The 68960-nt window shown below is 48.2% G+C and overlaps 7 protein-coding genes and 1 long non-coding RNA gene across 10 annotated transcripts; 6 read left to right on the forward strand and 2 right to left on the reverse strand.

The window, feature by feature from the left end:
• Positions 1–18265: 18265 nt before the first annotated feature.
• On the reverse strand, positions 18266–31535 carry LOC113993556 (potassium channel subfamily K member 16-like). 2 transcript variants are annotated; one of them, XM_039383339.1, is made up of 6 exons: positions 29632–31535; positions 29231–29428; positions 27182–27302; positions 23729–23895; positions 22011–22179; positions 18266–19216 (listed from the first exon to the last, which is right to left on the reverse strand). In XM_039383339.1, the coding sequence occupies exons 1-6, from the start codon at positions 29662–29664 to the stop codon at positions 18900–18902; spliced, it is 1005 nt and encodes a 334-aa protein (XP_039239273.1). In that variant the 5' UTR covers positions 29665–31535; the 3' UTR covers positions 18266–18899. The 2 variants fall into 2 exon arrangements, with proteins under 2 accessions (XP_039239273.1, XP_027587609.2); XM_027731808.2 differs by lacking the exon at positions 29632–31535 and having other exon boundaries at positions 29231–29587.
• A 2575-nt stretch (positions 31536–34110) lies between these two features.
• On the forward strand, positions 34111–37903 carry LOC113993557 (inositol 1,4,5-trisphosphate receptor-interacting protein-like 1). The gene is made up of 2 exons (XM_039383321.1): positions 34111–34159; positions 35498–37903. Exon 2 carries the CDS (start codon positions 35501–35503, stop codon positions 37091–37093), a length of 1593 nt encoding a protein of 530 aa, XP_039239255.1. The 5' UTR covers positions 34111–34159; positions 35498–35500; the 3' UTR covers positions 37094–37903.
• Positions 34517–35146, reverse strand: LOC113993554. Its single transcript, XR_005564291.1, has 2 exons — positions 34973–35146; positions 34517–34696 (listed from the first exon to the last, which is right to left on the reverse strand). It is a non-coding gene; the product is annotated as an uncharacterized LOC113993554 (long non-coding RNA).
• Positions 37904–41767: 3864 nt separating the features above from the next.
• On the forward strand, positions 41768–44120 carry LOC113993558 (inositol 1,4,5-trisphosphate receptor-interacting protein-like 1). The gene has a single exon (XM_039383320.1). It carries the CDS (start codon positions 41908–41910, stop codon positions 43585–43587), a length of 1680 nt encoding a protein of 559 aa, XP_039239254.1. The 5' UTR covers positions 41768–41907; the 3' UTR covers positions 43588–44120.
• A 4362-nt stretch (positions 44121–48482) lies between these two features.
• LOC113983034 (inositol 1,4,5-trisphosphate receptor-interacting protein-like 1) lies at positions 48483–51941 on the forward strand. The gene has a single exon (XM_039383328.1). It carries the CDS (start codon positions 48673–48675, stop codon positions 50248–50250), a length of 1578 nt encoding a protein of 525 aa, XP_039239262.1. The 5' UTR covers positions 48483–48672; the 3' UTR covers positions 50251–51941.
• A 1860-nt stretch (positions 51942–53801) lies between these two features.
• On the forward strand, positions 53802–56606 carry LOC113983035 (inositol 1,4,5-trisphosphate receptor-interacting protein-like 1). 2 transcript variants are annotated; one of them, XR_005564292.1, is made up of 3 exons: positions 53802–53869; positions 54166–56116; positions 56497–56606. XR_005564292.1 is itself a non-coding variant. In XM_039383327.1 (2 exons), the coding sequence occupies exon 2, from the start codon at positions 54169–54171 to the stop codon at positions 55744–55746; it is 1578 nt and encodes a 525-aa protein (XP_039239261.1). In that variant the 5' UTR covers positions 53802–53869; positions 54166–54168; the 3' UTR covers positions 55747–56168. The 2 variants fall into 2 exon arrangements, 1 of the variants encoding a protein (XP_039239261.1); XM_039383327.1 differs by lacking the exon at positions 56497–56606 and having other exon boundaries at positions 54166–56168.
• Positions 56607–59336: 2730 nt separating this feature from the next.
• Positions 59337–61977, forward strand: LOC120323635 (inositol 1,4,5-trisphosphate receptor-interacting protein-like 1). Its single transcript, XM_039383329.1, has one exon. The coding sequence runs from the start codon at positions 59496–59498 to the stop codon at positions 61071–61073; it is 1578 nt and encodes a 525-aa protein (XP_039239263.1). The 5' UTR covers positions 59337–59495; the 3' UTR covers positions 61074–61977.
• Positions 61978–64708: 2731 nt separating this feature from the next.
• Positions 64709–67539, forward strand: LOC120323636 (inositol 1,4,5-trisphosphate receptor-interacting protein-like 1). Its single transcript, XM_039383330.1, is given in 2 exon segments — positions 64709–65676; positions 65679–67539. Coding segments are annotated over 2 exon segments (1533 nt in total). The 5' UTR covers positions 64709–64982; the 3' UTR covers positions 66518–67539.
• The last annotated feature ends 1421 nt before the right edge of the window (positions 67540–68960 follow it).

Here is a 68960-nt window from a genome sequence, read left to right on the forward strand (position 1 = left end):
CAGCTGATGAGTCTATCAGCTCATCGAAAAGCCTCTTGCCTGCTCTTTGTTTCTTATTATCATGGCATCTGTGCAAAATTTGGTGGTTTTCACAGCTTTGATTTTCACGCTCAGGTTTTTCTGGTGGAGGCATGAATGCCTTTACAGCAATCTAAGCACCTTCCTGGTATGCTTGAATTCACAGAGGAACAAGCCACAAGTTGGAAACCATTAAACCACAGATGATGGATGTGATATTTTCCGTCAGAAGACCCAGCATGTGGTTTTTTTAGAGCTTTTCCAGCCCAGCCTACTTCAGATGGGAATTTTGCTGTGTGTCCCTGGTCGGGTCAGACTTCTCAGAGATGGGCACTAATTACATGCTGCTGGTGGCTTCACTGCCCAGCTTGTCCCCCTTCTGCCAAACACCAGGGTGAAGCTCTCACAACTGCAGATGCAGTCAAAGGGCACCTGTACTGTGACCAAGTAAACTGCTGCAGAAATAAGTACTCTGAAAAAATCAAGCCCTGTGCTTCCTCAAATTTGCAGATGCTTTTAACGATGTTGACCTTCCTATCTCTGCAACTCATTTCCCTGTCTCTGAAAATAGGGATAATGGTGTCATTTCGTGGCACTGGGCTCTGCTGACGATACCCCCATTAGCGCTGATGAGGTTTTCAATCTCAAAGAGAGAGCACTTCATAGGAATGCTCAGCCCAGGATTAGAAAGATGTGTAAGGGAATGAGGACAAGAGGCTGTATGATGAACAGGGAGGGAAATTCCCAGCAACTGCCCTATCTGGGGATGTGGATCATCATGTCCAGAGCAAAGCAGGGTCTGATGGAGGGCAGAGGAAAAGGTCTGTGATCACATCTTTCTAGACCACATTATAACACATGCAGAGGAGACTAAATCAAAGTGGATGGCACTGTGTGTGTTCATGTGTGTATGTATACATACAGGGTCTAATTTTAAATTAACACCTAGGGCAAAGCAGTCATTTGGAATGGTGAGATTCACAGGAATGAGTGTGAAGTTTAGAGCGGCTGTGAAATGTGTATTTATCAAAATAAAATAAAATAAACCAGGCAAATTTCTAATCCTGCGATGGAAAGGTTCCTTTGCTGACATCAAAGCCACCAGAACAGCAAAAAAATTAACTCGTGGCAGCAAAGAAATCTTAGGGTATCACATTTTGGCACAGGGCAGACTCCCAGGCACTTCAAGATGACAATAACCAAGGCTGCTAAGGCTGAACTCAAAGGCCCAGGATTTTACCAGGCACCAGGATCCTTCCAGGGTATCCACCCACTTGTCTCAACCAGGAGACCCTCCTGTGCTGGCTGTGCACTGGGGTCTGCCTGTGTCTGGGGTCTCCACTGCTTCCTGCCTCATCTGCCCCACCTGATCAATCCCCTCCCGGCTACCCTTTAGCCGAGACCTGCCCAATGTTGAGGTGATTTCTCTTTCCTTCTTTCTGCAGCCAAATTTCTTGAGGGCTGGGATTGGAAAGGCAGAGAAATGGTTGTGCTGCACAGCTGGTGGGGTGGTAACCTCTGGCCAGCTGGGGCTGGGAGAGGGTCATAAACCTCTGATCCAGGGGAATGGTCACTGCTGGAGCTGGGATGTGTAACGTGGCCACTCCTGAAATATCCAATTGCTTCCACATCAGACTTTGGAAGCAGAACAGAAAGATTTGCATCCTACAGCTTATGTCTTGCTAGCAACACTCTCCAAACTCTCCTCACTACCTCTTTCCCACCCCAAATGCAAATGTCTTTTTATATGTATTTTATTTCCAATCTGAGCATCTAAACTTCGATGATTATGCTGCTCAAGTTTCCTCGTTTGAAGACTGAATCTTCTATATACTCTATTTACCCCATTTCCTTTCAGGCAGACCTGATGGCTGCTTGAAATATTCCCATTACATCCGGCTGATGGAGATTTTTCACAGTGGAGCACAGTGCATTCGCCCAGAGTGTCTCCACCTGAGCACAGCAGTGCTGCATTATTAGCTTGGGAAGCTATGACCTTGAAGGCTTTATATTTAATTTATTTCAACATTCCAGCCATAGAGATGTTTGCTCTGATTAGACCCAGTAAATTACCCTCCACAGATGAATTATCAGGAGATTTTCTTCTATTTTTTTTTCTGCCCATTCTCAAACAATTCAAAATGAGCCTGGATATGTAGCTCTGTGTGTCTGGATATTTTAAATGACTTCTTTTTCATAGCACAGGTCTCCAAACGGTCTACAGTGAGTTTTCCTGAACTGCCCATCATGTATGTGCCACTTATGGTGTCACTCACTGGTTAATTTGATTATCAAAACTTTTTAATAGTTAAACAAATCACAAATTATTTGTGGGTTTGGCCAGTGATTAGCAGGTGTGATTAGAAGGTGTCCTTGCCCACGGCAGGGGGGTTGGAACTGGATGATCTTTAAGGTCCCTTCAAACACAAACCAATCTATGATTCCATGATAAGCAGCCATCCTCTTGGCATTCGGGGAAGGAGGGGAACTTTCTTAGCAGTTTAGGAAAGGAGACATGCAAATAATGAAAAACCAATGGATGTTATTAATGAGAGTCCAAAAATTGTGGCTTTTTGGAATTAGCAAATCAAGAACCTTGATTTATATAGTCTGCTATGGCAGTGACCACGACTTCTCTAGATGAATAACCTCTCTTGCAGAAATATCCTGTAATCTGGTAATAGAAAAGTGGGAATTTCCTCTTGGTGTGTGAACTTGAGACACACTGACCGACCAACCACGAGAAGAGCTGAACCAAATCTTTAATGTTTTCTGGCTGTCTATGAGCAAAGGGTGTGCTTTTTCTGCAACATTTTTTTCCACCAGAAATAGAGCAAGCACTTGCAAGCAGCTGAGTAATAGGAGCTTAATTCTTTATCACTTTTGCCCCAGCAAGAAGCCTTGTGCGACTCTGAGCCAAATGCAAATGCAAAGCAAAGCATATTAGCTCCAGTCACCCTGCAGGGACATTTTGCTTTGCATTTGCAGGAGGCTAAAAATCTGCACATGGGTAGTCACTGTGGCTTACTTTGTTAGCAGGAACTTTCCCTGAGCTTCCCTCATTCAGCCACGTGCATCTACACGAATATCTCCCTAGGGAAGAGGCGGTTATACCAGCATTTAGAAAAGGGCTTTTTCCAAAATGACTCATCTGAAAGAGTGAAAATAGGGATAGATGCACGCTTCTGAAGGTGTTTTTCTCCTTGGGGGACATCTTTTCCCCGAGCAGGAGCTGTGGCATGTGTGGAGGCCAGGTTTAAGCCAGTGTGCTCATGATTCCCAGCAGAGCAGTCAAAAAGCCTGTTAGAACAAGTGTTCACCCTGCGAGACCCAGGACTGTGCTACCTTACCTATCACCTGCTGAGCTTCCTGCAGGCTCCTCAGTTTCACCTCACACCTAGAATGGTGATGAATATTGCCTGCTCTCCGGCACCTCTGTCCTGGCGTGCTTCCAGCCCGGGCTTGGGGACTCCATTAGGAGCTTACTGCACTTGCAGAATGAGCCACCATTACAAAAAAAGCATTATTTTCTGATACTTCTGAAGCTCCATGAGAAAGTTTTCCCCCACAAACTCATTTTGCAGTTTAGATGAGGCTGGAAATGATAGGGGCTTGTGGCTCCAGGTACCCTGAGATTAATTTCCTTGTGGTAACTTGGATAATGCTTCCCAACTCCGGGGGAAGGAGGGCTGGAATTTTTTATTTGTTTGTTTTTATACCAAAGACTGGAAATTGTGATTTAATCCTTGAACTGTGTAAACAAAATCCTAAATGCAGATTTACTGGAAAAGGCACAGGGGCTATTTCAGCCAGGAAATAGCTTCATCCAATATTTCTTGGATCAAAACTTCTCAAAGTGTATTTTGCACTTTTCATACCCAAAGAAAAAGTGTTGCAATGAAAGAGGGCACACAGTTATTTGAGTTCTAGCATAAAACACTGACATAACATTCTCTTGCACATGAGCTGTGATTCTTTGGGGTCTGTATAGCTACAGGCAAGTCAGAGCTTTGGCAGGTCAGGGTAACATGTTTAAGCCTGGGCTCCAGTGACCTCACTAACCAAATAGATGAAGCTAAAAATAAATGTGAGATGTTGTAGACATACAGGAGCCCCTGTTGCCTGAACTGTTTGCAAAAGGAAGAGTCTGATTCTCCTGCTTTCAGTTTGTTGTTGGAGATAAGAGCTCACATCAGACAGTTTTTTTTTTTTGAGGGAGTCCTTTGGTCTCATTTTCTCAGACAGCAAATACTGCATAGAGATCCTCCAGAAATCCCTCTTACTCTCTGCATTCCCATTCCCCAAATACTTCAGGCCCTTACATTTTTATGGCTAGATAATGAGGCCAGAACAAATCTGTCATCTGATCTCTCTGCTAATGTAGCAGACACAGTTTTCCAATCCCAGCTTAAGCCGATTTTACTTAACTGTGACCTCTACAGCTGATGGGAGCTGAAACAAAACTCCTTCAGTTCAGGTCCCAGGTTTTGGACAATGTGTGATTGCTGCTCTCTACAAATCCATTTGAAAATCCATAAAACTACCAAGTAAAGATGCTGAGTTCAGAGCTACAATAAATTATCTTAAGCAAATAATTGTCCTTGATCGCAGAGGGGGAATTTCATATTCACAAACAATTTAAGAATCCAATTGAGCTGGTACAGAAAAATTACAACAGACAACAGACCACTGTTAGTTTTCCCATGTAACATGGACTCAAAATTATTTCAGCAAAGGTTGGATATGCTGTGCTATGGGACATGAAGATGGACCTTCGTGGGTTTCGATGAATTTTCTCTGAGTTTTCTGAAGCTTCAGGAGCAGAATCAGGTGACGGTAACTGGTCATGAAGGCAAGAAACCTTTGTGTTGACACAGCTTTCACTGCTAGAGTTGACCCCATGAGTCTTCACCCCAAGATGAGACTGGGCTTGTGGAGCACAGGGAGACTTTACACCGGCTGGGGCCAGCAGACCCAGGTCACCCACAGCACCGGAGGTGGAACTGGGACAACTAAACAGACTGCATTTTTCAGTAGGAAAGTCCCATATGCAACCAGCCACCCCGTGACAGCTGACACTGGAGCGGGTCTCCACAGATGTGGCAATCTTGCACTGTGCCCTGTAGTGGGAATAGGATGTTCCCTTTGTTCCTTCCCCTCTTAATTAGTTGTGGCCTTTTAATAACAAGGCTGTCAGGTGCAAAGGGATCTGGGTCCCATGGGCTGGGCAGGGAGATTGGCCATCCCCACCACAGCGCCGTTCCCCAGGCTGAGGCGATGTCCTCCTTTTTGTATTTGGAAGGGAGCACGGGAGAACAGGGCTCTTTAGGGGATAGTTTAAATTATTTTTCCTGCTGACAAGGAGGGGAGAAAAGGCTTCCAGAATGAGACCTGACCTTTAGCGTGCCACGGCACTGGTTCCCAGAGAGGCCCATTGAATTCCTCCCTAATGAGAAAGAACTTTGTTTTTGCGCCGCAGCAGAGCTCACCAAGAATAGCCCTGTTTTCCTGCTGATCAGCTGGAAAACTTCCTCTTTCGGAGCTCTTGTGGGCTCCTCTGGCCAAGGGCTCATCCTGTCCTCCTGTGTATGGGGAAACCACCACATACCAGCCATGGAACCTTCTGCCCAGGAGCAACTCCATGCCTTCAGCGCTCCTTCCCCAGGTGAACCCAAGGCCCTCCACGGCTGGCCATCAATTTGGGGAGGTCCAAGAGGTCCAACTAAACCCCAAAGTCCCTGGGTAAAGCTGATCTGCCTCTGATGCATCTTAAAACAGCCTCACAGCCCCAGCTAGTCCCAGTGGAGGGAGAATTTGGGATGTGCAGACAGCCCTTTTCCTCCAGGAAAGGCAGCGGTGTCTCCTCCAATGCTTGTTCCTGCCCTTTACCACAATCTCCCTTTTATACAGTCAATTCCTTTTCCTCTGCACTGTAACCAACCTCTCCTCAACCCTTCATCCCTCTTTCCTTGCCCTGGAGCATATGACAGTGGAAGGGATAAACATGGTTTCCCTTCCTTGCTCCAGGATGAAATGGAGCTTTGCTAATTTTCTTCCTCTGGTCTCCTAGGATCATCTCCAATGGACTTTACAGGTTAACCCTGATGTCAGCTCAGCTCTGTGACAATCTGTAACACCTGTGTAAAGAAAACCCCAAAAGATATCTTTGTTTTGTTTTGGTTTTTTTTTGGTAAGAATAAAGAAGGAGTGTGGTAGGAATGTGTCAGCTACAACAGCTGCCACAGGGGAAAGGGAAGCAGTTGAGGTGGGATGTGAAAGACAAAAATGGTTTTTACCAGGGATACCCTGGGATGCAGGGAGGGTGAAAAAGGACAGAAAAGAGATAATATAAGGGAGATGAGAGGGGGGGTTCAGTCTCCCATTCCTCCAGGCTGGTGAGGCTCAGCAAGGACGTGCTGGAGTTTGAGATTTGCACTCCAGACTTTGCTTCCTCGGTCCCAGCCCTGAGTCCCATTTCTGCTTTTGGCCGAAGCACTGAGCCTGGCTGCACCTCGTCTGCAAGGGAGTACTCACTGTCTGGATTGCACACAAATAGCAGCATTCCCATCCCTGAAAGGCTTGAGCAGAGCAGCACCAGTGACTGTGTGCACAGCCAAGACCCACCATACATCCTTTTCCTCGTGAACAACAAGGGTGAAGCGTGTTTGCTGTGTCGCAGCACCTCTGAAGGGGCTGACACGTCTCAGCAAGCAGGTACAAATAATTGCTTTACACTGCACAAAGGCAGTCGAGGGCCAGGGACTGGCTGTTAAAATGTTTGCAGTGACACTGTGCCAGCCTCTGTGAAGGGAATTCACCTTCATATAATTAATTCTGAGGCTCTGTCACTGAACCCAGTTCTCCTCAGATAAAGCCAATGTTAAATAGGCTCAAAAACTTGCCATGTCAGTCCGCTTTGTACTTGAGAGGAGACATGTACCTCGGGGTAGGGGGAAGGAAGGGAAGGCAAATATGCTGATGACTGAGAGACACTGAGACATGCTGGTAATGGGGCCAGCCAAGAGCCAGAGAGAGAATAAATAAACATAATTTGGAAGTGACAGTCTGTCTGGCATTGTACTGCGGTCTGCTAAGATTTCTCTTTTTAAAGGATGCAGTAATTTAGTGAAAGCAATATGGTGAAAGGGCTCTGGTATTATCGATTAACTTTGATCCATATATTGCTGCTGAGCTCCTCGAAAATGCAAGAGATGCAGGGTAGACTGAGACCAGATCTGGACTGATGTGCAGGTCTTGGTGGTGCTAGCACCACAAAATGTGACCTTAAGGACAACTTGGGTGGGAATGAAGGGTCTTTTACTATTCTGTGGTGGGTCTTGGTCTTGATGTGGTATAAAACTAGTGAAATCATAGTAATCATAGAAATAACAGAATGGTTTAGGTTAAAAGGGACCTTACAGATCATCTTGTTCCACTTCTCCGCCATGGGCAGGGACACCTTCCACTAGACTGGGTTGCTTCAAGCCCGATCCAATCTGGCCTTGAACACTTCCAGGGACGGGGAATGCACAGCTTCTCTGGGCAACCAGTGAACCTGGCCTTACTCAAGCCCCTCAGGTCCTCCTATACTTTAGGGAGACTGTGTTGTGCTGCAGCGACAGGGAAGCTTGTTTAAGGTGCCTTAAGATGTGCATGGATTCCTATGGAGATGGCTTGCCAAGCTGGGAGACAAAGGGGAAACAGAAACAACCCAGACCAGTGGCTAGCAGAGCATGATGCAACAGGTCCCACCACGAACCCCCATGAGTGCTGGGCTACCCCAGCCTCCCAGTGCATCTTTTCTATCATACATTTGCTCCCGGTTTCAGGTGAGTGGGTTGTGACCCCTTGGGGTGTGGGAATTTTGTGAATCAAAACCTTGTCCCTTGAGATGCTCTCTCTGTGGGATGTTTCTTTGCAAGTTTAAGCTGGGCAGCGTTATCAGAAATGCTTATTCTCACAGGCAGATTTGAGCATCTGAGCCCTGTTTCGTGGAAATTTGACCAGATTGCTTCCTGAGCAGTGAAACAGATACATTCCATAGGGCTTTAGCCCCCAGGTGATGTGAAATATTAATCTCCTCTGTGTAATGCTTGCTGGCATTACTTCCCAAAACATTGTCTCAGCATTGCAAGAGTTATCACATGTCTCTGAATGCATAGCTCAGATCCCTCAGACACAGATTTCCTATGGCTATCTTGTCACTGGCACCATGAGCAGGGCTGTAGACAAAGAATGGACTCATATAAGGGTGATTTTGTGTGGGGTCAGGTTTCCACAGAGCCTGGAACTGGCAAATGCATTGCAAGTTGCCAACAAGTCTTTGCTGGTTTTGCTTGATGATCCTCCAGACCAGCACATTCTCAAACTATGGTGATTTAACATTTTATTGCATCAGGGATCAGCTGTGGTCAGATTTGGCAAAGCCAGTGGCTTCTTGCCAGCTGTCAGATGTGTACTCCAAGGCTGGAGCTCCTTCAAAGAAGCTGTGTGAGGAACAGGGTATTCCCTTCTCATGGTTCCATTGTAAAAGGGAAGCAGTTTATTTCAAGCATCTGATCTTGCAACACTCTCCAGGGTGCTCCAAGGCTGACCAGGGAAATCATGGGCTTTTCTTTGGACCATCACTGTCTCCTCATGGGTTTTTATGGGTAGCACACTTGCTAAGCTCTCTCCCACAGCATCCTTTTTCAGATGATGATGGAGTCTCTTGACTCATCCTCCCACAGAAGTCTGTATCCACCTGGCTCCAAGTCAGTGACATGTTGTCCATCCAAACACTGACTGTTTCTCCAGGATCAGGCCATGCATGCTGGTCTTCAGTGGCTTGGATTCAAACCCTAGAAGAGTCCATGGAGAAATTCCTGTTTCTTTCAACTTTGGACCTCTTGCCAAGTTCTCAACACTGTGCTGAATATGAGCCAGGATCCTGCTGGAGTCAATATCTGATCCAGTACTATGTCACCCCTTTGGATTCCCTGTCTGCAGATTTTAAACCCCTCATCTCCCTAATGGCTATTCAAGAACACAAGATGGGAAGATGATTCCTTGAATCATCAAGGCTAATCCCCCGCTCTCTCTGGCAACCATGCCACTCAAATTCTTGAATAAATCTCAGTTCTGACTGTAATTAAACTGTTTGGTCCTTTAAACCATGGCTAGCCTCTCGTGCATGTTGCATCCTTTTTCTGCCCAACATGCAAGTGCGTCTTTTCTAGTAGAACTTGGCTGCTGTCATTATCAGCTCACACCTTCTACTCCCACCCCATCTGTGCCTGGCACTATTTTCATGCATAATACATCGATCATCTGCAGCCTGGTAGGGGGGAAATCATCACTTCAAGTCACTTGTCTGAATTCAAGCCACATCTGAGCTGTATCCTTTGCTGAATTCCATATCTACAGTCTGATATAAGGGAGGGAAACCAGTGAGAAGACCTCAGGCTCCTCCTGCCTGCAAGGACTCCAAAGCAAAAATATCGTGTAAAGCAAAAGTATTGTGTTTATCAGCCTTTGAGAGCCTTATGGGCCACCGTTGAAGCTGGTGGAAATCCATGCAAGTCTGATGGACTCTTGCAGCAATGTCAGCTGATACCAGGCAAAGCATAAGACCTCTGTGTGTCTGCCTGTCTTGGCTTTCTGCAATGCAAAGACTCTCCTCTTTTGCAGGTTATCTGCACCTTCCTGAATGTTTCCTGATTTTCCACACCAGCATGGCTGGGAAGGGCACTGATGCTTAATTCTGGAAGGTAGATCTTCAAAGTGTAATGTACACTTGACAAACTTGATTTTGAAGTCTCTCAGGAAGGCTTTGAAAACAAAGGCTCAAATTCCAGAGTAAGTAGAAAGTCCTTGGTTCCTAGTGGTGAAAGCTTCCTACCAGAATTATTCCCAGAGGCAGTACAGACTTCACATTTTTGCCTCATCTAAATGCATTAGGAGGAGTATTAAATTTCACATGTGCTGCATGTTGATGTAATTCTCCTGACATGTCTGTTTGCACCATTATGAAATAAGGGATTTCCTTTCCCTTTCTTTCCACATTTGCCCAGCTCTCTAGGGATCTCAAGGATATGATCCATCGGCACACAAGGATTACGCCTTTTACACAGAGGACTTAAAAAAGGCTTCGTCATTGTGCTAACAGAGGTCTCGGGACAACATCCTGCATTAGCAGTGCTTGACTTAACTGACAACCTACGGCTGGAAGAGATCCATTAATCTTCTGTGTCACGATCCCCACGGGCACCCCTCACCCTGCTCAAACTTTGTGATGTGCAGCTCTGCTCTTCATACAAACTATTTTGGTGCAGGAGGACCTTGAAGGTCTTTTCATGCAAAAACAGCACCTCTGTACCCTACCAGGGTTGGAGAGTCTGGCATTTCCTTCAGCAATATTCTTTTTGATGTGGTGTTAAGGGGGAGTGTGTGTTTAAATAAACAGACCCCGGATATCCCTCCAGCTATCTATGGGTGCAAGGTTCAGTCGGAGGGTGCTCTGCCACCCTGCACACCCCTCTGCAGCCTGTGGAAGGGTGACCAGCATTCTCCCTTGGGTCCCACACCTCTGCTGCCTCAATGCTTGTGACTTTATTCTGCGTCACAGCTCCACACTGTGACAGGGACGATGTAAATGCCGTCTTTGAGCAGAGTTTAGGGCCTTTTCCTTCCTAATGGATTTTGGATGCATTTGAAATGAGAGGTCAGAGTTAAAGGGAAGGAGGCAGAGTCGGGATTTTTTAAGACTTGCTTTTTCCTAATAGGCAAATTTGGATTGCTGAAAGAGTGGCATAAAGCAAACTTAACAAGCCAAGGGAAACAGAGGAGACAACCAATTCCTTGATTGATTAACACTGATCTTACTACATAAACTTGAGGGCATGCTGCTTCTCATCACTGGGGGATCCCACACCTGCTTATGTTCTCAGATCCTTTATCCAGGGCTGATCGCTGTGTTTCTCAGCTCATCAGCTGCATGGGACACAGGAATGTGTACTGAAGAGATGAATATGCATAGAGCTAGAAAAGGTACTGGAGGAAATGCCTTGCTTTTACCTTCATGTAAAGTTGTTGGCAAAGAGCCTGTTATTCTTAAGACCTAAAGTTATATAGATAAAGTTACGTAGATAATTTTATATGTATATTAAAAATATGTGTATACAGACATAGATGATAGCACCTACACATAGGGGAGAACACATGTGGTCTACATCAGTATAATATGCATGAAAAATGCTTGCATTCACGGCTACAAACTACATTCCCCTGATTTTGTCTGCGAACCCAACATTTTATCCGGGTGAATTGGAAACCGTTCTGCCTTGTCTGTCTGTCTGTCCCAAACAGCAGAGCAGGGGTTGCAGGAGAGGGTTTCTGGAAGTTAAAGCCTGTGAGTCGGGATTTTCTGCACGGTTGTGCCTCTCTCTTTCTTGGGTTGATGGTGACATCTGGAGGTTGTCTCGTGTGTGTGCACAGTGACTCCACAGAATCACAGAATCGGAGAACATTTTGGGTTGGAAGGGACCTTAAAGCTCATCTCATTCCAACCCCCCTGCCATGGGCAGGGACACCTTCCACTAGATCAGGTTGCTCCAAGCCCCGACTAATCTGGCCTTGGACACCTCCAGGCTTGCGGCAGCCACAGCTTCTCTGGGCAACCTGTGCCAGGGTCTAACCACCCTCACAGGCAAGAATTTCTTCCTAAGATCTAATCTAAGTGTGCCTTCTGTCAGTTTGAAGCCATTCCCTCTTGTCCTGTGACTCCATGCCCTTGTAAACAGTCCTTTTCCAGCCAAAATGGACTTATTTTCTCAGCTGATGGGCATCTGGAGCACCACTGATGTTAACAGAGAGGGTTCACCTATGGCACGTGCTGTTTGACACTGCTGATCCCAAAAATCAGCCACTCTCCATAATCCCACAGGGAAGAGCGCTGCCTGTCCTTTATGCCACCTCTCCTCACCACGGATGACAGACGGTCACACACTTCCTTGGTGGGGAAGTGACAACATTTGTGTGCCTCACTTCTCTGCTCTTTGGCATCTATGAGGCAAGTGTGGGCTTTGGGTTTTTAACATGAGGTTGCCATTCTCTGCTTTTGCCCCTGAACCACAATAACTGAGAAAACTGTGCGCCAAAGCAAGGCTCTATATAGAAATTTCCAGTCATGGAAATTTTAACCTCCCAGAAGTGTAGCTGGAAGGCATCCTGGCTGCCACGCTAGAGCCCAACCCACTTTGGTATGGTTTAGTACTGTTTATTACTACAAATGCCAGCATGCAAGTTTCATGTACCAAAAATCGTGCTTCTCCCTTGACTTTTGCATCCTAAGAGGATGCCTTCCACTTCCACTGGCTGGTTTGCCAAGGCAGGCTGAGTCCCTACAGAGATCTGTGAGATGATGACTGGGAAGTGTTTGTTACCAAACCCCCAGCCCTAAAAATGACCTATGTCTGAGTAAATAGCCTGGGCAGCTTGTATTCAGGCTTTTGCTCAGAGACCTACTGCAAGCAAGGAATGGACTTGTACAGTGACTGCTGGGAATTCCTCTTCTTGTTTTCCTCCTGGCAATTTTTGGCTATTTGGCATCACCAAATTGTGCTACACTACTGTCATTATACTCAGATTTTAAGCACTTTGTAGACCTTGCTGCTGGGCCATGTTTCTCTAGGAGCTGCCCAAGCATATCTGGGACTGTATTAAGCTCTGCCGCATCCATTCTTCATCCCCTCACCAACTTGAAGGCTGTAAGGAAGAAAGAAAGAAGGAAGGAAAGGAAGAAAGGAAAAAAAATCTATTAAAAAACATTTATGTGTTGGAATTTTATAGTGGCCATTGGGAAACTGGCTGAAGTTCTGCAGAGATCAGCATTAATCTCTAATTGATTTATATCTACTTTTGGGCAATACACAGGCCCAGCATTGATTTGCAACAGACTTGCACAATGGAGATGCTGAATAGCTCCTGAATGATTTGTGAAGAGACAGACTGCTTGGATAAGGAGAATTGGTGTCTAGCAACTGGAAGGTGCCTACACTGGGCTTCTTGCATCTTTCTCATTCTCAGACAGTGTGTATTATATTTCGAGACTGATGCCTGGACTTCTGAGGTTGAGAATAGACAGATCTCTGCTTAGGTTTCAACCTCGATTTCCAGTAAATATCCAAAGCCCCTTTAAATGTAAAACCTTAACCTTGGTTTTAAAGCACTCAATGAGTCATTTAAATGAACAAAACTGTGAACTCTGGGGAATTTTCAGCACAAATTCTGACTTAGGTTCTTTTCTGGTGTTGATGCATGATTTTCTCCACGCCAAAAGATGAACAATCATCTTTTACTTTGAGAAGTTGGATTCACCTCAAACCACAATTATTCTTTGAGAGCATCAGCACCTTTCTGGCTAATCCTTTTCAAGGAAGCCATTAACTTAAGCTGCAAGTTGTACCTCCTCTCATTTTTCAATGACACATGCTTGTTATCATTATTGTTCTGCTTATCAGTGTATCTCTCTTTCTGGGGATGTATTATTTCATGCTTCGACATCTCACCACAAAGTACAGCTATAGTTTCCAACCACATATGTAAGAGTAATTGAAAGAAAAATTTGGAAAGTCTTTGTTCAGGAGACATGTCTCCTAAATCATGTTGAACTGGTAATCAAATGGATTCAATAGTTGCTCTAACTTTAACTCAGCAAAATGAGCCTTTCCAAATCCATGGTAGGGAGTTATTCTAATTGAGCCCAGGACCCCTTGTGATAGAAAATGCTGAATTTTCTAAGCAGATTTGAGTTCACGTTCTGGATTGGAGGTGAGACTGGCTGCAGGGATACAAGAGCATCGACCAAGTTCTCTGGAGGCAGCGTTTTTGCTCCCTTGCAACCTTTTAGCCCCAGAATAGCTAAATATTGACTTTACTAGTATGGAATAGCAATGTTGCCCTGGGCTGGTCCTCAGCCACATGTGCCAGAGACCCCAAGGGATCTCCTTTCCTTACAGCGTGAGAGATGGTATAAAATCTGTCTTTAAGACCACTTTGAATCCTGCTGGAATGGTACAAGGGGATTTGGCTGGCACCAAAATATGTTGTTTTTTTTTTCTTCTTCGAGTCTGATCATGAGGGATGGATTACAAGCCTTTGGAGAGTGATTAGTTATGTTTGTTAAACCAGTTCTTAGCTGGATCCAGCCTTTTGGTCAGGAGTCAGGTGAAGAAGCATAAGTCCAAGTGTGACAGAGAGGAAAACATCATGTGTGTGGCCCACATTTTGTTATTTCTGTAAAAATATGTCCCATTGACTAGATGATGTTACATTAGCCAAGGTGTTCCACTGCTTTGAGTCGTGCCTCGGCTTCCAGAAAAAAGTAATCTCTCCAAATGAACTGACTAATAATTGAGGGAGACCTCAAACGATCCCTAAACAGCCCACATATTAATTAAAGACAGATCAAAGTAGAGTTTCTCCTGTTCTCTCTGGAGGCAATTGAATTTCTGAGGGAAAGATAATTCCTCGTGGCTTTTCCTTGGTTTCAAGCTGAGAAATGCACCCTGTTTCCTGGCTGGCAGCAAAGATGTGGGTGATGTATGAGGAGCAGCCCGGACTGAATGCAGGAACATGCTGCTGCCATTTAATCCAAGATAATATATTTCACCATCATACGCCTGGAGTTTTTCAGCAACTGATTTAATGTATTGGAAAATATTTGGCTTGCCTTGGAAATGTTTCCCATTTGAAAACAAGCTGCAGTGGGAGAGCTGGCAGTTGCACAGGAGGCTGCTCCGTGAAAATTGGATTTCCCTGAGCGGCGCAGTGGGAATAGGTCACAGTGAGGGCTTTGAGCAGCTCCCAGAAAAGGCTCCAGGCTCTACAGATCTGCCAATGGAGAACTCCTCCCGTTGGTCTCCAGAGGACTGCTGTCACCTCGTAGCTTGGCAGAAAAGGGATTTGGAACATATTTTATTCCTGGTTTCTGTCCCTGGGGCAAGGAGGACGTGCAGAAGAAGAGCAAAGCCTGGCTTATACTCATGAATTAAAAATCTTGGGATTATTTTAAATCTCCAGCTGTGGAGTAGAATCTCCATTCTGATTTTGCTCTCATTTTAAGATATTTTCTTAACCTCAACAACTACAGAACCATTAGCTGGCTTTAATTTATTAGTAAGTAACACCAGGACACCTGGTCCTGGTTGAGAGAGCCAAAGGTCTCATGCATGAACTCAGGTGACACACTGAATTTCCTCTGGGGCCTCTATTACCTGCACAGGAATCAACAGCTCCCCCTCTCAGGGGTGACGTGAGGACAAGTTCTGCTGCTGTTGTGATAATGCTGAAAGAGGTTGCTCCAGCCCTGGAGAGATTTGTTGCTGTGCCTAAGCCCTTCTGGACACGGATTTATTGTTCAGCTTAAGCACAAGAAACAATACTGCATCCAAAAAAGTTCCTCTCCCACCCTGGCTTGCAGCTTTCCCGGGCTTTTCCCTTGCCTTTCCCAGCACAGAGGACCACACACCCTTTGGTGCTGGTTCTTTCTTCCACATATCAGCAGCTCCTATCTCCACCCCTCGTGCTGCATGGGACCCTGCCTGCCCTTCAGGGTGCCACAGCCTGGGCCAGCTCACCCTGCTCCCAAAGCCTGCATCCAAACCTGCTTTTTTGTATATTTTTTTCTAGATCGATCCCTTTCCCTCTGGGATAGGGGGTGGGAATGTGCCTATTGATCCTGCAGCAGATGTTATGCACGGGAAGGTTGTGCATGAGGCATGTGATAGGAGTGTACTCCATCTCGCTGGCACCCCGCATGCTGCCAGTGAGGATGGTTTGCTGACAGAAGGCTGTCACATTCCCAGCTGACCTCCACAAAGCTGTCTCAGTGTGGGTATAAGGCAGGATCCCTGGCTGGACCGGTTTGAGGTGCCCATCCCCATCTCCTTCTTGAGAATGAGGCGTGTTTTAGCCCTTAGCAAGCTCGTATGAACTCGATAAAAATACAGGGCGGCTTCCTCCCGTTCCCACTGACAAAACCCGAACTGCACAGCGGGAGGCGGAGTAAAACAACCCAAACTTGGCAGGAACGCGAAGGGAGAGGGTCCGCAGCGCGCAGCCACGAGAGGGCACGAGAAGCAAAGCTAAGACCCTTCTTCAAAAGGGCTCCCCGCGGGGCTGAGGATTTATGAATGACCAGTCTTCTTTCTCAGAGCAGCTGAGCTTCTCCTTGTGGATGTGGATTTCTGTGTTCCCAGGCTGGCACCTACAGCTGAAGGGACACCTCAGTTCTTGGTGCCCGAAGGAGGACAGCCCCATGATGGGCATTCCTGACTAATGTTTCTTGCATCCCCCGTCCCTGGGTAACTTTTCCAGTCCCTCTGTGCCGCATCCTTACCTGGGAAGCGTGGCAAGAGGAACGAGTTAAAAGGTGAATCACCTGCCCTCTATGGCAGTAACTGCACAGGGCAGATGGACTCTCGAGAGTGGGAAGTGCTTGGGTTTCAAGGCTTATTGTTAAACATTCACCAGTGCAAAGGAAAGAGAATTTGTCCTGTTTTGCAGCAAAACCTGGCTCTGTGCTTGCTGTTTACAGTCAGAGTCCATGGGATGTCCCTCTTGCCCTTCCTGAAATGTCTAAAAAAAGCATCTGCAGTTGCTCTGAGTTGCAATGGGACATCACCAGCTTGTTCTAGGGCTGGGTTGTGTTATTTGTCACAACAGGGAGCAAGTGGGACAATGGGAAGAAGTTGAAGAAAACCCTTCACTGGGTCTGGGGGGCATGAAAGGAATTATGAGAGGCTGTGCAAAATGGCTATTTCACCCCAAGGCAGGACCACCCCACCGTAAACCAGCCCTGATAGTACCTCCATTAGACTGGGAGTGGGGTTAATAGTCCTCGTAGGAAGGGATGGGAAAAAAAATTAGAGGAAAAAAAATTGTACCTGGAAAATAATAATGTGGGTCACTGCTCGGTCAGAGGGAAAAAGAGAGATGTGAAGAGATCCCTGCCTGGGAGCATTCAACTGCTTTCTCTGCCTGGCTCTGGTGTTGCCCTGTGACAGCAACAGGATTCTGGCTTGCACAAGGACCACTGTGTCCTATGATACCCTTGATACCCTTCCCTAATTTCAGTCAGTTCTTGTTCCTGCTGCCTCAGAAAGGTTTACTGACAGTGAGACATATGAGGTGAGAAGTCAGCCTTGAGGCTAACACTGGAAAATAATTTGTGGAGGGAAAGAAAGTACATATTTGGCCAGGTTTACATGCCAGGTCTTGAACCAGCAGAACTGTTTTGGCAAGAAGCATAATTCTGTTTGACTGAAATAGTTATGAATCCAACTTCAAGGCTGATTGCATCTTTATGACCTGAAATTACTTTATAGCTGTAATTTATTCTCCCTTTCCTACAGGAATAACTCTGGTAAGGACTCATCTTGCTGTAACTAACACCCAGAGGGTGATCAAAGAACAGTTATTCAGTCTGACAAAACAGGAGCTTGAGGGGCTCACAAAAACCTGTCAAGTGGCATGTTCAACACCGTCAAAGAGAGGCACTTTGTGTACTAAATCTATGGACTGCCTTGGGCAGGTCCTGTGGGCACTGATGGGAGTTCAACATGTGGGCAAGTTCATAGGATTTGATGTACAGAGATCCCACCACCTGTTTTGGGTAGCCTCGAGCCCCCAACTGCTGGAAGAGGGATTTGACCCCAGCACTGGGTCAGGGCAGAGCTGCCTCTTTCTTACACTCTTTGGAGGCATGACCAGAGATAGGGTATTGGACTAGGCTGACTTTTGGTGTGACCATATACACCCATGGGATATGTGTCTGTGACTGTGTCTATCCCAGTTGCTTTGCCAGCACTTCAGGGTTGGGTTTCCCTGCACTTTTGACACACAGAAGGCACATGATACACAGACTGAGCCTTTGAAGGTCAGAGTCTTCACCCAGAAGTGGCCTGCAAGCCAGACAGTACATCTGAAAAACCATGCCCAGGTCCAGCATCCTTTTTTTTTCACCTGGTTGAAGGTTTAGACACCACTCACACTTGGAAAGCTACAGCCCTTCAGAATGACTTCATGGTTCCTATGCAATACAAACATAGCAGAAAGGCTCTGATGCAGTGAGGACTCCTCCTTTCAAACCGGTCTCTGTTCTTCTAAAAAGCTTATAGAATAAAATTATTATAACATTTGAATTCAAGACATGGATTTATGTGCTCTTCATAAACACCGTCAGAAAGGGTTTTCAGAGCCACAGGGATAAAAGGTAAAATTGCCTTTATTCAACTTAGTATAAAACAGGAAGAGGTAGAATGAATCATTTCTAACACGTTAACCTTTTCATAACCCTGTCCATTAGATGCTTCTGATGTCTCTGAACTGAGCCCAGGTCTTGCCATTTAAACACATCTTTCAGACCACAACACTTTATCCAATATGATGGCTCAAATCAGGCATCTATTCAGTTATTTATTTCTCATATATATCCTTATTTCTTCTTCCAAAAGTGCTATGCAATGCCTCAGAAAAGCTTGTGCATGTCAGTTCCTGGAAGAGATATGATTTTTTGCAAGCAGCAAAATCCAAACAGAGCCAACAAGCTCCACCGTGCCCCTCCTCTGCATTTTTGTGAAAGCACCTTAAAAACACATTGCAAAGCAAGTGCACTTCTCAGGTTGTTAGCACAACCCAGCTGCAAATTGAGGAGCAAATTTCTTACCATTAATATTCAGGCTTTGTGCAACTTTGAGTCTTGAGTTCTAAAAGGTCATATCTCAGCAAAAGGTAGGAAAAATTTTATTTCCACGGGATTTTCTTTAGAATAACTAACTATCAACTCTCCAATGAAGAATTCAACTCTTATATGTTATGGCAATAGTTTTTCTATTAGAGAACTATTTTTTTTCATTTTTTGTGTGTTCAGAATCTGCTGTTAATGACTCCATTTTCTGTGCATCCCCTCCAGCACGTGGTGGTGGTAGTTCTTCTTCTGGAATAAACTGAACAGGCCAGCATCTTCTTTGTTGGCTTGCTCCATTGTCCTTACTCACCTTTCCAATTTGCTGGAGATCCTTGACAATTATTTTTTCAGTATCTTCTAGTACCGTTGTCAATAAATTAAACAGCAGAGCAATCCAGGCAAGGCCAAAAAGAATCCAAATGGCCACCAGCACTCGATAGTAGGAAAAGTAATTCCTGCCAGACTGTTTGCCTGAAGATAAAGGGAGAGAAAGAAGAAGAAAATTAACAAGTTAAAATTCCCTTGCCAAAGTAAAGTGGAACAGTTTAATGAATTCATCAATATATTTTACGCTGAGAACTTCAGGGTGACTTTTTCATTGTAATGGAGACTCTCACCTCTCCAGCATTTGATTAAGGCTGAGCAATGGTTTATTGTGTTTATTGTTGCAGTAAACTGATATATGCTAGCACAAATATGCTGGCCTGTCAAAAGACACACTGGGATTGAAGTGAATCATTCCATGGTTCTATGATTCTGTGACTGAGGTGAATTAGCATGAGAGCAGGATATTTTTTTCCCCTTATAGCATATCACTCCTGGTTCAACTGCTGCATTTACAGGTAAATGCAATTATGTGGGAAGTAGTGTTAAATTGTACTTATTATCTTGGAAATATTCCCAAACTCCCAAAGCATAAAAAGCAGAGCACAGTGGGTTGCTATAATCACACAACCATTACTACCTGGGTTATTGTAATTCTCTGTATTTCTAGCAGAGTGTGATTACAACCTAGTAAATATTTCCTTTAAATTATAGGTACCTGTATTCATACAAAGAGAGTATTTGCAATTCCTACCTTACTTTTCAATGGTTTCAGGAGCTTCCTCCATTAAAAAAACTAGGTGACTGATGAGAATTCATTGACACATGCCAAGAACACAACCTTCTGCACTGGAAACCAGTGAACCAAAGCTCATTTCATGCAGTCCAACCCTCTTAGCATCAGCCAGTATCTCACACTCGCTGTTCTGTGTGGGTCGTTTAGTCTGATCTTTCATACAATCTACCCCCAACACACAACAAAGCATTTGCTCCTATTGAACTTGGTCCCACACAACATTATCACCATGATACAGATGATGTGGCACTGGCATCTGCAGGAAAACTTGGTGATATTGCTTATTGAGTGCTCCAAGTCACTGCCAGGGGGGACTCCACATAGTTGATAACACAGCCATGTCTATGGACAGGGAGATCACCACAAACCTGGTGGATCACTTCCCTTTGAGAACCTGCATGGAAGGAGTCAGGATGCTGGCAACTCCTGTCAAATCCTGCAGTGCTCTGAACTGCACAGGTCAATGTGCAAGATTTTTGTTCTTCGTCATGCAGGAGCTCTGGAAATGGGGTAGGACTGGGCAGGTCTGTCCTCATGGATAGATATCCAACAGCTGTTTCTTTTCCTTCTGCTGGAGTTGAGTTGGCAGAGACATTCTCAGCCTTGGTACAAAGCGTCTCCTTGTGCTCTTATCCGAAGTTCAAGATGTGGGGTTAGCAAAGCAACTGGCAACATCTTTATAATGTTAACTCAAAACTGGACTTGAGCAGGGCACATATTTGGTTAACAGCCCACAGGGAGTTTCACCCTAGAGGTATCACCTATATGCACATATATTCCAAACAGTTAAATCCAGGCTCTGCCACCTTCCTAGTGTGTCTCCCTACCCAAAACAGGCTTAGCTACAAAACAGTTTTGAATTACTAAAATGCAAATAAACTCAAACCTGTTCTGTTCCACTTGGCCAGCACAAAACCACTTGTCATCTGTAAGCAATGCCTGACACTCAGAGCAGTCACTGATTCTGCTTGCCTCACTGTAAAGATGTGAAGCATTAAACCTATCACTATTTTATTACTGTTGTTAAGGCAAATTAAGATAAATACTGGCAGGGAAAAATATTTCAGCTCCAGTTAAGTCATCCTAATGAAGGTGAAATCATAAAGCCGGGAGGCCAATCTAATTGTTATTTTTAAATAACAATTTAAAAAATTAAAATACAATTAATTGCATTTGTAAAGTAATATGGCTGCAGAGGAGGAAAGTGCTGTAGAGGTTGTGGTGGATTTCTGTCCCTCAGAAAGGAACATGAGGCTTCCAGATTCTTTGTAGGGACAGCACAGCATTAGCTACACAGCTTCCTTTGCATATCCCCACTGAGAAGAAGTTCAGGCTGGCAAGATGCTGGCAGGACAGGTGATTCTAGAGAAATCTTTGATTCTCCATGGAGTCCAGGTGTTTGCTTGCTTCTTCTGTGGACACTGATTTGGCTCCTGCTGAACATTTTGGACTTCCTCTGGAAATTCCTCGGAGAGTGTATTTTGGTCAGCAGATCCACAGAAGCGTTTTGAGAAGCATTCTGGAATGCTTGAATGTATCTTAAACAGTTTTTCTTCAGGGAAAGTCCTAAGCTCTGGTTTGTGAAGACAGAGAACCTTCAGAGATGCTCAGGAGATCAAAGGAGGCCACTTTTGCAGTGATACATATCTTTAGGCCAACTTCTCAAAGAGTGAGTAGATTTCTTCGCTTTCCCATGACTGGGATTTCCACCTCTCTGTCTGTTGTGTAAAATCATGTATTCTGAAACATGATCACTTACTTCTTTACTCTACACTTTGAAACATAAGTCTTAGATAGCTAAAGCAGTGATATGTGCTTTGTTTTGTATTACTGTCTCTAACTGTTCCCTTTTGGTGTGTACAAATTGCCAAGCTCATTGAATTCTCCCCTTACACTTCTCTTTTCCTCACCAAAATACTTGTCTTCTTTGCATCCCAAAGCACCTCATTTCATTATATTTGTCAGCACATAAAATCCCTGAGAAAAGAGTATTTCCCCCAGAACTGTATAAGGCAAAGACTAGTCAAAGACTCCTGTTGACAGATTTGTCTCTACAGCACACTGGTGGCCTGTGCAGTCAACCCATGGGAATTACAGTCATAAACCTGCTGTTTTGATGTGTCTCCTCTCTGCAGTCAACCTTACCTACTACATAATCTCCAAAGCCAATGGTGCTGAGGGTGATAAATGCAAAGTAAATTCCTTCGCTGTAGGACCAGCCCTCTGTTATCTGGAAGAAGACTGATGGCAAGCACAGAAAAACTAGGATCCCCGTTGCCAGGAAGAACAAAAGGGTCAGAAATTTGATCTTCTTCTGAAAAATAAACCAGTTCAATTATAATCATGATTTGACACGCTAGTAGGCCATATATAGTGGTGGCTGTTCAAAGTGGGTGGCTATCTAGGACCACAGGGACGGAAGGATTTCTACTGAGTGCTTTTCCTCTGGAAGCACCCCAGCCTGGCTTGGGAGCAGGGGGAAGCCATGTATTATGGGTGTTGCATGTCCACAGTAGCCCTGGAAGATGCAGTCTTTTATGTGATTGTATCAATGACCACGAGTATAGGAGGAATTCCTATCCAATGACTTTTTCTGGAGTCAGACTATTTCCACTTATCACTAGACTACATCATTTTAAATTTTTAGGTATTCAGGGTTACCACCTAAAGACATTTAAATCTGCCTGGGAAAACGGACTTTTTTACAAAAAATATTTGCACCATTTCTGACAGTATTATCTTCAAGAGTCTTGATTATTGACTTTATTTCTCATTGCATCAGTGCCACAACTTTTCTCCTACCCAGTGAATATCTTACTACAAGAAAACCTTTAACTAATGAGGTCCTGATAAAGAAGTGCCTGGACAGTGACTTTTGAACCATTCTACTTCCCAGCAGTCATGAAGAAGCCTTGACTGGAGAAAAAGACTTGTTATATGTTAAGATTTATCAGCCAGACATGCATATATTTCATGTATAGATTTTTATTAGTCCAGATTGCCTGAAAATCAATGGCAACTGTTGGATAATTTTCCATGTCCTCATGCATTGTGCACTTGCTTGTGTCTCTATCTGAGCAAGCCCTAATTTCTATTTAAGTTTGTCAGATATGGCAAGAAATTCAGCAATCTGAACAGGGTTATCTGTAGCATTCATACCTTATCCTGAAAGAGAACAGTAGGAGACACAGAAAACCTATTCTTACTTCCTCAGCAGTGGTGAGAGAAAGGGAGGAGCTGCAAATAACTTGGGACATACACCACACAAGACACATCCTGTCTCTAGCCCTTTACAGGTGTCTCCTCACCTTTCAGCAGCTGGGCTCAAATGAACAACTTCGGTGTGATGCTTCCTTATTGCCAAAGTCAAGGGTGGAGAGGGAGTAAAGGACTGTGTAATGAGTTAGGAGCAGTGACACGCTATTCATTGAGTCAATATTCATTAAAACCTCTGCAGCTCACCTACTTTTAACAGCTTTTCACAGCTCACCTGCTTTTTGCTGCCTCACGATGAGATGTTTAATCATCTTTACTGTTTATAAAGGGAGGCATGTGCTTCCCTAGAGTGTTAGGTCCCGAGGTAAGTGTCTGGAGAAGTGGGATGGGATGCCCACTCTCTCCACTGATTTCTGAAGGGGGCTGGATGTCTGCATTTAGATGGGAAGATAAAATGCATCCCTTTCTCTGAATATCTCTACAGTTGCCATGTCTGCTTAGCTCCGTGAGTGAAGAATTTGTCTCTCCCTCTCCCAGCACGTCTAACATAGCATGAGAACAGATAAATTAGAGAATAAGGCAGCATAAAACTTGAAAAAAACTAGAATTGAGCATATAACTGTGCCTGAGTAAGTAGAAACAATTACCTTTCTCATTCCTTTCTCGTACAGGAATTTCCCCAGCTTTTTACACAGCAGTGAGAGCATCTTACCAACACGGTGCAGAAAAACAATGTTGAGAGGGATTCCAAACAGAGCAAAAAACACGCAGAAGATCTGTCCCCCAACAGTTCTAGGATGTAACGTGCCATAGCCTATGAAAAAAAGATTGGTTAGAGAAGATATTCCAGAGTACTGGAGCAGTCCACAGTCACGTTCAACCCTACCCCCAATCCAGCCTGCCTGTGACCCCAAAAGATCTGGTTAGCACTTCTCAGGACATGTGAATTCTTTTCTTCTCTGAAAAAGGCAGTAAGCAGATGAAGTGATTCACCCTGCATGTTTGGGGTGATGCAGAGAGCACTGTGTGTTCCCGACACAGACTTAGTGGGAACAAAAGTTCAGTCTAGAAGCAGTTATGGGTAATGTGCTCTGTCCTGCAACAAATACATGGAAAGACAGAAAACAGAAGTCTGAGGATCTGGAAGACATCAAGGCTGGAGTCCCAGGCTGTTAGAATCACATGCAGCCATTTCTAGCTTCTTGTTGATCTGCCTGTGTGTTAGTGACCTCTCTGGCTAAATCCCAGTAAGCTGGTGTGTCCAGATACTGGCTTCAGTCCCAAGGAGCTCAGTGTGCATTGGAATAGATGGTGCTAATTAGTCCAGATCCCACTGGTGGCTGATGTATTCAAGCCACAGAGATATTTGTCTTAAAGTCCTACTAAAAGAGGATTTATCTCAGTAGTGGAACAACTCCAAACATGTCTTTTAATGATCTGGAGACTCTTAGACACCATGAGGTACATCCTGAGTGCAAGAGTACTGCCCTTTGTGTTTGTCCTTACTCTACCAATGACCCTGGGAAAAGGCATTTCCCAAGCACAGTTCATCTCAAGGCATGCATTACTTGGAAAATGCAATGTTTTCTTTTGGGGGAAAAGACAAATAGAACAGCTGAGTGATTTTTTTTGTCTACAAGATCCCAAATGCATGAGTTGTGTTGTGCTCCTGTTGCAGAAATATTCCATTTTCACGGAAAAAAAAGCTGGTAAAGAGAAGTACCTGACACGCCTTCACAACAGACCTTTGTGGTGAAGGTGCGGAGAAACGGGTACTGGTTTGGCTGGGATAGAGTTAATTTTCTTCCCATCGGCTGGTATGGGGCTGTGCCTTGGATTTGTGCCAGAAACAGTGTTGCTAATTAAGCGATGTTTTGGTTATTGCTGAGCAGGGCTTGCACAGAGTCAAGGCCTTTTCTGCTCTTCACCCCACCCCACCAACGAGGAGGCTGGAAGTAAACAAGGAGCTGGGAGGGGACACAGCCGGGACAGGTGACCCCACCTCACCAGGTGAGGTGGGGTCCAGACCATCTGGTTTAATGCTCAGCATATAAAGCTGGGGGAAGAAGAAGGAAGTGGGACACGTTCAGAGTGATGGCTTTTCCTGTGCCACTCATGGGCAGGCTGGAACTCCAGTGAACCTGAGTTCACAGACAAAGGGAGTGTGGATGGGTCCAGGTGGGAGCAGGGCACCCTGACACATCTGTGCCTCTGGATAAGCCTGTGACAGAGCAGGTCCATCTTAAAAGGCCTGTGGTTATGTCTGTGCCACAGCAGGTACACCTCTAAAGGGATTGTGGCCCAAGAATGAGTCCACACTGCAGCAGGTACACTGGATCATCCGTAGCTGTGGATAAGTCCACGCTGGAGCAGCTCAAAGCATGTGTCCATGGATAAACCCATGGCAGAACAGGCACACCCCTGGAGGGACTGTAGCCAGGTGTAAGGTTATGTTGGAGCAGGTTCACATCTGAAGGGACCGTGGCTGTGGGTAAGGCCACACTGAAGCTGGTACAGCTCTGAAAGCATTGAGGCCCATGGATAAGGCCACGCTGGAGCAGGTACAGCTCTGGAGAGACTGTGGCTCATGGATAAGGCTCCGCTTGGAGCAGGTACAACCCTAAGGGACCGCAGTGGATAAATCCAATCTGGAGCAGAGGCAAAAGGAAGAGTTCATTGCAATGTTAAACCATATGACCTGGCTCAAAGGGACCAGGGTGGAGATTGTAAAGGAAATATATGGTTGTAACCTGGGACCTGAGTTGCATGTTATGGGAATTACTACAGCAGGAGCCACCGGAACCAGTGGAGAAGGCTTGCAAGAAGCAGTGCAAGTGCAGCAGTGACCCAACCTGAGCTGCCTTTGGTGATCAGTAACTCCACCTCACACAGGTCCCCTCCTGTCCTGAGTGACCACCACAACAGATTGAGCCCAAAGTCATGGCCTAAATGAACATTTTGTGGACATCTCTGGACCTTTATGGACATTTTACAGACATTTCACAGGGGTAATCCATAGACAAAGGGGATGATATCTGTGTATTATATCAAAGGATGGGAAGAATGGTGGTGAGTATTGAAAATGTGTTGGATAGTGTGAGACTTGGGCATGATGTAAATGGTACACGAAATGAGGGGTGGGTGTGCTTATTTTGGCTGGGGTGCTTAATTTTCTTCTTTGGATTTGTGCTGAAAACAGTGTTTCTAATTGAGAGATGTTTTAGTTCTTGCTTTGTGGCACTTGCACAGAGCCAAGGACCTTCCTGCCTTTCCTCTACAGCAGGAGATCTCCACATGGGTTCATGCAACACCTAAACACCTGCCCTGATGCTGGGACAACATTTGGGCCTTTGTAATATGTAACACTCATGGATCAGTGGAGCAGCTGTGCTTAGGGTGTAGTGGGAGGGAGGCCTCAGCTTCACTCTGCAAAAACATAGATTTGACTTCCACTTCATGAGAGTGTGAAGCAGGTGCCAACAGTATGGATTTTGTGCTTAAGCTTGGCAGGCCTGCACTTTTTTGGAATGCATATTTGAGAGAAAGGGAGAAGCAGGTAGGAGCAGGCGGGCCCTGAAAAGGTCAGAACAGCTTGAAGCAGCAGCATAAAGGTCTCAGTATTTGCCTTTCACTCTTACCATTTTTTTCCTTCTGGCATATTACTAATTCAATATGTGAATTAACAGCTCGAGACAGGTTATTGAGACAGTACCCATGTCCCAGCAGGGTTCACTTACTTCCTACCATTTTTTTATCCTTTACAGCACTCTCAGATTTAAAGCCTATTTGACCCTGGAGTAAAGACCAGGAAAGTGATCTCCCACACACAACTGTCAGCAGAGCAAACATTTTAACAGATGGCTTGAAAAGAAGAAACAAGTGGGAAATAATATGAAAGGCTACTGCTATTGGACAAGCCAAAATAATGCACGAAGAGCTGTCCTGTGGTAAGGACTAAGTCCATGGCTGCTTACTGTCAGTGTCAATGAAGGGCTGGAGTTTTTATCCTGGAAAGTATTATCCATTCATGTCCTAATAACCAGAGGTAATAAGCATCATTCACGCGTGAAGCACACACAAATGAAAAGCATCAGACCTACCTATTGTGGAGACAACTGTGCCTGCAAAGAAGAAGGAGTTACTGAAATCCCAGTTGCTCTCTTCAAACCGTGATTCATTTCCAACAGGGTATACTCCATTTTGAATGGCTTCAGTCAGGTTCTGGGAGAGAAGGCAAAGTTTGGTATCATCATGACTGCTTTTCTGCAGTGCATGCTGCAACAATACTGCAGGTATATCCAACTACTGCTCCTTTCCTGTGAGTACCACTCACCTGACTGTGGTGATCCTCTACACTACTCACACCTTCACCTCCAAGGTTGGGTAGCAGTTAGTTGGTGGTTTTCAGTGTTCATCTTCTGCCCCGTTTATGCTGATTGCCTTAGTGGGTGTTATGAGAACTTTTAGTGCTTTTTCTTTCAGTGGGATCAAGGACCTTGATTCTTTTAGTCTGAATACTTTGGAAAAAAAATGATCCTATAGATGGCTAGGATGTGGCAGAGCTAGACTAAGGGATGGGATGGCTGGTTGCTAGATTTGGATTCACCCTTGAGGTGGCACTGGTGGATCCAGGATCTGATCACCCACCTGTGCACAGGCACACTGAGCAGTGACTCTGATCTGTGCCATGGGTGCATCGGGGAGTTGTGGCAGGGCACACATGACATACACCCAGAATTTAATTTTAGGACTGTATTCTGGTTAGTGTCACAGAATTACCTTCAAAGAAAGTCCACTGATTTGCAAAGCTGGACATATACACTCTTCTCCAAACTGCATGCATGAACACACATGCACATATTTACAAAGTGGCCTTTGAGATGAGGTTAGAGGAACATCTGTCAGAGATGGTTTGGAGTGAGTTGAGACTGCCCTGCCATAAGGGGCTTGACTATCCAAGCCTCTCAAGCCCTGTCATCTATCACTTTAAGCATTTTCAGACTCTTCTCTCCCTTTGTTTTAATTCTAAGTGCTGTTAATTTATTTAAGTTAAAAAAAATAATAATTAAAATAATTAAAATTGCCTTTAGCAAACAGAGAAGATCGGACTGGACATCTGGAAGGCAGGCTGGTTTGTACAGAAACAACTGAGATAAAATCCAAGACAGAGCCCTGCCAGAGGCAAGACACAAGCTGGAATAAATTGCACCAGCAAAGTCTTCCTCCCTGCTTCCTCCCTCACTATCCGTTTTGCTGGTGTTACAGAAAATCAGGGCTAACAAAAATCATTCCGTAGCCCTTGCACAAAGATTTCTTTGTCTTGAAAAGCTCATCTTTTTTTTTACTCCCCTACCCATAAAAACCAATCAAGGTGAAGACAGTGCATGTGTAGGTGAAAAGGGGGCTGAATTGCTTGTTGTGTTATTAGAAATACCAGTTCTTCCCCACCTTTCATTATTTTGCAAACAAGCCCATTAAGAGCTCCATTCCTTTCCCATGTGGAAATGCTTCCACGCAGGGCCTTCACTCCTCATTTTCTCTACCTTGGAGCAGATAGAGCTAGGAAATACTGATGATGGAGAGACAACTGTACTTCTCAGCTCCCTGTGCTGTGATCAGAAACACTTTCCCTCTGACCAGACTACTTGTTTCACTTCTATACCATCTTCAGAAAGTAAGCCCTGACCATGCCACTCTCCTGGTAGTAATTTGGGCTTCTTTCCCCCCTCCCCCCCCCCATTCAGACCTTGCCTTATTGTTCCTTGGTGCTACCAGTGACACTGTTGTAAGTGGAAGCCACAGCCATTCATTTCAGACAGCCTTATTTTTCCTGCCATTCCACCCATTGTGTATGAGCACAGCCACACTGAGAGCAGAATCAACAGGAGGCAAGAACCCCCCACACCAAAAAAAAGGACATTGCAGGATGGGGACTGTTAATAGCTACCACACACAAGGTTTTGTCCAGCTACACGAGCTGTATTTACCTTCAGAGTGACCCTCTCAGACGGGAGAGGGGTTTGCTAAAAGCATCCAAGTGACCGCATCAGGAGAGCAGTGAAAGTCAACCTGTGTAGCAAGGCTGAGCAGGAAACAACACCTAATGAGGAAAGAGCAGGGAGAAAGGACTTCCACAGGGCTCCACTTACCTTCATGAACTGCTCCATCTCCACCACCGTGAGCTGCCTGAAGCTCTGCAGAAAAGCCTCCTTCATCTGGGCAGCTGCCATTTTCTCCTGCTTCTCCGCGGTCCTCTCCAGTGCCTGGAACACCGCGGCACCCACCAGCAGGTACACAAAGTAGCCAGCCACCAGCAGACCTGTCTGCAGCTTGCCTCTGCACATGGCCTTCAGTGGGACACAGAGAGGGATGAGGGAGTGAAAGGCGGTGATGAGTAAATCCCTTGCACTCCTGGGAAGGCCTCCCCCCCGGGCAGGAAGAGCCCTCCCAGCTCTGGCTTCCGCTGGGATCCTGTGCTGGCAGGGACAGCGAGCTGCCAAATACATTCATTGGGAAGTTGGGTAAAAAAAAAAACCAAAACACAACGAACCCAAGAAAAAACTTTCCACTCTCTGGGCTGCATGCTGTTTAGGGATTTCCTCTTGTCTGTGAAACTCTCCCTTGCTGATTTCTCAGGAAAAGTGGGTCAGGATGCGAGGAGCTGGCTGGTGGCCATCTCCTGCTCAAGAGACTCTGGGGACAGGTGAGGATAGTCTGTAAATGGTCCACAGGGGAGTTTGCTTGAAAAAACATGATTTATGCTTCTTGTGTCTCCTGCTGAGTCCAGGAACTGGACTCCAGGGCAAGCCTCGATGATCCCAGAAGCCACTTCTTGCCCTGTGTTCAAGGGCAGCTTCAGGGAAATGCAGCTGGACTGTTCTTGTCCACTTGGACTTACTTGGACTTACTTGTCCACTTCTAAGTGTCAGAGCTTGTTCCCATCAGAACTTGGGTGCCATTGAGAAGAATTTGTAGGGTGGCAGAGGGAAGTCCTTGAATGAAGATATTGACTTGGGAACAGATAGCAGACAGATCTGAGCTTGGCTGCACCATGGACATTGTTAACCCTCAGATTAACTTTCTTGACTTTAGATTTTCCAGAATTTTCATTTGCTTTGTGCACGATTTCTGTTATTTCAGCAGATGCTCTACTTTAATAATGAGAAAACACTGTAGCAAATGTTCCATATAATCTTCTCTTCAAGTCTTTGTGTTTTTATTGAGTTCAAAAATACCAGAAAAGGCAGAGGCTCTGGGATTAGTTTTGCAGAACTGGTGTAACCAAGAAGCAGCACATAGCTTCACTCTGTCAAGTGCAGGTTGTCCTTTCACACATAAATCTGTTTGACCTCAGAGGAAAACAGGAAGACTATGAATGAAGGTAAGTATCTTTCCAAACCCTTAAACTTTTAAAGACTTTCCTTAGAGTTACTGGAAAAGGGTTTGTAGAAACAGGATGTGTCGTTTTTCCTTTCACTTCTTTTGAAGTTACGACAAAGGTGTGCTTCTTGCTCAGATTTAAATTATTTCTATAAAAATAAAGGCACCTATGGTTCACCATTTTGTGTCTCTCAGACTCCCAGTCCTGTGAGATAAGAGAACTCCCTTCACATATACAAATGCACCATTTCTTCATCTGCACAACAGACATGAAGATAATACAAGTGGGTTATTTCCTCAGTTCATCTGAAGGGAAAATGGATGAAAAAGCCATGAAAGTTATGGAAGATTGTGAGAATTTGATATTGATTGCAGTTGTAGTGGTTCGGTCAGGTGAGTAAGTGCCAAGAAACCTCACCTTTTTCATGCTCTCTCCTCTGAACTGTATACTAAGCTGGATTTCCCTCTAGTCCCATCTCCAAGATAGCAGGTTTGCTATTTGTGCATGCGTCTTCAGGAGCCCTTGACTGCCAGGAAGATTGGTGACCTTTGTTTTTCTGTAGCTCTAGAACAGGCAATACACATCACCTTATTCCAGTCTGTGTCTTCGTATGAAGAATCTTCAATAACCTGCCTGCGAATCTGCAAAAACCACTACAGATTGTTCTGATGTGAGAGGTGTGTCCCATTACACAGCATCTTGTTCATACTTGGGTTGACACTTGCACAGGGAAAGAGGGAGGGAAAGAGGGAGGGAAAGCACAGTTCATTACTGTTGCTTTGGAGAAGACAAAGAAGAGGGAACTCATGTTCACTCAGTGGAATTCTTCACCTGAAGCCATTCCTCATAAAAGGAAGAATAACTTCTGTTAGTGGTGACTGCTCTTCTCCTTACTTTGCCTAGATTAAAAACTCTTGGTGGAGGCTGCAAGAGCTGTGCCACTTATAGTTATTGAATGTCACTGGGCTGAGACAGTGCACCATCATCCATCCCACCCCAGGGGTCTGGATACTGGGTTAGCCTGACACCATTCACCCCAGTTATGGAAACTGAGCACTTTCCAAGTGCTGGGAGCTGCTGTAGGTACAACATCCTCATCTGAGGGCTGATGTTGGCACCTTGCACCTGCTTCATAAGCAGAGTGATAACTTGTTTAGAGAGCTGGGAAGGTAAATGGGGAGAGTGTATCTGGTGAACCAGCCACCATTACCTTTCTGCACTGTGAGATCATGAATACATCCCACCTAGATGCAAGTTATCAAAGAAATCATAAAAGTCATAGAATAGTTTGGGTTGGAAGGGACCTTAAAGATCATCTAGTTCCAAACCCCCTACTCTGGGCAGGGGGGCCACCGACTACATCAGGTGGATCCATGCTCAGGGCCCCGTCCAACCAGGCCTTGAACACTGCCAGGGAAGTTAGTACAACCCTACTAGTTAATCAAAACAAATCACTGGTGGGAGCAGCTTTTATCTTATGTTCCCCAATACCTCGGGCCATGTGGGCCGACAGGCCTATTCAATGGCACTTGTTTCTCAAGGAGCTGAAGAAGTGGATGTAAGGCCTAATCACTGTGACTTTTAGTTGTGGGAAACCAACAAATCCAGCTACCAATTGGAACACTTTTCCACAACCCATAAATTGACAGGAGGACTTCTGCTGGCCCAGTTCCCTTGGGAGTGCCTCACTGCCACCTGTCCTGTAGCTTGTAGTTACAGCAACAACAGGACCTTTTGGGCTGCCTGATGCTGTGGTGGGTTGGGGTGTAGTTTCCTGGCAAGGACTGCCATGGCAGCAGGATGTGGCTGTCATGGTCCTGCAAACCCTTGTGCCCAGGTGCAGTGAGGGCTGGCAGCTCCCTCAGGCCCGGGAGCTGGGAGCTGAGTGTGCTGACACCACAGTCTGTCTGTCCCACTGTCCCCATCCACGGAGCAGGGCAGGCCTGGACACCCTCAGCAGGTTCAATCACCCCTGCAGGGTGATCATGGGTCATGTTCATGGTGATGAGACAGGATGAGTTCAGGCTGGGAAGTCATCTTGTAGCTCAGAGTCACGTGCAGGGATGGCCAGGCAGGGCTTAGGGAGTGAACCAGGTAGGGCTGTTGTTCTGCTGGTGGGCTTGGCTCACTGGGGCCATGGCCGGGCTGGGAAAGGCTGGGGGAAGGTGGAAATGGACAACCTGCAGTGATGCTGGAACAGGGACTGATAGCTCTGGTGTGGGCTGGAGGTGAATCCTGGGCCATGGAGGGTGGAAGGGAAGCTCTGGGGGCTGGGTCATGGCCTTGGCAATCATGGATGCCGTGTGGCTAGTAAGGCAGTTAATCAATACTTTTTGTTCCTGAGCTAGGAGAGATCCATGGCACAGTTAATGGACAAGGGAAGGATAATAAAATCCTCTAGCTCTGCATTTTTAGTCTTAGAAATCCAGACATTACTTTTTTCACAGTGCTGAGGGGTGTGTGTGACTGACAGAATCCCAGCCTCCACACAGACCCTGATGCAACCCTTTTTCACCTATATATACACTTTTAGCAAACAAAGAAATAATGTTCATTGGTTCTAAACTATACAATTCCCTTTCATTAATTAGTCTTCTATCCTCTATTGGTTATTAATTTCTCACTGTTCATGGTAATTAGGTTCATATTTTTAGTATCTTTTTCCCTCGGTAGGGATTTTCCAACATATATACTGAGTTTTTGTTAGCCTCTCCTTTATCTTCTGGTTTCTGCAGAATGTCCATGTGGTCCATAAATTCTGCACTCCTTGTATCCAATTTCAAAAATACATCTCTCTCTTCCCAGGCTTTGCTCATTAAAGCCTATCAAGGTTAGTTTATCAAAAGCTAAAGTTTCAGTAATTTCCCCAATTTTCTCACAATGTCAGTTTATGTTAAATTCTGCTGAATGCCAGCTAAATTTTAAGGCCACACACACTACTTATTAACAACTAATTAAAAGGTTAACTAAAACCATTAAAAAATTGGAAAAGTTATATCAATTCCAATAATTCCACATGCACTATTTACCCAGTCCATTGCAGGGAAACCCACGTAGTGAGATCCGGTGGTAATGGAGGGCAGGGAGCATTTCCTGCCTGTGACATGATGTGCTGGGACAGAGTTTTCTTACACTCAGTCCTGCTCTCACTCCTTTACACTCCAATTATACCCATGGTTTGGCCATTTCCTTTTTCTACATATGGCATTAGCTATCTTGCTGCATCCTTAAGCATTCTGTGTCCTTAAGCAGCTTACAGCCTGAAATTAATTCCAGTTTAATGGAAAATGTTATCAGTTTCCATGGAAATGACTTACCATGTGATCGTGGTTGTACTTCCTGTTGTGCTTAGGGCTAAAACCATTAGATGATCTGTATTTTTTACACTTTCTTGCAGTTCTCCTATAAATACCTATTACTCATAACTGGTCAGAACATTCAGTCTTCAAATGTGGAATTTTGGTTTTTATACTGTGATCTTATGCCAGACTATTAAACACTTAGACTAAAGCAGTATTCAACAGAGATCCTTATACTTCCTTTTTATTATTTTAGGTCTGCAAAGCCAAATTCCTGCAGATAACTATCTGCTGTCAAGGAAATGGGCTGATATCCATGAGTGAAGAAAAATCTTGAAGCTGGTCACTTGCCTTTGCTAGTTGGCTGATACTGAGATAAGAGCTCTGGTGTTCAGGAGGTAAGGGCTGCTGTGCCAGACAGCCCAGCGTGGAGAACTACCCAAGTGATCTGTGAGTCCTGGCCCACAGCGCTGGCCAGAGTGATCAGCTGAGCACAGGAAGAAGGGAGGGTTATAGTAAAGATATTTTAAGATTTGGGTTTATTTTTCATTATCCCACTCTGATTTGTTTGGTAGAAAATTAAATATGTTTCCCCAAGTTGAGCCAGAGTGATCTCCCTGTCCTTGTCTCAACCCACAAGTCTTTGGTCCTGATTTTCTCTCCCTGTCCAACCAAGGTCAACACACCACAAGCACTGAGTACTAGTGCCTGCATTCCTCACTAAAGTGAGGCACAGACACTCAACAGAGGAAGCATTTGCTCAAATACACTATTTATTGGCATTTTTGCACTGAGTGAAGCTCCCAGAGAGGCTGGACTCCCTCAAAAAGGGTGTGCAGTCAGTGTAGAGGTTGTAATGGGAGTCTCTGGTTCCAGGCTCTTTGCCATGGACTCTTTAGCTGCCTTGGCTCTGACTTCCAGAGGAAATGTGTTTGCTGTAGAGGAAATGTTCGGCAGAAATTACCACAGCTGATAGAGCACTGTCTTCTCCATGTCCTGCACGCTATGGCCTGAGGCACCTGCTCCCCAGGGAGTCGAGGGTGGGTGGATACTCCTCCCAAACAATAGAGAAGGTAGAGAGGCCCTGCAGCAGTACTTCTCACTTAGACCCACCACAACCAGATCATCCATTCTAGAGAGAATTGTGCCAGCAGAAGAGCTTCTCAAGCTACAACTATAACCCATCTAAAAGCTTCTGATGGAAGCCACACCTTTAGTCTTTCAGCTACTTGACCTCCCAGTTCGGTCTGTATTTTGTGGATGTCACCAATTTGGTTGCCTGAGGCCATTATAAGTCGATGAGCTGGGGTGGGGACAAAGGGCGAGGCTAGCCTGGCTGTGATGTGATGTGGCTCTTGTGACATCACAGGCATTGTGTCACAGTGGGGGCAGCTAGAGATGGCCCCAGCAGGTAACGTTGCCCCAGTCGAGCCTGGACAAGTGGTGAGTGCACACGCAGGGGCGAGGCTGCGCTGGGCGAGGACCGGGGCCGAAACGCTGCCCCTGGGGCTGGGTTCTCCCTCTGCATCCAGGGCCAATCCCTCACCAGAACACCTGGGGCACCAAATGGTGCTGCTGCTCCTGGGGCAGTGGGACAGGCCTTGCTGCCTGCCAGCTGCCCTGGACCCTGTCCTTCCTGCTCCACATCCCCGCTGCTCCCATTTGTACTCCCCTCCCCTCTCGCTCCTTCCCTCCCTTTCAGCCCCACTCAACCCCTTCTCTCTCTCCTCCTGCAGGCCATGGCGGCAAAAATGTTTCTTCTCGTGCTTTTGCAAGCCCTCATCCAGTACCCACAGATGGTGGGTGATGGGCTGGATGAGGTCACCCGTCTGCACATGGAGCTGCGTGAAAATCTCCTGGACAGAGAGATGACTCGGCTGCTGCAGGAGCTGGAGCAGAGCAGCCTGGAGCGCAGTGTCAGGGCCTGGGGAGCCCTGCTCTGGGCTGCCTTGCAACAGGGGGACTTCTGGGCTCTGGCTGGAGTCCTGGGCCTCCTCTTGTGGCTGTGGTTTGTCTACCGGAGAAGGAGCCACGAGCCAGAAAACGATGGCCGGGAGGAGGGGGCAGGAGATGATGATGGTGGTGGAAATGAAGGGGAAGAAAACCGTGATGCAATTGGGCAGGAAGTCAACAACGATGATGCAAATGAAGGAGAAGACCATGATGTTGAAAATGAAGGAGAAGAAGATGATGTTATTGCCCACAACCTGAGATGGCTTTTAGAGGAGCACATACAGTGGTCTGTTCAGGACCTGGAGGAAGGCAGTGAGATGACAACTTTCCTGATGGACAGCTTTGTGATTATCATTAGAGAGATCTTGTCAAACAGTTCATACCCAGTGCCGCAACGAGCCATTGGGGTGGGCAGTGCCTTTGAAGGCTGGAGTCCCCGGGAGGAGGATGTGGTGTACACTGTCCTTGTACCTCTCAATCCTCCCCCGGGGCACAACTTCCATCTGGAGATGGACACTTCAGGGCACATACCCGGCAGGAACTTCTTCATCCGCGTGGAGCCGGTGTGCACCTGCCCAAGGGAGCAGCAGGATGACAACGTGCTGTGCTCCCTCCACCACCACCCAGAGGATGAGCAGAGGAGGAACGAGGAGCCCAACTTCCTAAACACCCTCTGCACTGGCTCCTACCTGGATGTGGAGAAAACTGCCCGCTGGTTCTACCAGTTGGTGAGAGCGGCCTGGCCGGCTTTGCCTCAGTCACACAGTTGGCAAATAGTGCTGCTGCCCTCCAACCGCTGCTGCAAATTCAAGGTGACCAGAGGCAGAGAGAGCCTGACGGTTGAGTTGCTCTTTGGAGTGCAAGAAGGCAATTCAGACATCTATGTGAGCAGCCAGCCTACAGAGGCCCTCTTCACCCCAAGCACAGTGTGGCCTGAGACCTACGCCGTGGCAGAGATGAAGTTCTTCAGGCTCATTGCCCGGCAGGCTCCACCTAACAGCTGGCACCTCAAGTGCCTGCAGCTCTTGGCCCGAGCTCTTCTGGGGATAGGCTTCTCCACCTATACCCTGAAGACAATTGTGATGCACCTCCTGAACACCGTACCTCTGTCAGGCTGGCGCATGACGCATTTCTTGCAGCGGCTGGAGGATACCATGGAGTACCTGCACGGTTCCCTGGAGGAGAAACGCCTTGACCACTTTGTTGTGGGGAACCGGACGTTTCCTCAAGAGATTCTCTTGCCCCCTGATGTCAAAACCACCGAGCCACCCAACCTCTTCCATCGCCTGGCACAGGATCCGGCCGCCCACACGCAGGCGATGAACGAGTACTGTGAACTGGGACATCGACTCGCAAGAATGCTGCACGACGGCCGTTGAAAGAAGTCTTCCTGCACACAGCTGTGCTTGGGGGACTCACAGCTGGTCAAGGACAAGCACCTCCTACCGCAAGGAAAAAAGTCAGGAGCATGTGGGACAGAGAGAGGGAAAGGAAAGCGCTTTGCAGCAGCGCTCTGCCATCAGCATTCCCCTCTGCCCAGCACAGCCTGCAGTGATGGCCAGGGGGGCTACAAAGATGACTTTCATCCTCCGTTCCCCTCACACTCTCACGGCCATTGTGGCCATTTTGGATGGGCCCAGGAATTCTTTCTGGTACCTCCAGCTGCTCAGGGATCAAGTGATAGGCATTGCCACTATTGCTCCTTGTGTTCATGGTGGCCTGGCTGGAGAATCTGCTCATCCCAAACCATATCTCTCATTGATCCCTGAAGGGCCATCTTTAGGTCAAGGTTGCACTCACCCTGCTGGACCTGACCTGAAACTTTTTAGATATAAATTTAAAAGTTTTTCTTTAGAATATGCATATTTAAAACTAATAGGCCATAGAGATATTTACTATAGCGCATAGATATAAAATTTATTGAATATAACATTATTTTTATATAAAAGCATAGCACAAATAAATCTGGTCCCACTTGCCCCCTTAAGGGACACCTTTAGGTCAGCACTGCACGAAGTCTGTCATCCCCAGACACAGTTGGAGCTGACCTTAATCTTTTAATATATAACTACATAATTTTTAATTTAATGCATACTTATATTTTATAGGTAGTTCACTTGATATAATATTAGTATTACATAAATATAGCACCAATAGAACTCCCACTCTTTGTTTCAACACATATTAACAGTCAGTAGTCACTGCATTTAGGACTGGCGATCCAGAAATCGCTTTCCCCTTGCTTCAATAAAGAGTGCTATTCCAGAATCTGGATTGTGCAAGTTTGTGTAGAACTCAACCAGGCCCAGAGGCTTGGGAAATCACACTAGTTGTGAGTCTGTGCTCATGAACAGTCACATTGACCTCAAGCAAACTGAGAGTGTTGAATGGCTTCTCATCCCAAATTAGGCCTCCTGCCACCCGGCCCCTCTGCTCATCAAATCACAGAAGGCTTTGGGCTGGAAGGGACCTTCAAATTCATCTGGTTCCAACCCCTCTGCCATGGGCAGGCAAACCTTCCAGTAGACGAGGTTTCTCCAAGCCCCAGCCCACCAGGCCTTTAACACTCCCAGACCTGTTCTCTGCTCTTCTCCTTCCCTCTCATAGACTGGGCATTTTGCAGCAGGCGCCTCAAGAGAGCAGAGAGATCCCTTCGAAGGGGAGCTCTGTGCAGGGTAGAAACGCAGCCACCAATGGCCTCTGGCTGGAGCCAGAGATTTAGGGATCCCCCTCGGCTCCTGCAGAGGCACAACAAGTGAAGGGCTGGAGAGCTGCTTGCCCTCTGCAGAACGTCCATCTTCCCTTGTCTCTAGTTGCTTCCTCATGGTTTTAAAGCATCCTGAGCAGGGGGAGTGAAAAAGAACCCTTTCCAGACACTTGGTTTGCCCAAATCACCCCCAATGTGGAATAAAGGATGGCAGTTGCCCTCAAAGGACTGGAGGAGTTTCTTTCCTCCCCTCTGGCAGCTCTTCCTTTTGTAGGGGGATCGTTTCTCTTGTGTGGGTTGTGAGATCCTGGATCCCAATCTCACTGAATTATTGCCATGGGTGGGAACCAAGTCCCTGGGAGTGTGTGTGTGCATGTGGGTGTCATGGTTTGAGATAGTCCCAAAATCTAATTCCTTAGCTCCATCCCCCCTCCCACATCTCAACCTAATGTGAGAGAGGTTTTTCCAGACAAAACACACCAGACTCCAAAGTGGGGGAAAGGGAAATATATTACAATGACTGTACAAATAAATACCATATCACATTATACACATGATCATAACTATCTCTACCATGACATATAGTATTTACAATGGATCAGATCTCTTCTCCCCTCCAAATAAAAGTCCAGGAGGGAAAGAAGGACGGATCCCTTCCAGTCTCTGAACAGCAGCATCTTCTGAGGCAGCAGGTTTCTTCTCATCATGCATGCAGCAGCTGTGGCTGGCTTTCCTGCCAGCATCCACGAGGGAGGTATCCAAGCCTCTCTCTCGGCCCCATCGCCTCACAACCGAGGGGTCTTCCGTGGCCTTCGTAACCCCAGACAAGGTCGTTTCACCACGTCATATCACGAAGACACAGGGGGGTCTTCGTGACGGTCTGGTATCTCTTGCAGGGCCTCTGTGCCCTGTCTCTCAGGCTGCCACCGTGGCAGCAGTGCGAGGGGGGGGAAGCCAAGGTCAACTCCCCCTGCATTCCTCTCGGAGCTCTCTAGCTCCTTTCTACAGTGCATGTCGCACTTCAAGGCTCTTTCAAGTAAAAGTCCATCATCTTCCTCCTTCCAGGAGGTCTCAAAGGAGTTTTGGGGATCTGGTATCAGTCTTACCCCCAAGAACTCTGTAGCTCTCAGCTGCTGGCTCTCCTTTCCTCGACTCTCCTTCCAGGAGTCTCCTCTGCAGTGCTGCATGTTGCTTCTGCTGCTTCTTCAGTTCAGGTTCTTATCTCTGGCTCTCTGCCACTGTTTCTCTGGTCAGCGTCAGCTGCTGCTCTGTGCCCATGGAGAAAACATCTCCCGGCATACTACAGGCACCTAGCCCAGCTTTATGCTGTTCCAGGTCCCTGCAGCCCCCAGCCAGGGACTGGGAGGGGGCCAGAGGCCCCAAGGGGCTCAGAGCCCCTACCTCGTGGCTCTACAACATGGCCACCTCTCCTACAACAACCAAACTACAACTCTTCTTTTCCGGTCTGGTTGTGATATGTTTACATTTCTGCAGGAGCGCCCATTGGGCAGAACTTCAAAACTTCCAGGGGTTTCCACCCCTTGGGGTCTACCACTTCTCTTAGCCTCTGGGGAAAACAAGGTTCAAACCACTACAGTGGGGAAGGGCTGGGCCTGGACCTGCAGCTCCCTGCTAAGGCCTGCACATCAGGTCTGTGCTGAGGGAACAGGGCAGAGCTGAAGGCAAGGCCTGCTGCCCATGCAGAGCACAGGCCAGAGCTGAAGGCCCAACACATGCCCGTGTCGAGAGCAGAAGGCTGGAACGGGCCCCGACAGCAGTGGCAACAAAGGCCAGACCCCTCCAGCACAAGGAGGCAGCCGAGCACACCCATGTGCTGCCAGGGGCATTTTGGGGGCACTACTGAACCAGTCCCTCTGGAGGGATGGGCAGTTCCCAAGGACAAAGCTGAAGCACACTGAGGTGTCCAGACTCTGTCAGGGCGGCAAAGCTGAATCCTGCAACCACTGTGGCCCTGCTGGAAATGATATCTCTTTTCATTAACTTGTTAATAATTGTCTTAACTAATAATACACAGTCTGTTGAATCACTTTCTGCTTGCATTCTGCAGCATTTGACATAAGCTGCTCTTGTGGGAGCACAGCTTGGGAAAATACTGAAACTTTCCGTTTTGATGAAGTAACTCTGATAGGGAGAGAAAGGTGTGTTGCTGAAGTTGGAAATTGAGCATGCAGAATTTATGGACCACAAGGATATTTTACAGAAACCAGAAGATAAAGAAGAGACTAACAGAGACTCTCAGTATAGGTAACGGAAAGTCCGTACCAGGGCAAACTCATACTAAAGAGATTAAAAATATGGACTTAATTCGCATAAACTGGGAGGAATTAATGACCAGTAGAGGAGAGATTACTCCTTAATGAAAGGGAATTATGTCATTTAGAACCAATGAACATTTGTTTCTTTCTTTCCTAAAAATTAATAAAGAGGTGAAAAACAGTTGCATTGGAGTCTGTGTAGAGGCCGGGATTCTGTAGGACATGGACACACCCAGGATTGTGAATAAAGTTATGCCTAACTTTCTAACAGGATAAATGCAGTGTTAGAGGGTTTTATTGTGGCATGGATTTTGGAGGATTTTTGGTGACAGGTGTACAAGTCTGATGAGAAGCGTTTGAGAGAACTGGGTGTGTTTAGCATGAGGAGAAAGAAGTTCAGGGGGGACCTAATCGTTCTCTACAACAACCAGAAAGGAAGTGGTAGCCAGGCGGGGGATGGCTTGTTCTCCCAGGGAACAAGCACTGCGACAAGAGGAAAGGGCGTCAAGTTGCGCCAGGGGAGAGATCCATTGGATCCTAGGAAAAATTCCTTCACCAAAAAGCTTATCGAGTTTGGGAACAGAGCACCCAATGAAAAGGCTACCTCCCCACCCTTGGAGGCATTTAAAGGCTCTGTTGATGTGTCATTTGGGGACATGGTTTATTGGTGGAATAGGCAGTGTAAGGTTGGCAGTTGGACAAAAGATCTCCAAGGTCTTCTCCAACCTCCGTGACTCAGAGATTTAACTTCAGCTCAAGCAGTGTGGAGTCAGGGCTTGCACTCCAACACCCTCAAGGGTCCCTTCAAACATGGCTCTTCCATGTGACTGCCAGTGAAGAACAGATGAGAATAAATGCAAAAGAAAGGAGAATGGAAGTTCTTGGAAGAAGATTAACTCCAAGGCAGCCTTAAGCATTACACCAGGGCTACTGGGAGTTCCTGAGCTGGGGTGGGGACAAAGGGCGGGGCTGGCCTGGCTGTGATGTGATGTGGCTCTTGTGACATCACAGGCATTGTGTCACAGTGGGGGCAGCTAGAGATGGCCCCAGCAGGTAACGCTGCCCCAGTCGAGCCTGGACAAGTGGTGAGTGCACACACGCAGGGGCGAGGCTGCGCTGGGCGAGGGTCGGGGCCAAAACGCTGCCCCTGGGGCTGGGTTCTCCCTCTGCATCCAGGGCCAATCCCTCACCAGAACACCTGGGGCACCAAATGGTGCTGCTGCTCCTGGGGCAGTGGGACAGGCCTTGCTGCCTGCCAGCTGCCCTGGGGCCCTGTCCTTCCTGCTCCACATCCCCGCTGCTCCCATTCGTACTCCCCTCCCCTCTCGCTCCTTCCCTCCCTTTCATCCCCGCTCAACCCCTTCTCTCTCTCCTCCTGCAGGCCATGGCTGCGAGAATGTTTCTTCTCGTGTTTTTGCAAACCCTCATCCAGTACCCACAGATGGTGGGTGATAGGCTGGATGAGGACACCCGTCTGCACATGGAGCTGCGTGCAGAACTCCTGGACAGAGAGATGACTCGGCTGCTGCAGGAGCTGGAGCAGAGCAGCCTGGAGCGCAGTGTCAGGGCCTGGGGAGCCCTGCTCTGGGCTGCCTTGCAACAGGGTGACTTCTGGGCTCTGACTGTAGTCCTGGGCCTCCTCTTGTGGCTGTGGTTTGTCTGCCGGAGAAGGAGCCACGAGCCAGACAACAATGGCCAGGAGGAAGAGGAAGACAGAGAAGACCATGAAGATGCCTATGAAGAAGAAGAAGAACTCACTTTTGAGAATGCCCTGAGATGGGTTTTAGTGCACCTGATAAAGTGGCCTGTTCAGGATCTGAAGAGAGGTTGCAAAGACACAACTGTCCTGATGGAAAACTTCACATTTGTCTTTGGACTACTCTTGTCAGACAGTTCATACCCAGTGCCGCAACGAGCCATTGGGGTGGGCAGTGCCTTTGAAGGCTGGAGTCCCCGGGAGGAGGATGTGGTGTACACTGTCCTTGTACCTCTCACTCCTTCCCCAGGGCACACCTTCCATCTGGAGATGGACACTTCAGGGCACATACCCGGCAGGAACTTCTTCATCCGCGTGGAACCGGTGTGCACCTGCCCAAGGGAGCAGCAGGGTGACAACGTGCTGTGCTCCCTCCACCACCCAGAAGAGCAGAGGAGGAACGAGGAGCCCAACTTCCTAAACACCCTCTGCACTGGCTCCTACCTGGATGTGGAGAAAACTGCCCGCTGGTTCTACCAGTTGGTGAGAGCGGCCTGGCCGGCTTTGCCTCAGTCACACAGTTGGCAAATAGTGCTGCTGCCCTCCAGCCGCTGCTGCAAATTCAAGGTGACCAGAGGCAGAAAGAGCCTGACGGTTGAGTTGCTCTTTGGGGTGCAAGTAGGCAATTCAGACATCTACGTGAGCAGCCAGCCTACAGAGGCCCTCTTCACCCCAAGCACAATGTGGCCTGAGACCTACGCCGTGGCAGAGATGAAGTTCTTCAGGCACATTGCCAATCAGGCTCCACGTGACAGCTGGCACCTCAAATGCCTGCAGCTCTTGGCCTGTGCTCTGGTGGGCATAGGCTTCTCCACTTACATGATGAAGACCATTGTGATGCACCTCCTGAACACCATACCTCTGTCAGGCTGGCACATGAGGCATTTCCGGCGGCGGCTGGAGGATACCATGGAGTACCTGCGTGGCTCCCTGGAGGAGAAACGCCTTGACCACTTTGTTGTGGGCAACCAGACATTTCCTCAAGAGATTCTCTTACCCACGGATGTCAAAACGGCCGAGCCACCCAACCTCTTCCATCGCCTGGCACAGGATCCGGCCGCCCACACGCAGGCCATGAGGGAGTACCAAGAACTTTGGGGTCGGATCGAAAGAATTGTCCTCTACGGCCAGTGAAAGAGGTCTTCACATAGAAAGTTGTGCTTGTGGGGCTCACAGCTGGTCCAAGACAACCACCTCATGCCACAAGGAAAAAGAGAGGAGGACATGGGACAGAGAGAACAAAGAGAAAACCCTGTTCAGCAGCACTCTGCCATCAGCATTCCCCTCTCTGCCCAGCACAGCCTCCAGTGATGACCTGGGGGACTAAAAAGATGACTTTCATCCTCCTTGCTCCTCACACTCTCATGGCCATTGTGGCCATTGTAGATGAGCCCAGGAACTCTTTCTGGTGCCTATAACATGTGGTTGTTCCATCACTTTGGAGGGGCCAAAAATTACCATATAAATGCAGTGGGGATGTGGGACAGAAAAAGAAAGACCAAAAAAAAGAGCAGAAAAGGCAGAGGGGGAAAAGCAGCTCTGCTTGCTCGGGATCAGTCAGCAGACTGTATCTCTCCTTGTCCCCTGAACAGACATCTCTAGGTCAGCATTGCACACACTGTGTGGGACCTGACCTGAAATTTTTTAAATATAACTTTAGAAAGTTTTATTTCATATATATATTTTAGCTAATATTACATATATCTCTTGATATTTATTATAGCACATAGATAATTAACTTGATAGAATAACACTTTTATATATTAATATAGCATTAATAAATCACTCACAGTCTTTCCGCATGTCCCCTTAAGGGACACCTTTAGGTCAGCCTTGCACCAAGACTGTCATCCCTTGACTCTGTTGGAGCTGACCTTAATTTTTTAATATATAAATACATAAGTTTATAAATTTTTAGATATAGAGATAATATATACTGTAGGCCATTTATTTGATATAATATTATTAGTTCATAAGTATAGCACCAATTCATCTGTCCCAGCACATTTTAATGCCCTGTAGTCACTGCATTTAGGACTGGAATCCAACAACTGCTTACTCCTTGCTTCAATAAAGATTGCTATTCTAGAATCTGGATCGTGCAAGTTTGTGTAGAACTCAGCCAGGCCTAGAGCCTTGGTAAATCACACTAGTTGTGAGTCTGTGCTCATGAACAGTCACATTGACCTCAAGCAAACTGAGAGTGCTGAATGGTTTCTCATCCCAAATTAGGCCTCCTGCCACCCGGCCCCTCTGCTCATCGAATCACAGAATGCTTTGGGCTGGAAGGGACCTTCAAATTCATCTGGTTCCAACCCCCCTGCCATGGGCAGGCACACCTTCCAATAGACGAGGTTTCTCCAGGCCCCAGCCCACCAGGCCTTTAACACTCCCAGACCTGTTCTCTGCTCTTCTCCTTCCCTCTCATAGACTGGGCATTTTGCAGCAGGCGCCTCAAGAGAGCAGAGAGATCCCTTCGAAGGGGAGCTCTGTGCAGGGTAGAAACGCAGCCACCAATGGCCTCTGGCTGGAGCCAGAGATTTAGGGATCCCCCTCGGCTCCTGCAGAGGCACAACAAGTGAAGGGCTGGAGAGCTGCTTGCCCTCTGCAGAACGTCCATCTTCCCTTGTCTCTAGTTGCTTCCTCATGGTTTTAAAGCAACCTGAGCAGGGGGAGTGAAAAAGAACCCTTTCCAGACGCTTGGCTGGCCCAAATCACCCCCACTGTGGAATAAAGGATGGCAGTTGCCGTCAAAGGACCGGAGGAGTTTCTTTCCTCCCTCTGGCAGCTCTTCCTTTTGTAGGGGGATCGTTTCTCTTGTGTGGGTTTGAGATCCTGGATCCCAATCTCACTGAATTATTGCCATGGGTGGGAACCAAGTCCCTGGGAGTGTGTGTGTGCATGTGGGGAAGGGCTGGGCCTGGACCTGCAGCTCCCTGCTAAGGCCTGCACATCAGGCCTGTGCTGAGGGCACAGGGCAGAGCTGAAGGCAAGGCCTGCTGCCCATGCAGAGCACAGGGCAGAGCTGAAGGCCCAACACATGCCCGTGTCGAGAGCAGAAGGCTGGAACAGGCCCCGACAGCAGTGGCAACAAAGGCCAGACCCCTCCAGCACAAGGAGGCAGCCGAGCACCCCCATGTGCTGCCAGGGGCATTTTGGGGGCACTACTGAGCCAGTCCCTCTGGAGGGATGGGCAGTTCCCAAGGACAAAGCTGAAGCACACTGAGGTGTCCAGACTCTGTCAGGGCGGCAAAGCAGAATCCTGCAACCACTGTGGCCCTGGTGGAAATGATATCTCTTTTCCAACGTTTTAATGTTTTCATTAACTCATTAATTAATTATTTTATCTAATAATACACAGTCTGTTGAATCACTTTCCGCTTGCATTCTGCAGCATTTGACATGAGCTGCTCTTGTGGGAGCACAACTTGGGAAAATACTGAAACTTTCCGTTTTGATGAAGTAACTCTGATAGGGAGAGAAAGGTGTGTTGCTGAAGTTGGAAATCGAGCATGCAGAATTTATGGACCACAAGGATATTTTACAGAAACCAGAAGATAAAGAAGAGACTAACGGAGACTCGGTATATGTAACGGAAAGTCCGTACCGGGGCAAAACCAGAATAAAAAAATTAAAAGTATGGACTTAATTCGCATAAACCGGGCGGAATTAATAACCAGTTGTCATGGTTTGAGATAGCCCCACAATCCAATTCCCTAGCTCCATTCCTCCTCCCACATCTCAACCTAATGTGAGATGGGTTTTCCAGACAAAAACACAACCAGACTCAGAATGGGGGAAAGGGAATATATTACAATGACTATACAAATAAATATTATAATACATTATCCACACGATCACAACTATCTCTACCATGACATATAGTATTTACAATGGATCAGATCTCTTCTCCCCTCCAAATAAAAGTCCAGGAGGGAAAAAAGGACAGATCCCTTCTTTGGAGCAGCAGGATCTTCTACAGCAGCAGTCATCTGTCCTCTCCACATGCAGGCAGCTGATAGCTGGATTTCTGCCAGCACTCACAAGGGAGCTATCCAAGCCTCTCTCGGCCCCGTCGCCTCCAACCGAGGGGTCTTCCGTGGACTACGTCACCCCAGACAAAGGTCGTTCCACCACGGTCGTATCACGAGCACAGGGGGCTTCGTGACAGTCTGGTATCTCCAGGAGATTCAAGCTCCTTGCAGGGCCTCTGTGCCTCTGCCTCAGGCTGCCATCTTGGCAGCAGTGCGAGGGGGGAGCCAAGGTCACCCCCTCTGCATTCCTCTCGGAGCTCTCTAGATCCTTTCTGCAGTGCATGTCGCACTTCAAGCCTCTTTCAAGCAAGAGTCCATCATCTTCCTCCTTCCAGGAGGTCTCAAAGGAGTTTGGGGGGGGTCTGGTACAGTTCTTACCCCCAGAACTCTCTCTCTCAGCTGCTGACTCTCCTTCTTGGCTCTCCAACACAACTCGGTGTCTTCCTTATTCAGTTGCATCTCTTCTGCTTCTCCGGTTCAGTTCTTATCTGTCCTGGCTCTCTGCCAGAGTCTCTGGACGCTGCATCTGCCGCTGCTGTCTCTGCTCACCCACAGTAGAGAAAACGTCTCCCGGCATACTACAAACACTTAGTCCAGTCTAAAACTGTTCCAAGTCTCTGCAGTCCCACCCAGCCAGGGGCTGGGAGGCCCCAGAGGCCCCAAGGGGCTCAGAGCCCCTTCCTCGTGGCTCTACAACATGGCCACCTCTTCAAACAACAACCAAAACTACAACTCGTCTCTTCCGGTGCTTGTGATATGTTTACATTTTTGCAGGAGCGCCCATTGGGCAAAACTTCAAAACTTACAGGGGTTTCCACCCCTTGGGGTCTACCACTTTTCTTAAACTCTGGGGGAAAACAAGATTCAAACCACTACACCAGTAGAGGAGAGACTACTCCTTAATGAAGGGGAATTATGTCATTTAAAACCAATGAACATTCATTTCTTTCTTTCCTAAAAATTAATAAAGAGGTAAAAAACAGTTGCATTGGTAGTCTGGGTAGAGGCCGGGATTCTGTAGGACATGGACACACCCAGGAGTGTGAATAAAGTATTGCCTTGCTTTCTAACAGGATAAATGCAGTGTTAGAGGGTTTTATTGTGGCATGGATTTTGGAGGATTTTTGGTGACAGGTGTACAAGTCGGATGAGAAGCGTTTGAGAGAACTGGGTGTGTTTAGCATGAGGAGAAAGAAGTTCAGGGGGGACCTAATCGTTCTCTACAACAACCAGAAAGGAAGTGGTAGCCAGGCGGGGGATGGCTTGTTCTCCCAGGGAACAAGCACTGCGACAAGAGGAAAGGGCGTCAAGTTGCGCCAGGGGAGAGTTCCATTGGATCCTAGGAAAAATTCCTTCACCAAAAAGCTTATCGAGTTTGGGAACAGAGTGCCAAGAGAAAAGGCTAAGTCCCCACCCTTGGAGGCATTTAAAGGCTCTGTTGATGTGTCATTTGGGGACATGGTTTATTGGTGGAATAGGCAGTGTAAGGTTGGCAGTTGGACAAAAGATCTCCAAGGTCTTCTCCAACCTCCGTGACTCAGAGATTGAACTTCAGCTCAAGCAGTGTGGAGTCAGGGCTTGCACTCCAACACCCTCAAGGGTCCCTTCAAACATGGCTCTTCCATGTGACTGCCACTGAGGAACAGATGAGAATAAATGCAAAAGAAAGGAGAATGGAAGTTCTTGGAAGAAGATTAACTCCAAGGAAGCCTTAAGCATTACACCAGGGCTACTGGGAGTTCCTGAGCTGGGGTGGGGACAAAGGGCGGGGCTGGCCTGGCTGTGATGTGATGTGGCTCTTGTGACATCACAGGCATTGTGTCACAGTGGGGGCAGCTAGAGATGGCCCCAGCAGGTAACGCTGCCCCAGTCGAGCCTGGACAAGTGGTGAGTGCACACACGCAGGGGCGAGGCTGCGTTGGGCGAGGGTCGGGGCCAAAACGCTGCCCCTGGGGCTGGGTTCTCCCTCTGCATCCAGGGCCAATCCCTCACCAGAACACCTGGGGCACGGATTGGTGCTGCTGTTCCTGGGGCAGTGGGACAGGCCTTGCTGCCTGCCAGCTGCCCTGGACCCTGTCCTTCCTGCTCCACATCCCCGCTGCTCCCATTTGTACTCCCCTCACCTCTCGCTCCTTCCCTCCCTTTCAGCCCCACTCAACCCCTTCTCTCTCTCCTCCTGCAGGCCATGGCTGCGAAACTGATTCTTCTCGTGCTTTTGCAAACCCTCATCCAGTACCCACAGATGGTGGGTGATGGGCTGGATGAGGTCACCCGTCTGCGCATGGAGCTGCGTGAAAAGCTCCTGGACAGAGAGATGACTCGGCTGCTGCAGGAGCTGGAGCAGAGCAGCCTGGAGCGCAGTGTCAGGGCCTGGGGAGCCCTGCTCTGGGCTGCCTTGCAACAGGGGGACTTCTGGGCTCTGGCTGGAGTCCTGGGCCTCCTCTTGTGGCTGTGGTTTATCCGCAGCAGAAGAAGCCGCCAGCCAGACAACAATGGCCGGGAGGAGGGGGCAGGAGATGATGATGGTGGTGGAAATGAAGGGGAAGAAAATCGTGATGCGATTGTGTGGGAAGTCAACAACGGTGATGCAATTGAAGGAGAAGACCACGATGTTGCAAATGAAGTAGAAGAGGATATTATTACCCACAACCTGAGACAGCGTTTAGAGGAGCACCTAGACCACCTGATGGAAGGTAGAGTGATTACAACTATCCTGATGGAGAACTTCATGGTGTTCTTTGGACACCTCTTGTCAGACAGTTCATACCCAGTGCCGCAACGAGCCATTGGGGTTGGCAGTGCCTTTGAAGGCTGGAGTCCCCGGGAGGAGGATGTTGTGTACCGTGTCCTTGTACCTCTCAATCCTCCCCCGGGGCACACCTTCCATCTGGAGATGGACACCTCAGGGCAGTTGCCCGGCAGGAACTTCTTCATCCGCGTGGAGCCGGTGTGCACCTGCCCAAGGGAGCAGCAGGATGACAACGTGCTGTGCTCCCTCCACCACCACCCAGAGGATGAGCAGAGGAGGAACGAGGAGCCCAACTTCCTAAACACCCTCGGCACTGGTTCCTACCTGGATGTGGAGAAAACTGCCCGCTGGTTCTACCAGTTGGTGAGAGCGGCCTGGCCGGCTTTGCCTCAGTCACACAGTTGGCAAATAGTGCTGCTGCCCTCCAGCCGCTGCTGCAAATTCAAGGTGACCAGAGGCAGAAAGAGCCTGACGGTTGAGTTGCTCTTTGGAGTGCGAGAAGGCAATTCAGACATCTATGTGAGCAGCCAGCCTACAGAGGCCCTCTTCACCCCAAGCACAGTGTGGCCTGAGACCTACGCCGTGGCAGAGATGAAGTTCTTCAAGCTCATTGCCCGGCAGGATCCACTTAACAACTGGCATCTCAAGTGCCTGCATGTCTTGGCCCGAGCTCTTCTGGGCATAGGCTTCTCCACCTATACCCTGAAGACCATTGTGATGCACCTCCTGAACACCATACCCGTGTCACGGTGGCGCATGAGGCATTTCCGGCGGCGGCTGGGGAATACCATGGAGTACCTGCACGGTTCCCTGGAGGAGAAACGCCTTGACCACTTTGTTGTGGGCAACCGGACATTTCCTCAAGAGATTCTCTTGCCCCCTGATGTCAAAACCGCCGAGCCACCCAACCTCTTCCATCGCCTGGCACAGGATCCGGCCGCCCACACGCAGGCGATGAACGAGTACTGTGAACTGGGACATCGACTCTCAAGAATGCTGCACGACGGCCGTTGAAAGAAGTCTTCCTGCACACAGCTGTGCTTGGGGGACTCACAGCTGGTCAAGGACAAGCACCTCCTACCGCAAGGAAAAAAGAGAGGAGCATGTGGGACAGAGAGAGGGAAAGGAAAGCGCTTTGCAGCAGCGCTCTGCCATCAGCATTCCCCTCTGCCCAGCACAGCCTGCAGTGATGGCCAGGGGGGCTACAAAGATGACTTTCATCCTCCTTTCCCCTCACACTCTCACGGCCATTGTGGCCATTTTAGATGGGCCCAGGAATTCTTTCTGGTACCTCCAGCTGCTCAGGGATCAAGTGATAGGCATCGCCACTGTTGCTCCTTGTGTTCGTGGTGGCCTGGCTGGAGAATCTGCCCATCCCAAACCATATCTCTCATTGATCCCTGAAGGGCCATCTTTAGGTCAAGGTTGCACTCACCCTGCTGGACCTGACCTGAAATTTTTTGGATATAAATTTAAAAGTTTTTCTGTAGTGTATATATATATTTAAAACTAATAGGCCATAGAGATATTTACTATAGCACATAGATATATAATTTATTGACTATAACATTATTTTTATATAGGGGCATAGCACAAATAAATCTGGCCCCACTTCTTTTTAATATATATATTTTAGGTAATATTACATATATCTCTTGATATTTTTTATAGCACATAGATAATTAACTTGATAGAAAAATATTTTATATATTAATATAGCATTAATAAATCTCTCACAGTCTTTCCGCTTGTCCCCTTAAGGGACACCTTCAGGTCAGCCTTGCACCAAGACTGTCATCCCTTGACTCTGTTGGAGCTGACCTTAATTTTTTAATATATAAATACATAAGTATATAAATTTTTAGATATAGAGATAATATATACTGTAGGCCATTTATTTGATATAATATTATTAGTACATAAGTATAGCACCAATTCATCTGTCCCAGCACATTTTAATGCCCTGTAGTCACTGCATTTAGGACTGGAATCCAACAACTCCTTTCTCCTTGCTTCAATAAAGAGTGCTATTCTAGAATCTGGATTGTGCAAGTTTGTGTGGAACACAACCAGGCCCAGAGGCTCGGGAAATCACACTAGTTGTGAGTCTGTGCTCGTGAACAGTAGCACTGAGCTCGACCAAACTGAGAGTGCTGAATGGCTTCTCATCCCAAATTAGGCCTCCTGCCACCCGGCCCCTCTGCTCATCGAATCACAGAATGCTTTGGGCTGGAAGGGACCTTCAAATTCATCTGGTTCCAACCCCCCTGCCATGGGCAGGCACACCTTCCAGTAGACCAGGTTTCTCCAATCCCCAGCCCACCAGGCCTTTAACACTCCCAGACCTGTTCTCTGCTCTTCTCCTTCCCTCTCATAGACTGGGCATTTTGCAGCAGGCGCCTCAAGAGAGCAGAGAGATCCTTTCGAAGGGGAGCTCTGTGCAGGGTAGAAACGCAGCCACCAATGGCCTCTGGCTGGAGCCAGAGATTTAGGGATCCCCCTCGGCTCCTGCAGAGGCACAACAAGTGAAGGGCTGGAGAGCTGCTTGCCCTCTGCAGAACGTCCATCTTCCCTTGTCTCTAGTTGCTTCCTCATGGTTTTAAAGCAACCTGAGCAGGGGGAGTGAAAAAGAACCCTTTCCAGACGCTTGGCTGCCCCAAATCACCCCCACTGTGGAATAAAGGATGGCAGTTGCCGTCAAAGGACCGGAGGAGTTTCTTTCCTTCCCTCTGGCAGCTCTTCCTTTTGTAGGGGGATCGTTTCTCTTGTGTGGGTTTGAGATCCTGGATCCCAATCTCACTGAATTATTGCCATGGGTGGGAACCAAGTCCCTGGGAGTGTGTGTGTGCATGTGGGGAAGGGCTGGGCCTGGACCTGCAGCTCCCTGCTAAGGCCTGCACATCAGGCCTGTGCTGAGGGCACAGGGTAGAGCTGAAGGCAAGGCCTGCTGCCCATGCAGAGCACAGGGCAGAGCTGAAGGCCCAACACATGCCCGTGTCGAGAGCAGAAGGCTGGAACAGGCCCCGACAGCAGTGGCAACAAAGGCCAGACCCCTCCAGCACAAGGAGGCAGCCGAGCACCCCCATGTGCTGCCAGGGGCATTTTGGGGGCACTACTGAGCCAGTCCCTCTGGAGGGATGGGCAGTTCCCAAGGACGAAGCTGAAGCACACTGAGGTGTCCAGACTCTGTCAGGGCGGCAAAGCGGAATCCTGCAACCACTGTGGCCCTGGTGGAAATGATATCTCTTTTCTAATGTTGTAATGGTTTCATTAACTCGTTAATTAATTGTTTTAACTAATAATACACAGTCTGTTGAATCACTTTCCGCTTGCATTCTGCAGCATTTGACATGAGCTGCTCTTGTGGGAGCACAGCTTGGGAAAATACTGAAACTTTCCGTTTTGATGAAGTAACTCTGATAGGGAGAGAAAGGTGTGTTGCTGAAGTTGGAAATCGAGCATGCAGAATTTATGGACCACAAGGATATTTTACAGAAACCAGAAGATAAAGAAGAGACTAACGGAGACTCGGTATATGTAACGGAAAGTCCGTACCGGGGCAAAACCAGAATAAAAAGATTAAAAATATGGACTTAATTCGCATAAACTGGGAGGAATTAATAACCAGTAGAGGAGAGATTACTCCTCAATGAAGGGGAATTATGTCATTTAGGACCAATGAACATTAATTTCTTTCTTTCCTAAAAATTAATAGAGAGGTGAAAAACAGTTGCATTGGTGTCTGTGTAGAGGCTGGGATTCTGTAGGACATGGACACACCCAGGATTGTGAATAAAGTAATGCCTTGCTTTCTAACAGGATAAATGCAGTGTTAGAGGGTTTTATTGTGGCATGGATTTTGGAGGATTTTTGGTGACAGGTGTACAAGTCTGTTGAGAAGCGTTTGAGAGAACTGGGTGTGTTTAGCATGAGGAGAAAGAAGTTCAGGGGGGACCTAATCGTTCTCTACAACAACCAGAAAGGAAGTGGTAGCCAGGCGGGGGATGGCTTGTTCTCCCAGGGAACAAGCACTGCGACAAGAGGAAAGGGCGTCAAGTTGCGCCAGGGGAGAGTTCCATTGGATCCTAGGAACAATTCCTTCACCAAAAAGCTTATCGAGTTTGGGAACAGAGTGCCAAGAGAAAAGGCTAAGTCCCCACCCTTGGAGGCATTTAAAGGCTCTGTTGATGTGTCATTTGGGGACATGGTTTATTGGTGGAATAGGCAGTGTAAGGTTGGCAGTTGGACAAAAGATCTCCAAGGTCTTCTCCAACCTCCGTGACTCAGAGATTTAACTTCAACTCAAGCAGTGTGGAGTCAGGGCTTGCACTCCAACACCCTCAAGGGTCCCTTCAAACATGGCTCTTCCATGTGACTGCCACTGAGGAACAGATGAGAATAAATGCAAAAGAAAGGAGAATGGAAGTTCCTGGAAGAAGATTAACTCCAAGGAAGCCTTAAACATTACACCAGGGCCACTGGAATTTGCTGAGCCGGGGTGGGGACGAAGGGCGGGGCTGGCCTGGCTGTGATGTGATGTGGCTCTTGTGACATCACAGGCATTGTGTCACAGTGGGGGCAGCTAGAGACGGCCCCAGCAGGTAACGCTGCCCCAGTCGAGCCTGGACAAGTGGTGAGTGCACACACGCAGGGGCGAGGCTGCGTTGGGCGAGGGTCGGGGCCGAAACACTGCCCCTGGGGCTGGGTTCTCCCTCTGCATCCAGGGCCAATCCCTCACCAGAACACCTGGGGCACGGATTGGTGCTGTTCCTGCTGGGGTAGTGGGACAGGCCTTGCTGCCTGCCAGCTGCCCTGGGGCCCTGTCCTTCCTGCTCCACATCCCCGCTGCTCCCATTTGCACTCCCCTCACCTCCCGCTCCTTCCCTCCCTTTCAACCCCACTCAACCCCTTCTCTCTCTCCTCCTGCAGACCATGGCTGCAAAACTGATTCTTCTCGTGCTTTTGCAAACCCTCATCCAGTACCCACAGATGGTGGGTGATGGGCTGGATGAGGTCACCCGTCTGCGCATGGAGCTGCGTGAAAAGCTCCTGGACAGAGAGATGACTCGGCTGCTGCAGGAGCTGGAGCAGAGCAGCCTGGAGCGCAGTGTCAGGGCCTGGGGAGCCCTGCTCTGGGCTGCCTTGCAACAGGGGGACTTCTGGGCTCTGGCTGGAGTCCTGGGCCTCCTCTTGTGGCTGTGGTTTATCCGCAGCAGAAGAAGCCGCCAGCCAGACAACAATGGCCGGGAGGAGGGGGCAGGAGATGGCGATGGTGGTGGAAATGAAGGGGAAGAAAATCGTGATGCGATTATGTGGGAAGTTAACAACGGTGATGCAATTGAAGGAGAAGGCCACGATGTTGCAAATGAAGTAGAAGAGGATGTTATTACCCACAACTTGAGACGACGTTTAGAGGAGCACACATGGCATCTGATGGAAGGTAGCGCGATAACAACTATCCTGATGGAGAACTTCATGATGTTCTTTGGACACCTCTTGTCAGACAGTTCATACCCAGTGCCGCAACGAGCCATTGGGGTGGGCAGTGCCTTTGAAGGCTGGAGTCCCCGGGAGGAGGATGTGGTGTACACTGTCCTTGTACCTCTCAATCCTCCCCCGGGGCACACCTTCCATCTGGAGATGGACACTTCAGGGCACATACCTGGCAGGAACTTCTGTGTCCGCGTGGAGCCGGTGTGCACCTGCCCAAGGGAGCAGCAGGATGACAACGTGCTGTGCTCCCTCCACCACCACCCAGAGGATGAGCAGAGGAGGAACGAGGAGCCCAACTTCCTAAACACCCTCTGCACTGGCTCCTACCTGGATGTGGAGAAAACTGCCCGCTGGTTCTACCAGTTGGTGAGAGCGGCCTGGCCGGCTTTGCCTCAGTCACACAGTTGGCAATTAGTGCTGCTGCCCTCCAACCGCTGCTGCAAATTCAAGGTGACCAGAGGCAGACTGAGCCTGATGGTTGAGTTGCTCTTTGGGGTGCAAGTAGGCAATTCAGACATCTACGTGAGCAGCCAGCCTACAGAGGCCCTCTTCACCCCAAGCACAGTGTGGCCTGAGACCTACGCCGTGGCAGAGATGAAGTTTTTCCGGCTCATTGCCCGGCAGGCTCCACCTGACAGTTGGCACCTCAAGTGCCTGCATGTCTTGGCCCGAGCTCTTCTGGGCATAGGTTTCTCCACCTATACCCTGAAGACCATTGTGATGCACCTCCTGAACACCGTACCTCTGTCAGGCTGGCGCATGAGGCATTTCTTGCAGCGGCTGGAGGATACCATGGAGTACCTGCACGGTTCCCTGGAGGAGAAACGCCTTGACCACTTTGTTGTGGGCAACCGGACATTTCCTCAAGAGATTCTCTTGCCCCCAGATGTCAAAACCACCGAGCCACCCAACCTCTTCCATCGCCTGGCACATGATCCGGCCGCCCACACGCAGGCCATGAGGGAGTACCAAGAACTTGCAGAACGGATCGAAAGGATTGTCCTCTACGGCCAGTGAAAGAGGTCTTAACATAGAAAGCTGTGCTTGTGGGGCTCACAGCTGGTCCAAGACAACCACCTCATACCACAAGCAAAAAGAGAGGAGGATGTGGGAGAGAGAGAGGGAAGGGAAAACCTTGTGCAGCAGCACTCTGCCATCAATATTCCCCTCTTAGCAGTCTGCCCAGCTCAGCCTCCTGTGATGACCTGGGGGGCTACAAAGATGACTTTCATCCTCCTTTCCCCTCCTACTCTCACGGCCATTGTGTCCATTTCAGATGGGCCCAGGAATTCTTTCTGGTACCTTCAGTTGCTCAGGGATCAAGTGAGAGGCATCGCTAATGTTCCTAAACTGTATCTCTCCTTCTTCCCTGAAGGGATATCTTTAGGTCAGCATTGCACACACCGTGCGGGACCTGACCTGAAAATTTTTAATTTATACTTTAGAATATTTTCTTTATTACATATATTTTATTTAATATTTCATATATCTATTGATATTTAATATAGCATATAGTATTAAACCTAATATCATAATATTTTAACATATTAATATAGCATTTATAGATTCTCACAGTGTTTCCCCCTGTCCCCTTAAGGGACACCTTTAGGTCAGCCTTGCACCAAGACTATCTTTCCCAGCCTCTGTTGGAGCTGACCTTAATGTTTTTATATATAAATATAGAAGTTCTTAAATTTTTAGATATATATAGATAATATAGACTATAGTTAATTTATTTGATAAAATATTATTTTTTTGCAAATACAGCATCAATAGATCTGTCCCGACACATAGTAATGCCCTGTAGTCACTGCATTTAGGACAGGCAATCCAGAAACTGCTTTCCCCTTGCTTCAATAAAGAGTGCTATTCCAGAATCTGGATCGTGCAAGTTTGTGTGGAACTCAACAAGGCCCAGAGGCTCGGGAAATCACACTAGTTGTGAGTCTGTGCTCGTGAACAGTAGCACTGAGCTCGACCAAACTGAGAGTGCTGAATGGCTTCTCATCTCAAATTAGGCCTCCTGCCACCCGGCCCCTCTGCTCATCGAATCACAGAATGCTTTGGGCTGGAAGGGACCTTCAAATTCATCTGGTTCCAACCCCCCTGCCATGGGCAGGCACACCTTCCAGTAGACCAGGTTTCTCCAGGCCCCAGCCCACCAGGCCTTTAACACTCCCAGACCTGTTCTCTGCTCTTCTCCTTCCCTCTCATAGACTGGGCATTTTGCAGCAGGCACCTCAAGAGAGCAGAGCAATCCTTTCGAAGGGGAGCTCTGTGCAGGGTAGAAACGCAGCCACCAATGGCCTCTGGCTGGAGCCAGAGATTTAGGGATCCCCCTCGGCTCCTGCAGAGGCACAACAAGTGAAGGGCTGGAGAGCTGCTTGCCCTCTGCAGAACGTCCATCTTCCCTTGTCTCTAGTTGCTTCCTCATGGTTTTAAAGCATCCTGAGCAGGGGGAGTGAAAAAGAACCCTTTCCAGACGCTTGGCTGCCCCAAATCACCCCCACTGTGGAATAAAGGATGGCAGTTGCCGTCAACGGACCGGAGGAGTTTCTTTCCTTCCCTCTGGCAGCTCTTCCTTTTGTAGGGGGATCGTTTCTCTTGTGTGGGTTGTGAGATCCTGGATCCCAATCTCACTGAATTATTGCCATGGGTGGGAACCAAGTCCCTGGGAGTGTGTGTGTGCATGTGGGGAAGGGCTGGGCCTGGACCTGCAGCTCCCTGCTAAGGCCTGCACATCAGGCCTGTGCTGAGGGCACAGGGCAGAGCTGAAGGCAAGGCCTGCTGCCCATGCAGAGCACAGGGCAGAGCTGAAGGCCCAACACATGCCCGTGTCGAGAGCAGAAGGCTGGAACAGGCCCCGACAGCAGTGGCAACAAAGGCCAGACCCCTCCAGCACAAGGAGGCAGCCGAGCACCCCCATGTGCTGCCAGGGGCATTTTGGGGGCACTACTGAGCCAGTCCCTCTGGAGGGATGGGCAGTTCCCAAGGACGAAGCTGAAGCACACTGAGGTGTCCAGACTCTGTCAGGGCGGCAAAGCGGAATCCTGCAACCACTGTGGCCCTGGTGGAAATGATATCTCTTTTCTAATTTGTAATGGTTTCATTAACTCGTTAATAATTGTCTTTAATAATACACAGTCTGTTGAATCACTTTCCGCTTGCATTCTGCAGCATTTGACATGAGCTGCTCTTGTGGGAGCACAGCTTGGGAAAATACTGAAACTTTCCGTTTTGATGAAGTAACTCTGATAGGGAGAGAAAGGTGTGTTGCTGAAGTTGGAAATCGAGCATGCAGAATTTATGGACCACAAGGATATTTTACAGAAACCAGAAGATAAAGAAGAGACTAACGGAGACTCGGTATATGTAACGGAAAGTCCGTACCGGGGCAAAACCAGAATAAAAAGATTAAAAATATGGACTTAATTCGCATAAACTGGGAGGAATTAATAACCAGTAGAGGAGAGATTACTCCTCAATGAAGGGGAATTATGTCATTTAGGACCAATGAACATTCGTTTCTTTCTTTCCTAAAAATTAATAAAGAGGTGAAAAACAGTTGCATTGGAGTCTGTGTAGAGGCCGGGATTCTGTAGGACATGGACACACCCAGGATTGTGAATAAAGTAATGCCTTGCTTTCTAACAGGATAAATGCAGTGTTAGAGGGTTTCATTGTGGCATGGATTTTGGAGGATTTTTGGTGACAGGTGTACAAGTCTGATGAGAAGCGTTTGAGAGAACTGGGTGTGTTTAGCATGAGGAGAAAGAAGTTCAGGGGGGACCTAATCGTTCTCTACAACAACCAGAAAGGAAGTGGTAGCCAGGCGGGGGATGGCTTGTTCTCCCAGGGAACAAGCACTGCGACAAGAGGAAAGGGCGTCCAGTTGTGCCAGGGGAGATTTCCATTGGATCCTAGGAACAATTCCTTCACCAAAAAGCTTATCGAGTTTGGGAACAGAGCGCCCAATGAAAAGGCTACCTCCCCACCCTTGGAGGCATTTAAAGGGTCTGTTGATGTGTCATTTGGGGACATGGTTTATTGGTGGAATAGGCAGTGTAAGGTTGGCAGTTGGACAAAAGATCTCCAAGGTCTTCTCCAACCTCCGTGACTCAGAGATTGAACTTCAGCTCAAGCAGTGTGGAGTCAGGGCTTGCACTCCAACACCCTCAAGGGTCCCTTCAAACATGGCTCTTCCATGTGACTGCCACTGAGGAACAGATGAGAATAAATGCAAAAGAAAGGAGAATGGAAGTTCTTGGAAGAAGATTAACACCAAGGCAGCCTTAAGCATTACACCAGGGCTACTGGAATTTGCTGAGCCGGGGTGGGGACGAAGGGCGGGGCTGGCCTGGCTGTGATGTGATGTGGCTCTTGTGACATCACAGGCATTGTGTCACAGTGGGGGCAGCTAGAGATGGCCCCAGCAGGTAACGCTGCCCCAGTCGAGCCTGGACAAGTGGTGAGTGCACACACGCAGGGGCGAGGCTGCGTTTGGCGAGGGTCGGGGCCAAAACGCTGCCCCTGGGGCTGGGTTCTCCCTCTGCATCCAGGGCCAATCCCTCACCAGAACACCTGGGGCACGGATTGGTGCTGCTGTTCCTGGGGCAGTGGGACAGGCCTTGCTGCCTGCCAGCTGCCCTGGACCCTGTCCTTCCTGCTCCACATCCCCGCTGCTCCCATTTGTACTCCCCTCACCTCTCGCTCCTTCCCTCCCTTTCAGCCCCACTCAACCCCTTCTCTCTCTCCTCCTGCAGGCCATGGCTGCGAAACTGATTCTTCTCGTGCTTTTGCAAACCCTCATCCAGTACCCACAGATGGTGGGTGATGGGCTGGATGAGGTCACCCGTCTGCACATGGAGCTGCGTGAAAAGCTCCTGGACAGAGAGATGACTCGGCTGCTGCAGGAGCTGGAGCAGAGCAGCCTGGAGCGCAGTGTCAGGGCCTGGGGAGCCCTGCTCTGGGCTGCCTTGCAACAGGGGGACTTCTGGGCTCTGGCTGGAGTCCTGGGCCTCCTCTTGTGGCTGTGGTTTATCCGCAGCAGAAGAAGCCGCCAGCCAGACAACAATGGCCGGGAGGAGGGGGCAGGAGATGATGATGGTGGTGGAAATGAAGGGGAAGAAAATCGTGATGCGATTGTATGGGAAGTTAACAACGGTGATGCAATTGAAGGAGAAGACCACGATGTTGCAAATGAAGTAGAAGAGGATATTATTACCCACAACCTGAGACAGCGTTTAGAGGAGCACCTAGACCACCTGATGGAAGGTAGAGTGATTACAACTATCCTGATGGAGAACTTCATGGTGTTCTTTGGACACCTCTTGTCAGACAGTTCATACCCAGTGCCGCAACGAGCCATTGGGGTTGGCAGTGCCTTTGAAGGCTGGAGTCCCCGGGAGGAGGATGTTGTGTACCGTGTCCTTGTACCTCTCAATCCTCCCCCGGGGCACACCTTCCATCTGGAGATGGACACCTCAGGGCAGTTGCCCGGCAGGAACTTCTTCATCCGCGTGGAGCCGGTGTGCACCTGCCCAAGGGAGCAGCAGGATGACAACGTGCTGTGCTCCCTCCACCACCACCCAGAGGATGAGCAGAGGAGGAACGAGGAGCCCAACTTCCTAAACACCCTCGGCACTGGTTCCTACCTGGATGTGGAGAAAACTGCCCGCTGGTTCTACCAGTTGGTGAGAGCGGCCTGGCCGGCTTTGCCTCAGTCACACAGTTGGCAAATAGTGCTGCTGCCCTCCAGCCGCTGCTGCAAATTCAAGGTGACCAGAGGCAGAAAGAGCCTGACGGTTGAGTTGCTCTTTGGAGTGCGAGAAGGCAATTCAGACATCTATGTGAGCAGCCAGCCTACAGAGGCCCTCTTCACCCCAAGCACAGTGTGGCCTGAGACCTACGCCGTGGCAGAGATGAAGTTCTTCAAGCTCATTGCCCGGCAGGATCCACTTAACAACTGGCATCTCAAGTGCCTGCATGTCTTGGCCCGAGCTCTTCTGGGCATAGGTTTCTCCACCTATACCCTGAAGACAATTGTGATGCACCTCCTGAACACCATACCTGTGTTGCGGTGGCGCATGAGGCATTTCCGGCGGCGGCTGGGGAATACCATGGAGTACCTGCACGGTTCCCTGGAGGAGAAACGCCTTGACCACTTTGTTGTGGGCAACCGGACATTTCCTCAAGAGATTCTCTTGCCCCCTGATGTCAAAACCGCCGAGCCACCCAACCTCTTCCATCGCCTGGCTCAGGATCCGGCCGCCCACACGCAGGCGATGAACGAGTACTGTGAACTGGGACATCGACTCGCAAGAATGCTGCACGACGGCCGTTGAAAGAAGTCTTCCTGCACACAGCTGTGCTTGGGGGACTCACAGCTGGTCAAGGACAAGCACCTCCTACCGCAAGGAAAAAAGTCAGGAGCATGTGGGACAGAGAAAGGAAAGCGCTTTGCAGCAGCGCTCTGCCATCAGCATTCCCCTCTGCCCAGCACAGCCTGCAGTGATGGCCTGGGGGGCTACAAAGATGACTTTCATCCTCCTTTCCCCTCACACTCTCACGGCCATTGTGGCCATTTTAGATGGGCCCAGGAATTCTTTCTGGTACCTCCAGCTGCTCAGGGATCAAGTGATAGGCATCGCCACTGTTGCTCCTTGTGTTCGTGGTGGCCTGGCTGGAGAATCTGCCCATCCCAAACCATATCCCTCATTGATCCCTGAAGGGCCATCTTCAGGTCAAGGTTGCACTCACCCTGCTGGACCTGACCTGAAATTTTTTAGATATAAATTTAAAAGTTTTTCTGTAGTGTATATATATATTTAAAACTAATAGGCCATAGAGATATTTACTATAGCACATAGATATATAATTTATTGACTATAACATTATTTTTATATAGGGGCATAGCACAAATAAATCTGGCCCCACTTCTTTTTAATATATATATTTTAGGTAATATTACATATATCTCTTGATATTTTTTATAGCACATAGATAATTAACTTGATAGAAAAATATTTTATATATTAATATAGCATTAATAAATCTCTCACAGTCTTTCCGCATGTCCCCTTAAGGGACACCTTCAGGTCAGCCTTGCACCAAGACTGTCATCCCTTGACTCTGTTGGAGCTGACCTTAATTTTTTAATATATAAATACATAAGTTTATAAATTTTTAGATATAGAGATAATATATACTGTAGGCCATTTATTTGATATAATATTATTAGTTCATAAGTATAGCACCAATTCATCTGTCTCAGCACATTTTAATGCCCTGTAGTCACTGCATTTAGGACTGGAATCCAACAACTCCTTTCTCCTTGCTTCAATAAAGAGTGCTATTCTAGAATCTGGATTGTGCAAGTTTGTGTGGAACACAACCAGGCCCAGAGGCTCGGGAAATCACACTAGTTGTGAGTCTGTGCTCGTGAACAGTAGCACTGAGCTCGACCAAACTGAGAGTGCTGAATGGCTTCTCATCCCAAATTAGGCCTCCTGCCACCCGGCCCCTCTGCTCATCGAATCACAGAATGCTTTGGGCTGGAAGGGACCTTCAAATTCATCTGGTTCCAACCCCCCTGCCATGGGCAGGCACACCTTCCAGTAGACCAGGTTTCTCCAAGCCCCAGCCCACCAGGCCTTTAACACTCCCAGACCTGTTCTCTGCTCTTCTCCTTCCCTCTCATAGACTGGGCATTTTGCAGCAGGCGCCTCAAGAGAGCAGAGAGATCCTTCGAAGGGGAGCTCTGTGCAGGGTAGAAACGCAGCCACCAATGGCCTCTGGCTGGAGCCAGAGATTTAGGGATCCCCCTCGGCTCCTGCAGAGGCACAACAAGTGAAGGGCTGGAGAGCTGCTTGCCCTCTGCAGAACGTCCATCTTCCCTTGTCTCTAGTTGCTTCCTCATGGTTTTAAAGCAACCTGAGCAGGGGGAGTGAAAAAGAACCCTTTCCAGACGCTTGGCTGCCCCAAATCACCCCCACTGTGGAATAAAGGATGGCAGTTGCCGTCAAAGGACCGGAGGAGTTTCTTTCCTTCCCTCTGGCAGCTCTTCCTTTTGTAGGGGGATCGTTTCTCTTGTGTGGGTTTGAGATCCTGGATCCCAATCTCACTGAATTATTGCCATGGGTGGGAACCAAGTCCCTGGGAGTGTGTGTGTGCATGTGGGGAAGGGCTGGGCCTGGACCTGCAGCTCCCTGCTAAGGCCTGCACATCAGGCCTGTGCTGAGGGCACAGGGTAGAGCTGAAGGCAAGGCCTGCTGCCCATGCAGAGCACAGGGCAGAGCTGAAGGCCCAACACATGCCCGTGTCGAGAGCAGAAGGCTGGAACAGGCCCCGACAGCAGTGGCAACAAAGGCCAGACCCCTCCAGCACAAGGAGGCAGCCGAGCACCCCCATGTGCTGCCAGGGGCATTTTGGGGGCACTACTGAGCCAGTCCCTCTGGAGGGATGGGCAGTTCCCAAGGACGAAGCTGAAGCACACTGAGGTGTCCAGACTCTGTCAGGGCGGCAAAGCTGAATCCTGCAACCACTGTGGCCCTGGTGGAAATGATATCTCTTTTCTAATGTTGTAATGGTTTCATTAACTCGTTAATTAATTGTTTTATCTAATAATACACAGTCTGTTGAATCACTTTCCGCTTGCATTCTGCAGCATTTGACATGAGCTGCTCTTGTGGGAGCACAGCTTGGGAAAATACTGAAACTTTCCGTTTTGATGAAGTAACTCTGATAGGGAGAGAAAGGTGTGTTGCTGAAGTTGGAAATCGAGTATGCAGAATTTATGGACCACAAGGATATTTTACAGAAACCAGAAGATAAAGAAGAGACTAACGGAGACTCGGTATATGTAACGGAAAGTCCGTACCGGGGCAAAACCAGAATAAAAAGATTAAAAATATGGACTTAATTCGCATAAACTGGGAGGAATTAATAACCAGTAGAGGAGAGATTACTCCTCAATGAAGGGGAATTATGTCATTTAGGACCAATGAACATTAATTTCTTTCTTTCCTAAAAATAAATAGAGAGGTGAAAAACAGTTGCATTGGTGTCTGTGTAGAGGCTGGGATTCTGTAGGACATGGACACACCCAGGATTGTGAATAAAGTAATGCCTTGCTTTCTAACAGTAAAATGCAGTGTTAGAAGGGTTTATTGTCCCATGGGTTTTGGAGGATTTTTAGTGACAGGTGTACAAGTCTGATGAGAAGCGTTTGAGAGAACTGGGTGTGTTTAGCATGAGGAGAAAGAAGTTCAGGGGGGACCTAATCGTTCTCTACAACAACCAGAAAGGAAGTGGTAGCCAGGCGGGGGATGGCTTGTTCTCCCAGGGAACAAGCACTGCGACAAGAGGAAAGGGCGTCAAGTTGTGCCAGGGGAGATTTCCATTGGATCCTAGGAACAATTCCTTCACCAAAAAGCTTATCGAGTTTGGGAACAGAGTGCCCAGAGAAAAGGCTACCTCCCCACCCTTGGAGGCATTTAAAGGGTCTGTTGATGTGTCATTTGGGGACATGGTTTATTGGTGGAATAGGCAGTGTAAGGTTGGCAGTTGGACAAAAGATCTCCAAGGTCTTCTCCAACCTCCGTGACTCAGAGATTTAACTTCAGCTCAAGCAGTGTGGAGTCAGGGCTTGCACTCCAACACCCTCAAGGGTCCCTTCAAACATGGCTCTTCCATGTGACTGCCACTGAGGAACAGATGAGAATAAATGCAAAAGAAAGGAGAATGGAAGTTCTTGGAAGAAGATTAACTCCAAGGCAGCCTTAAACATTACACCAGGGCTACTGGAAGTTGCTGAGCCGGGGTGGGGACGAAGGGCGGGGCTGGCCTGGCTGTGATGTGATGTGGCTCTTGTGACATCACAGGCATTGTGTCACAGTGGGGGCAGCTAGAGATGGCCCCAGCAGGTAACGCTGCCCCAGTCGAGCCTGGACAAGTGGTGAGTGCACACACGCAGGGGCGAGGCTGCGCTGGGCGAGGGTCGGGGCCAAAACGCTGCCCCTGGGGCTGGGTTCTCCCTCTGCATCCAGGGCCAATCCCTCACCAGAACACCTGGGGCACGGATTGGTGCTGCTGTTCCTGGGGCAGTGGGACAGGCCTTGCTGCCTGCCAGCTGCCCTGGACCCTGTCCTTCCTGCTCCACATCCCCGCTGCTCCCATTTGTACTCCCCTCACCTCTCGCTCCTTCCCTCCCTTTCAGCCCCACTCAACCCCTTCTCTCTCTCCTCCTGCAGGCCATGGCTGCGAAACTGATTCTTCTCGTGCTTTTGCAAACCCTCATCCAGTACCCACAGATGGTGGGTGATGGGCTGGATGAGGTCACCCGTCTGCGCATGGAGCTGCGTGAAAAGCTCCTGGACAGAGAGATGACTCGGCTGCTGCAGGAGCTGGAGCAGAGCAGCCTGGAGCGCAGTGTCAGGGCCTGGGGAGCCCTGCTCTGGGCTGCCTTGCAACAGGGGGACTTCTGGGCTCTGGCTGGAGTCCTGGGCCTCCTCTTGTGGCTGTGGTTTATCCGCAGCAGAAGAAGCCGCCAGCCAGACAACAATGGCCGGGAGGAGGGGGCAGGAGATGATGATGGTGGTGGAAATGAAGGGGAAGAAAATCGTGATGCGATTGTGTGGGAAGTCAACAACGGTGATGCAATTGAAGGAGAAGACCACGATGTTGCAAATGAAGTAGAAGAGGATATTATTACCCACAACCTGAGACAGCGTTTAGAGGAGCACCTAGACCACCTGATGGAAGGTAGAGTGATTACAACTATCCTGATGGAGAACTTCATGGTGTTCTTTGGACACCTCTTGTCAGACAGTTCATACCCAGTGCCGCAACGAGCCATTGGGGTGGGCAGTGCCTTTGAAGGCTGGAGTCCCCGGGAGGAGGATGTGGTGTACCTGTCCTTGGGGCACACCTTCCATCTGGAGATGGACACTTCTTCTTCATCCGCGTGGAGCCGGTGTGCACCTGCCCAAGGGAGCAGCAGGATGACAACGTGCTGTGCTCCCTCCACCACCACCCAGAGGATGAGCAGAGGAGGAACGAGGAGCCCAACTTCCTAAACACCCTCTGCACTGGCTCCTACCTGGATGTGGAGAAAACTGCCCGCTGGTTCTACCAGTTGGTGAGAGCGGCCTGGCCGGCTTTGCCTCAGTCACACAGTTGGCAAATAGTGCTGCTGCCCTCCAGCCGCTGCTGCAAATTCAAGCTGACCAGAGGTAGACAGAGCCTGACGGTTGAGTTGCTCTTTGGAGTTCAAGAAGGCAATTCAGACATCTATGTGAGCAGCCAGCCTACAGAGGCCCTTTTCACCCCAAGTACAGTGTGGCCTGAGACCTACGCCGTGGCAGAGATGAAGTTCTTCAGGCACATTGCCAATCAGGCTCCACCTAACAGCTGGCACCTCAAGTGCCTGCATGTCTTGGCCCGAGCTCTTCTGGGCATAGGTTTCTCCACCTATACCCTGAAGACCATTGTGATGCACCTCCTGAACACCATACCTCTGTCAGGCTGGCGCATGACGCATTTCCGGCGGCGGCTGGAGGATACCATGGAGTACCTGCACGGTTCCCTGGAGGAGAAACGCCTTGACCACTTTGTTGTGGGGAACCGGACATTTCCTCAAGAAATTCTCTTGCCCCCGGATGTCAAAACCGCTGAGCCACCCAACCTCTTCCATCGCCTGGCACAGGATCTGGCCGCCCACACGCAGGCGATGAACGAGTGCCGTGAACTGGGACATCGACTCGCAAGAATGCTGCACGACGGCCGTTGAAAGAAGTCTTCCTGCACACAGCTGTGCTTGGGGGGCTCACAGCTTGGGGGGCTCACAGCTGGTCAAAGACAAGCACCTCCTACCGCAAGGAAAAAAGTCAGGAGTATGTGGGACAGAGAAAGGAAAACCCTTTGCAGCAGCACTCTGCCATCAGCATTCCCCTCTGCCCAGCACAGCCTGCAGTGATGGCCAGGGGGGCTACAAAGATGACTTTCATCCTCCTTTCCCCTCACACTCTCACGGCCATTGTGGCCATTTTAGATGGGCCCAGGAATTCTTTCTGGTACCTCCAGCTGCTCAGGGATCAAGTGATAGGCATCGCCACTGTTGCTCCTTGTGTTCGTGGTGGCCTGGCTGGAGAATCTGCCCATCCCAAACCATATCCCTCATTGATCCCTGAAGGGCCATCTTTAGGTCAAGGTTGCACTCACCCTGCTGGACCTGACCTGAAATTTTTTAGATATAAATTTAAAAGTTTTTCTGTAGTGTATATATATATTTAAAACTAATAGGCCATAGAGATATTTACTATAGCACATAGATATATAATTTATTGACTATAACATTATTTTTATATAGGGGCATAGCACAAATAAATCTGGCCCCACTTCTTTTTAATATATATATTTTAGGTAATATTACATATATCTCTTGATATTTTTTATAGCACATAGATAATTAACTTGATAGAATAATATTTTTATGTATTAATATAGCATTAATAAATCTCTCACAGTCTTTCTGCTTGTCCCCTTAAGGGACACCTTTAGGTCAGCATTCCACGAAGTCTGTCATCCCCAGACACAGTTGGAGTTGACCTTAATTTTTCAGTATATAACTACATAATTTTTAATTTAATGCATACTTATATTTTATAGGTAGTTCACTTGATATAATATTAGTATTACATAAATATAGCACCAATAGATCGCCCACTCTTTGTTTCAACACATATTAACAGTCAGTAGTCACTGCATTTAGGACTGGCAATGCAGAAATCGCTTTCCCCTTGCTTCAATAAAGAGTGCTATTCCAGAATCTGGATTGTGCAAGTTTGTGTAGAACTCAGCCAGGCCCAGAGCCTTGGGAAATCACACTAGTTGTGAGTCTGCGCTCATGAACAGCCACATTGACCTCAAGCAAACTGAGAGTGCTGAATGGCTTCTTATCCCAAATTAGGCCTCCTGCCACCCGGCCCCTCTGCTCATCGAATCACAGAAGGCTTTGGGCTGGAAGGGACCTTAAAATTCATCTGGTTCCAACCCCCCTGCCATGGGCAGGCAAACCTTCCAGTAGACCAGGTTTCTCCAAGCCCCAGCCCACCAGGCCTTTAACACTCCCAGACCTGTTCTCTGCTCTTCTCCTTCCCTCTCATAGACTGGGCATTTTGCAGCAGGCGCCTCAAGAGAGCAGAGAGATCCCTTCGAAGGGGAGCTCTGTGCAAGGTAGAAACGCAGCCACCAATGGCCTCTGGCTGGAGCCAGAGATTTAGGGATCCCCCTCGGCTCCTGCAGAGGCACAACAAGTGAAGGGCTGGAGAGCTGCTTGCCCTCTGCAGAACGTCCATCTTCCCTTGTCTCTAGTTGCTTCCTCATGGTTTTAAAGCAACCTGAGCAGGGGGAGTGAAAAAGAACCCTTTCCAGACGCTTGGCTGGCCCAAATCACCCCCACTGTGGAATAAAGGATGGCAGTTGCCCTCAAAGGACTGGAGGAGTTTCTTTCCTTCCCTCTGGCAGCTCTTCCTTTTGCAGGGGGATCGTTTCTCTTGTGTGGGTTTGAGATCCTGGATCCCAATCTCACTGAATTATTGCCATGGGTGGGAACCAAGTCCCTGGGAGTGTGTGTGTGCATGTGGGGAAGGGCTGGGCCTGGACCTGCAGCTCCCTGCTAAGGCCTGCACATCAGGCCTGTGCTGAGGGCACAGGGCAGAGCTGAAGGCAAGGCCTGCTGCCCATGCAGAGCACAGGGCAGAGCTGAAGGCCCAACACATGCCCGTGTCGAGAGCAGAAGGCTGGAACAGGCCCCGACAGCAGTGGCAACAAAGGCCAGACCCCTCCAGCACAAGGAGGCAGCCGAGCACCCCCATGTGCTGCCAGGGGCATTTTGGGGGCACTACTGAGCCAGTCCCTCTGGAGGGATGGGCAGTTCCCAAGGACGAAGCTGAAGCACACTGAGGTGTCCAGACTCTGTCAGGGCGGCAAAGCGGAATCCTGCAACCACTGTGGCCCTGGTGGAAATGATATCTCTTTTCTAATGTTGTAATGGTTTCATTAACTCATTAATTAATTGTTTTAACTAATAATACACAGTCTGTTGAATCACTTTCCGCTTGCATTCTGCAGCATTTGACATGAGCTGCTATTGTGGGAGCACAGCTTGGGAAAATACTGAAACTTTCCGTTTTGATGAAGTAACTCTGATAGGGAGAGAAAGGTGTGTTGCT

This window comes from Pipra filicauda, unplaced genomic scaffold (genome assembly GCF_003945595.2).
Source record: "Pipra filicauda isolate LSUMZ 115617 unplaced genomic scaffold, ASM394559v2 scaffold304_size882533_pilon, whole genome shotgun sequence".
NCBI classification, from domain to species: domain Eukaryota; kingdom Metazoa; phylum Chordata; class Aves; order Passeriformes; family Pipridae; genus Pipra; species Pipra filicauda.

Excerpts from the sequence above, each read along its gene's own strand:
- LOC113993556 (XM_027731808.2), bottom strand. The coding sequence starts at position 29,587 with ATGTATTTGGCAGCTCGCTGTCCCTGCCAGCACAGGATCCCAGCGGAA. Across the intron at positions 23,896-27,181 it reads CACAGTTGTCTCCACAATAG|GCTATGGCACGTTACATCCT; the intron begins GTAGGTCTGATG and ends TTTTTTTCATAG. Across the intron at positions 22,180-23,728 it reads ACGAGAAAGGAATGAGAAAG|AAGAAGATCAAATTTCTGAC; the intron begins GTAATTGTTTCT and ends TTTATTTTTCAG.
- LOC113993557 (XM_039383321.1), top strand. The coding sequence starts at position 35,501 with ATGGCGGCAAAAATGTTTCTTCTCGTGCTTTTGCAAGCCCTCATCCAG.
- LOC113993558 (XM_039383320.1), top strand. The coding sequence starts at position 41,908 with ATGGTGCTGCTGCTCCTGGGGCAGTGGGACAGGCCTTGCTGCCTGCCA.
- LOC113983034 (XM_039383328.1), top strand. The coding sequence starts at position 48,673 with ATGGCTGCGAAACTGATTCTTCTCGTGCTTTTGCAAACCCTCATCCAG.
- LOC113983035 (XM_039383327.1), top strand. The coding sequence starts at position 54,169 with ATGGCTGCAAAACTGATTCTTCTCGTGCTTTTGCAAACCCTCATCCAG.
- LOC120323635 (XM_039383329.1), top strand. The coding sequence starts at position 59,496 with ATGGCTGCGAAACTGATTCTTCTCGTGCTTTTGCAAACCCTCATCCAG.